Source organism: Pinus tabuliformis, chromosome 5_2, assembly GCF_031772625.1.
Source record: "Pinus tabuliformis cultivar Carrire ecotype Pingquan chromosome 5_2, CPIR1, whole genome shotgun sequence".
NCBI classification, from domain to species: Eukaryota; Viridiplantae; Streptophyta; class Pinopsida; order Pinales; family Pinaceae; genus Pinus; species Pinus tabuliformis.
This window is the reverse complement of record NC_142306.1, coordinates 895,897,730-895,969,818: the sequence shown is the minus strand read 5'-3', so window position 1 is coordinate 895,969,818 and position 72,089 is coordinate 895,897,730. Positions and strand designations below refer to the sequence as shown.

The following is a 72,089-nucleotide window of genomic DNA, read 5'->3' as shown; positions in this document are numbered from 1 at the left end:
GATAACTCCTTTTCTATGCTCAAATTCCGCCTCCTTTTGTACAAAAAGGCTGTGAGTGTTTTTATGTGTTTGTGGCGTCATTTACAGTTTTCCTTTGCATGAGTGAAATAGTCATCCTGTAGCCCTTGATTCAGATCTGTTCATTGTGATCTTAGAAGAGAGTTCATTGGCTGTTTGCAGTTGATTATACATTTACTCTTGCTTATTGGTTTGAGTTTCTCTTTTAAGTGTCGAAACAAGTATTCATTTCGAAAATCGTTAAGTGTTGTAATCTCTTCTACCCTCTCTGATTTCGAAAAAGTAAACTTGTTTGTATTTGTCATTTAAAACCAAATTAAAAGTTGTACAAAAAGCTTTCTTTGTAGGCATCAATACTAAGAAATCGGAAAACAAACACGTGCATTGTGCATTTGCATTTTGATAGTTTGCATGTCTGATTTAGGAAAAGTGCATTAGAGTGTGCTGATTGCTCTTTGAGAAAAGATGGTGTCTTTCTTTTCCCTTAGTAGCTAGGATTTTCAAAGTTGAAAAGATATAAAGCTTGCTTATCATCTTTAGACTGCATTTAGGAATTGTATCATACATCTCGTGGTGAACCTCAAAAGGCAAACTTCTAAAAATATCAACCTAAAATAAATTGAATGAACTTAACAACGCTTTGCAACATAACGCACAACATAGAGGTCTAGGCTAGAGACGTGTTCCGGCATCGTAAAGCCTGGTGACTGTCGATCTCGTTGATGGTGGGTGATTCCTCCTGAGAGACGATAGCGCCAGTATGGATTGTGCTCCCACGTACCGTTGCGTATATATTGGGAGACCCCTATAGGCATAAAACCTTTATCCTTAGGAAGCCGTGTCGGCCGCCCTACTGATCGCAATGCATTGAACACAGCATTCAGGAAGATCGATCGCCCGTACCCTAAAAAATATTCTGCGGTTTTGCGAAAAGTTTGGCACACCCTCTGCCTAGAACTCCAGAGCAGTTCCTTTTGGCCTTTTTCAGACTCTATAACGAAAAAAGTCCATCCGAGCATTTGTCACTTCGGGCTCGTTAAAACATCGAAGGAGGCTAGAGTCATCTTTAGCTTTTTCTCGACTCTTTAAAATTGAAAAAGCAAGTTGTGTCTAAGCGTCGTTAAAAATTTATTTTAAACAGAACAATCACTCCTTATTCCTACGTTGATCTTTAGGTTGAAAAAATGGAGCACACCAACCAAGGAATTCCCCTTGGTGGAAATCCTAGTCCCTTCTCCTCTTGGGGAGATGTTGGTGCGCCCGATATGGCCACATTGTCACTTCCAGGACTGACAATTGGCCTGTCGGTCTGGCTCTTTTCAACTAATGTCGTTCAGAACACCACTATTCCTGAACAGTCGAGTCAACATTTAGACCAAACCATAGTTGCCAACCAACCTTCTACTTCATCTAACTCTTCCTCTCCTCCTTCCTCTTCGCTTGACGGAACTGGTAAAACAAAAAACCAAGTTCCTAAGGAGAAGAAAGAAAAGAAGAAGAAAGAGAAGAAAAAGAAGGAGCCAAAAGAGACTGGGGGCAAACAAGTGTCGTCTGACAAAAATCCACACACAACACTGACTAGGCCTAAATCGCCATGTGTCATATGCAAGGGAGACCACTTCCACAGAGATTGTCCCTGCATCCCTCGGATACTAAGGGACTGGTCTCCCTGTTTGCACAATTCGGTAGCATCAACCTCTGATAGCCATGTTGACTGCTCACCGTCAACCAGTGAAAGTGAAGCCACAGGATAGAGAGGGAAAGCTAGATTTCCCTGCAAACTGTGTGAAGGTGACCATGCCATCCACCGTTGTCCCTTCTTAGACGAGACTAAAAGAGTTTTGGAAGATCACCCGGTTTTACCAGTGCAACTTCCTTCTGGATATCAAAAACTCTTGCCAAGTCCTTCACTAGTTGAGAACCCGGCTGGCTCGCCCAGGTGGTCAGCCGAAGCACCTATCATTGAAGATGAACCGTCTGAATCCATGCCTGACGAAAGTCAAAAGGTTGAGATGGCAGTTGACCCGGTTTTGCCTTCAGAGGCTCTATCTTCGAATGATACCATCACAGAGGAGAATAAAGACGACACCGTCCAAATTCTCTTCATCAACACAGACTCCGACAAACAAGGCGGCAATTTTCCCATTCCTTTATCGCAGGAAGGAACTTCGTCAGAGTCATACCCGACCGTCTATTCGGTCCCACCACCAAGCAACCTGGTTGTGTCCTTCGACTGGAACCAACTAGGTAGACCCTGGTTGCCAGCAAGCATACCATTCAGAATTATCGTTCAAATATACAGAATGGTAATGGCTGGCACTATCATTGATGAGGGGTCATCTGTGAGTATCCTTTCCTCTATTGCTTGGAAAGCACTTGGTTCGCCAGCGCTTTTGCCTGAAATGAGAAATCTATCAGGCTTTGATAAAGGAACCAGTCGACCTTTAGGGATCCTCCCCAATGTGCCCATAACATTGAAAGGGAAGACCGTTCAAATGAACGTGATGGTCGTTCAAGGACCCTTGGATTATAACCTACTCCTTGGACGAGACTATATATATTGCATGGGAGCTATTGTCTCCTCACTCTTTAGAGTAATGTGTTTTCCGCATGAAGGAAGAGTGGTCAAGCTCGTGGACCAACTTTCATTTCCCGGATCACGCATCGCAAATAGTCATATACCATCCCTAAATGGTCTATTCACGCAAGAAGCGTCTCAACCCACGGTCCGTCCTCCTGATGAGCGCGAGTAATTCAGGAGGATATGACTGGAACCCAAGGGGCATGCGTCCTGCTCTGCTTCGACAGGAAAACTTTGGGTATAGGGTAGGTTTCCGCGGGAGAATATGACTAGTCTGTACCCCGCCCATGCTAGAAGAGGGTTATTCTAGAATAAGATTCTTTTGTCAAAGTTATGTGAGTTGGCGGGCATCGTCGCTCACCTTTTTCTATTTCGGTAGACATTGCCGAGGAAGTGTTTTGTTTGAAAGATTAACGAGACAATCTTTGGGTAACCTGAAAGAGGTAAGCCTCTCTCGTTAAAACAATTGTTTTGATGGAAAAGAAGTAGAGGTAACCTTGAAATCGTACTTTATACCTGGGGGCATGCAAACCTTTTGGAATGCAAGCAAAGAGCGGTTATTTATCTGTTTTTTGGGTTAGCCGTTTCCTAACTTGCATAAAGAAAGGATGCGGGGCATAGCTTTGTAAGATGAAGCTCCATAAAAAATAGAATCTTAATGAGACACTCTTATCATATGACTGGGTAATCTAGCAGTTTTAGCACACAGTTCATGCTCGTTAAAAAATAAATGCAAGATCCGAGCAGTTTTAGCACATAGTTCATGCTCGTTAAAAAATAAACATAAGATCGAGCAGATGTTTCCACCCGCGTTTAAGCTCGTTAAAAAATGAACTATCCCGGTAAATAACCACTGTGAATGTAATATCATCAGCCATTAAAGCCTTGGTCGTGTTTGCACTGTCACCTCCACTTTTCATTGGCCGATTGTTCACCTCCAAATGTTTGTTTACCCATTTTGAGGAACAGCTGCGAAGAGTGATTTCACTAGCCATCCTTGTGACACTGCCGTGATTGGAAAATTCCAATCTGTACCTGGAATCAGCTGCTAACCTGTTTTATCACTCGCTCCTCAAAAGATGAGTCTTCTTTAAGCTCTTTTCATCTGACTCGTAAAATATGAAAAGATTGCCGAGTCCTTGGCCTTCCAGCTCGTTAAAGGGACAGGAAGTGTTATCCCTCCTCTAGATTTTAATCTTTTTGGACCTGAGGGATTATTGCACAAAAAGATCAAGCGCTTGTTTTATTCGGCTCGTTAAAACTATCGAAAACTTATCCCTTCTGTATTGTTTTATACTTTTTTGGACCTAAGGGATTAGATGACGAAAAAGGACTTTTGGAGTTAACTTTATGTACCTTTTCAAACTCTCTAAAAATGAAAAGGACCGAGTTATCTTTGTCGTTAGACTTGTTAAAATCAGTAAATAGCGACAAACTTGTCTTTAGACGAGAATGAATTTCACTATCGCTAGGCTCGTTAAAACATAGCGATGGGCTTGCCCGAAGGGCAGGTTATAGAAAAAGCATATGTTATCCTCCTCAAGCTTGACAAAAATAAAGAGGTACTGGTCAGCAATGACTGGGGAAAAATTGGGAGAAACTCAAGAAAACTTTAATGGTAGCAAGTCGCTCTTGAACATGACACTTTTCCTCCGTACCACAATCGGGTTGGGTTGTTTCATTCACCAGTCACATCCATGGTCTCGCCATACCATCAATATTTGGGATAATGCTACCGATCCATCGTATCAGTGTCGCCATATGTTCAAGAGAAGTCGTTCAGAAAAGTCAACCGTGTCCCATCCACTGCCATACATTATCTTTCATCCTTTCATGACTGCCACCTTGAATCATATGTCACAGATCATTTTCACCTCCATCAAAATCATTAGCTCCGTTCCGTGTCACTGATGTGGGATTCATTAAGGCCCTCCTTTGATGGATCGCTTCTTGTCGACATCAGCTCATTATCCAAGAAGTTGGTCTAGGAACAACCCCTTCAGTGCTTTGAAGCTTGCATGCCTCAATGGCAAGTTTCTCACTTTCGGCGACAGGTATACATCAATGACCTTCGACCGAAAGATTTTGCGTGGTGTTCGACGCCAAATCCTTTATTCACACCACGTGAATTGTACTGCAGTACCTTGAGGGTCATCATCATTATCGGTGATTCCTCTCGCGCTTGTTAATGGTTTACATCATTGACCGGTAATCGAGTGATGTCTTTCCATGTTCGACTTCAGAACATTTCTCACATGGATCGACTTGTACTTAGAGTGAAGATCGAACGAGTTTGAAGACCCCGGATCTAGTTTCATCCATCCGGGCTGCGATATATGTCGGGAAAAATAAAGACATTGACATGTACATCATTGCAACAGATAATCATCCTACTCAAAGGATGATAATTTCATCAAAATTATCAGTCTACCATCAGACGATTGTCTGTTCTATGTACAGAAAAATGAATTTATAAAGCTGAGCATGGGAATGCCCGCCTCAGCTAGATCATGAAAAATAATGTATTGTATTGTATCTTATTACAGGTCTCTTCCCAGCATTGGATGAACTTCGGATCCTCCTGATAAAGCTTTTCACCCGATAAACAGCCTCATACTTTAGGGGGAAACTGTTATAGACATTTTTGTGCCTTACAGCATTGAGCATGAAATGTCCATAATCTAAGGGATCCAAAGTCCCTAAACATGTTGTTCCTACCCCTAGAGGAACAAGGCTAACAAACCACAGCAATTCACAGATGTTCTCCACCAGAAACTGCTCAAAAACAAGTCAATTCAGGATCAATTTAGTGGCTCCACTAGCTGCCTGCGCTAAATGTCAAAGTCAACACTGGCTACCTGCACTGAATGTCAAAGCCAACACTGGCTACCTGCGCTGAGCGAGAGTTGACATGTGGCAAGTTCATTCCACGAGGTGTCAAAACCCAGGAAGCTTCCAAATCTTCCTCAATGACACTTGCCTCAGGGAATTCGACTGGTGATGAGTAAGAGGTTCCAAATCTCCAAGTGGAAGCAAGAACCTCCAAGTGGAATCAAGAACTGACAGAAGGAGAGGACACTAGTCAGATCTCAAGTTGACTCATCCTCTCTCCAAACATCTATATATAGATCTCTCCTCCATGAGATCTAGGAGCTGGAATTTTGTTATTGCAAAGAATTGTTGTTGGTTTGAGATTGGAATCATTGGGTGTTTAATGCTTTGAAGGGGGTGAAGATAGGAATTCCATTTGGTGGGAAGGAGATGCTGGATTGGAGCCCTCTGGGTTGTATCTCTTCCTGAACCTTGTTATTCATCAATAAAGCTATCTTGGTTTCTCTTATATACTGATGTATTTTTGATGTATGATTGCATTAGTATGTTTAGTTTATTTCTAATCCTGAACTAGTTATGAATATGAATCCATGTCTTGTGTAGTGTTCTCTTCTTGTGATCTTGCAGAAACTTCTTGAAGCTGGGCGAGCGAGAAGGCAAGTAGCTGGGAACTCTCCAAGAGAAGAGAAACTGGATCGAGGGACAGACGGAAGACACCGGTTAGTCCATCCATCTCTCTTCATTCTTAATTCATAAAGGAAGAATACTAGAATAGCTGTCTCTGTTTGTTGCTAAGGCACTGTCACACCTTAGGTGGATAGGATCGTCCTGCATAGGCATTTTTCCCCACAACACAAACATGTGGAAAATTGCCAGCGGGTATTCCTACAGGAAGAGAATGAGAATCTCAAAATGTAGCTACAGGAACTGAGGAAAGAAAGGGGAACATCATCAGGGGAAACTACAGCAGAAAATCAAGGCAAAGAAGGACTGCAAGTTGGTCTTGGGGAGCTAACCTCGCATCTACAGGAAAGGGAACTACAAGCACAAATTGAGATACAAGCTCTCAAACAGCGGTTGCAGCAAAAAGAGGCACAACTGGCCTGCATGGCCAGTTGGGCCATGGATGCTCTACAATGCAGACAACCGGCCAAATCTTATGGCCTATACCTATGGGACCAGTGGCTGCAATTTCAAATTAATGCATTGGCACAGAGGGGTATCTCCCAAATCCAAGACCCCCAACAGTTCACAGAGTTATGTAGTAGCAGTTCATCAGAGGTCAAGGCCAAACTATCGGAGTTCTATCTCCATAATTTTGTCCTTCCTAATGTGACTTCATGGGATCCCAACACAGTTCTAGGAGACATGCAGTTAATGGCATTTGCCTCATGGTTGAACCATGAAGAAAAGAGAGCAGCAGAGGTCAAATAGGTCATTAACCGAGAGTTACATGAGTCGATGTTGATTAGAGCAGAGCTAGGGGATCCCACTGCATTGATATCGGCCCACCAACACTTAGCCACCAACCCTCAAACTTTATTGAAATACATGGATCAGCAGGCTCAGGCTATAGCACATTTCGAGGATATGGAGCGACTATTAGGGGACAACTGTGTTCATGCTTGCACCCGCCGATGGAACACATTGTCCCACAGCCTCAAAATCAGAGAATATCACACTCCAACTCGAATGAGGGAAGCTCTAGCACGGGTGCCCCTCTACAAGAAGTCCATACAGAACCTCCAAGCCAGCTGGATTGGCCTCAAGCTAAGCTCACCTTTGCTTTTAGGATTGATGGAAGGCAGCATAGAAAAAGACGAGCATAAGCAGTGAGAAGAGGTGGAAAGGAAGGCTGGGTTCCATGCCAGTGAGGAGGATACTACTTCAGAAGCCTGGGATGTAAGGGTGGCGGTGAAAGCAATGAACGACGTGGAGCTGGATTAGTTGCTCAAAGATGAGCAATCATTTTAGCTAGGGGGTGATGATGAGCCCCAAATTTGGTAACATTTTGGGCTCATTTGGCCTAACTACCCTTGCTCAATCCTTCATTTTTCATAACTTATGCATCATTTTTTAGTATGTTTATGTCATTTGTATGAAGAAGGGCAGTCACTAGTCCTAGGTGGCTAACACGTGCTCATTTCATGTTTTTTGACACATGTTGGAGCAAAACCGAGCAGATAAGGGCTAGGAGACAGCGAAGATGGGGTTGAGGATTCGTAGGAGGGTTGTCCACAGCATTAAATGGCCTTCCTCGGGATCTTCACCCCCAACTCCGAGCTCCAACAACCACCACAACCGGATCTAGAAGGCAGCCAAACGAATTTTGAGGAAGCAGCTGTTCACTCCCAGTTTGGTCAGCCAAGTCCCGTAGATTTAGGAGGCCAGCTTGGGGCCTCGTGATGTATAAATGATAAGGCTTTAGCCTTCGAAAAGGACTTTTTGGAAAACTGTTGCACATTCTGCACTACGAGCTGCTAGCTCTGTTTTTGCTCTTTTGTAGCCATCATTGGCAGACCTTTTGACTTATGATTATTATTTTTTAATGGGAAGCAGTCAGATTTGATCTCAGTTCTGAGTTTCTAAAGGAGCCATAGCTCTCGGGGTTGGGCCCAACCTGAGAGCCTAGGACCTCCTTCTTTTGTATTGATATCTTTTCTTTCAGCATTATGGTTTCCTTTACATGCATTTGAACGCAGTTTGTTGAGTTAGATTTCGTGGTGTGGTTAAGTAGGTCATTGTTAGTAGATAGAGTTGTTTCATATATCTAGAATAGAGTAAAGAGATTGGAATTGATAAAAGTCCAGAAAAGGGTTGCCTGCACTCTCATTTTCACCTCTTTCTAGGGGCTGGACTTGCAGACAGTGCTACCCACCAAAAACATTAGTTTGCGTACTCATGCAATATTTGGTGCAATATTTTCATTTTTAGAAGTTATCCATACGTTCAGACCTCTTTGAATGTTTATTTGCTTCGGTAACATACATGATTCTCTTTAGAAATAACGTTGTTGTTCATTGGTTTCATTAAACAGTTAGGATAGATTAGTAATATTTTGATTATGTGTAGGACGTGGATGATTTGGTTCAGTTTATATTGTGCAGTGCATCTCCATCATTCTCTCGTCCTTCCAAGCTTCATCCAGGCCAACTGCTCATCTCCAAATTAGACCCCTCGTCTCACAACTACTCTACTGCCCACATCATCCTACCTTTTTGGCCTTCCATTTCCTCGGCCCTCTTTAAGACAAACTAGCTTTACACACCCTCTCATCAACTCATCTCTCTGTCACTAAGTCATTACAAAGCCCTTTCCTACCTCCCTATCCATCCCTGCAGCCTCTTCCATTCACCCATCATCCAAAATCCAATCGTAGAACATCCTATAGGAATTATTGGACATCCTGTAGAAATTCTGAAACATCCTGTAGAACCCCTGCAGACTTCCTGTAGAAGTTCATAAACGTGGTTTCTCGGTAGCCAAACTTTGTGAAACTCTCTGGAAGGATGTTAGGGACTCCTTAAACCCTCTCTGAACCTTCCCGACCTTTTCCAAGCATTTCTCCTCCATGATCTGCCTCTGCACAGTAAAAAGCCAGTTAAAAGCACATGCATGATAATTATACATAACTTATTCAAAAATACAAAAAGATGTTTTCTTCAGGTAGAAGTAGTCTAGACACATGCATCTTACCTTCATAGAAGTAATGGCATCTCTTTCAGTACTTTTCAGTCCCATCTTTGCATCAGTAGGACTAGCTGGTAGAATGAGGGTTTGCTAGGGTTTGTGTTTCTTGTTGGCTTTCAGTTTCTTTCTGCAAGTAGATTAGCTTCATTTGAGCTAGCTTTCATCCATCAGTTAAAAAGCTTCTTCTAAGAGCTCATAGAAGTTGGCTTAAGCCCCTAGCGGACTTGTGCCAGCTGACCAAGTGACAGTTGCGGCAAGAGCTAGTACTTGTGCATACAGCACCGTCGCTTCCAAGTTTGTTACGAACAACCGGGTTGATAAAGTTAAAGAAGGAAGCTCCAGGAGTTGTAGCATTATTGCTATAATACTGGAGCCCACCACTCACCTTATGAATAGCTTATTTAAGTGTTCCTTTGCTGACAATACTTATTCAATTTCTATGTGTTGTGGCAATACATGTATGGCCAGTGTGATGATCTAAGTCTTTCTCCGGCTATCACTTGTGTGATTTTTCGGCTAACATCCCTCTTCTTGTTCCAATTCGATTCGATCACCTTGATCTAGTGGTGGATTTTAGCACATTTTTCCAATTGGGAAGGGTGGTTTTGTTGTATTGGAAATAAAGTATTTGTCATCATGATTATAATGAAATTGATTTTATTCCAAGGGTGTAATACCCCTTTACACGCAGTTTCTTAATTACCTCTATGTTTTTTTGTAATCATAACTCTTCAATGCTTGTATCAAGACTTCATGGCCTTCCCCAAATTCTAGTTTGGAAAACTACACTTTTACGAGTGTTCTTTATCTACTTCATTTCCATTTGGAAGTAAATATAATCAATTCGTAAGATTTCTGAGGTTCATCTCAATGTACAATATATTTAGATATATATTTGTGGTAATTTTATTTAAGTTGATGTGTTCTATTGTGCCATAATACTTTTGAAGTGAATGATGATCGTTGCCATACTTCTCTGCTTTGTTTTTATCTCACGCCTATTCACAGATGTAATTTAAGAATTTGTTAGTTATTATTTCTTTGGTATGCATGCATCCCTTATGAGGCTTATTTTGATCCTGGTATTCTGAAATATAATCATGATGTAATATTGATATCTACCCATTGTACAATCCTCAATAGGGTTTCTCTCACACATTAACCTCATCATTTTTAGCATATTATGTGCCTCTTATGCCCCTTCGATACTTGCTGGGTATTTCTCATGTCTACAATTTTCTCACTGTTTGTTCTCATATGTTACAAAAATGGAAGCTCTGTTTTTTTCCTTTATTTCTTATGGTAACTTGTAGTTAGTACAATTTCTGAAATATTTGGTCTGTTGAATTCATTCTCATTATATTAATCAAGGTAGAATTCACTCTCGCTATTTGATATGGAATTTGTACAAAAATGTGTTTGAACACGTAATTATTTTAAACATTCTCGGTTTCCATTTTACTTTCATTTACGTGCTTGGTCCTTCTGTAAAGTTTCTTGTAAACCATAAATTACTAAATGCATTTCTATTAGGAACCGGTAGCGTACCTCATTGGAATTATATGGGTTCCTACAATTTTGGGAAATCCCATTAGTTCCTCTTGACTTGGTTGATTATTGTAAGGTTTTGATTACTATATATAATGGATTATATCCCCTTAACCCGTTACCATGGCTTGGAAACAAACCATCTCATAAGCTAAACTTTTGTACCCAAATCCAGAGTTTCGAAGTTGCTGGTATGTGCTTTCTTATAAAAGGCATATGTATTTATATTCTACCTCAGCCCCACAATCATATTAATTCATATTCCAATCCTACCGTGACTATTATATTTTAATAACTAGATCTATTAATCCAAATCCTATAAATATCATATGTAAGAAATACCCAATAAAATTTATCACATCGACATAAATTTTCTTACTTTTCCACCACAGTTGCAATTTATATATAATTTACCAAATAGAATTAAGTTACCTACTTAATAGAATGTACCTCCAGGAAATTGTGTATATCATTCCTTGCATAACATTAATTTGATTAGACATAGAGGTTTATGGCCCTGAATTCATTGGTATGCAACATATTGTCAACTAATCATGTGTATTCACATGCACAATTCCAGAAGCATTAATAACATAATTTTTATTTCTCCCTCTAAATTAATTCATCAACTTAACAGATATAGTAAATCACGACTTAAGCTCATTAGTAAGGTCTTATGCTACTCGGAATTTGGGTCTCTACTTACTTTCAACTAATTTTGTTCTTTCTAGGTAACTCAATATAAGAAATTCACTGACGTTAAGATTCACATTCTTCATTTCTAAATCACTATTTCCCCAATTCCCCACCTTTCTATAGAAGATTTCAATTCCTCTGAAAAGTTAGTGTAAAATTATAAATAAAATCTAGAATACAACTATTACATGCAACCAGTTCAAATAATAGAGTACATCAAATCATCAATAGAAGTACTTGGGAGTTCACACCTATTTCCACCCATCCTATAATTGTTCCCTCTAGTTCACCCCCGAGTAGAGAAGCTCTTACCCAAGTCTCAAGAACCCCCTTGTTGATCTCTTTCAAAGGTATTTAATACCTTTCCTTCGTGATAGAGTTTCTTTTAGCGACGTCCCACTTTTGTGGGATTCCTTATCCACTTTGCTAAGCTTTTCCATAAAAGCCTGTCTTTCTCTCCCATTGAGCTTTTATGTTTTTTCCACATTTAGCATCTTATGCCAACTAAACAACTTAATCGATATTTCTCTCTCATCCATTAAGAATATCTAGAATTTCATCTAGAATCTTATCATGAAAAATCTCATATCTAAGTGTATCCATCCCAAGTACATACATCATACATCCTATTTATTTATTGGTAAATATCCTTTTAAGGAATTATATATATATATATATATATATATATATATTCCATGGTTTTTCTGCCACAACTCAATCTAACCAAATAATAATATTGCAAGGACGAATACTACATGAATATAGGTTGCATGTGTTTTCTCCAATAAAAATAATTTGTGCCAACATGTTTAGGAAACACAAAAGTGCTTGTCTCCATGAGACACAGAGAGAGGGAGAGAAAATGCACAATATATCCCACTTCAACCCAGGACAAAAATCAATATCCCTAAAATTTGGACTCAACAACCAAAAAAATAAATATTTTTTTAATTAAGATAGCGCAACAAATTTTCAATTAAAGCCAGTTTCTAATCGTGATTAATACACATCACCTTCCATTTTCAATTCATTTACAGATCCTTTTAAAGTTAAATATATAAAATATCATTCGGTCTAAGACTTGTGTGATCCATATTGTAGAATGAATGTCTTTCAGATTAATCACATCATTAGGATTTGGTTGACATTTTGAACCAACTAATGCGGTTCATTGATCCAGGTGGATGTTGGTGGCCACCCACCTATCCCATTTGGACCCCCACAACTGTCTCTTTCAGCTTTTTCAGTTTTCTAAATTGTAGCACAGTTTACTATTTTTAGCAGTTTTTCGGGCCCTCAACTTCCAGAGCCGTTTTGAGGCCCTAAACGACGTTTTTTTGGGAATCTGGGGCAACATGGGTCCATGGACCGATGTTGCCTCCCAAAGTGGTAGTACTCGGATAGATATTTCTAACGAGCTATCGTACGCGTCAAACGGAGATCGTATGCCAAAGTTACGACCCCGGGAAATTGATGTACCAATTTACCCAAACGGGGCCCACAATTTGGCATTTCATCTTCTAGGGTTAGGTTTCGGGATGTGAAGGGTTTTCCATTAATAAATAGGCCTTCGAGCCTCATTGTAATACAGTTGGGGAACAGTTCAGAGGCATGTAGCCACCACATCTCTTCTCAGAGATAAGCTACCATCGCCCTAGCTGGTTTATTTCCATTTCTGGTTGTAAGCATATTTCAGTATTTTCCATTAATGAAATGAAGTATTATTTCCGCTGCATGTTTGTGTATATGGTTATCTCTGTAATTTGTTGCGTTCCTGTTTAAATCCAGATCAGTGGTATCAGAGCGGTCTGCTTTTTCTCTGTTTTTCTTTGCATGTCCCTAACGATGTCGGGATATAAGGATTTAGGGCTTGAACTGGTCGAACCTTTGCAAGACCAGCCTCGCAAATCCCGACGGCCTCCAATGGCGGATGAGAAGAAAGACGAGGGGGCAGGAGATCCTATCAAAATCTTGCTCGAAGAAGCGCTCGAGCGGCAAAGGAACGCGATGATGGATAGCTTTGCGCAAATCCTTCAGCGGCTACCCAGAGGCGACGCATCGGCTTCCAACAGCGACTCTGGAAATGCCACACCATTTAAGGTACAAGTTAATTTTGAAATCCCCATCTTCGATGGTCAAATAGATGCAGATGCCGTAGATAAATGGTTAAATCTGCTAGATGGGTATTTTTCTGTTCATGAATTTTCAAGTCGGGAAAAGATTGTTTTCGCTCTTCTCAAAGCAGCCCCCCACGTCAAGGACTGGTGGGAAACCTACTTCGAGCAGAAGGATGAAAGTACAGGCTCACTATTTTCAGCCGCACCCATTTGGAATGACTTCTGGGATGCCATCAAGGAGCAATACTACCCTGTCGGAAGCTATGAGGACAAATACATCAAATGGACCACACTACAGCAGGGACGAGACTAAGGTGTGCCGGAGTTCACAAACATTTTTCATACCCTTCGCACACAGTTGGGTATCAAAGATACTGAGCTGCATCTAGTACTCAAATACCGTGGCTGCCTACACAGATACATCCAGGAAGAGATGGGGTTCTTGAACATCTACTCACTTGGCACAGCATACCGATACGATGTCAAAATCGAGCAAAAGTTCAAACAGAAGAAGCGAGACTCTGGATCTGCAAATCTGAAGCCCAAAGGACAAAGCCAAGGCAGGGTGACCAAAGACAACCCGTCGAAGCCGCAAGAAAAGAACAACACCACGAAGCCGAAGAAGGACACAGGAAAGTGGTGTGAATTCCACAAGAGTCCCACTCATAACACAAGTGAGTGTCGGACAAAGCAGTCACTGGTGGCCGAGTTAAAGGCTTCCCAATCAGATGCATGTTCTGACCCTGAGCCAGAACCCAATAAGGGTAATGGTAAAGGGAAGCAGATCATTGATGCGGATCCCAGCGCCACTATTGCCACCGCTAAAATCCAGAAAAATGAGCCCGAAAATCCAGAGGAAGGGGAGCATCTTTTCCACTCACAGATGTGGGTGAAGGGTTCGCCGCTGCAATTCATTGTCGACAGTGGCAGCCAAAAGAACCTCATTTCAGCAGAGGTCGTGAAGCAGTTGGGCCTACCGACTACACCACACCCGCAGCCGTACAGTATCGGGTGGCTTCATGAAGGAGGAGATCTCAAAGTTCGCCAGCAGTTCCGCCTTCCCTACAACATCAAGCCCTTCACCGACGAGGTATTATGTTATGTTACACCTCTGGATGTTTGTGATGTATTATTAGGCCAACCATACTTGTGGAGGCGACATGCTGTGTATGAGTCAAGGCCTCGCGCTGTCATTATTTCTTTGGGTGATTCATTATACAAGATACCGGAGGCAGCCCCACCTACCGCCACCTCTTTGATAACTGCTAAGAAAGGTAGCAAGCTCATCTCCCAGACCAGGAAATTCATTTGTCTGGTTCACTCCCAAAGTAATGGGAAGATCGTTGCTACATCCATGACCCCCGTAAAGGGTTCCTCCACGCAGCAGCAGCAACAAAGGGATACGGTCATGACAGAACACAGGAACAACTTCTCCTCACCCACAGGGGTACCACACAAGTTTCAGGTGGGCGACAAAGTTTGGTTACATCTGCAGAGATAATGCCTTACCAGAACCCATCAGAAACTCAGGCGACTCCGACATGGTCCTTACACCAGTACCAAGGCTACGGGAAACAATGCTTTGAAGCACAACCCTCCTCCATTCCTTGGCTTGCACTGAGTGTTCAATGTGGACCGTCGTCGACCATGCTTCCCACCATTTCTGGACACATCAGAGATTTCAGAACAGCTCACCAGAGACCCAGCTCAGCAAAAGCTTCCTCATCTCAGGGAGGAACTCAACGCAATGGGGACCATTGCTTCCTAAGGGGGGAGGAATGATCCAGGTGGATGTTGGTGGCCACCCACCTATCCCATTTGAACCCCCACAACTGTCTCTTTTAGCTTTTACAGTTTCCTAAATTGTAGCACAGTTTACTATTTTTAGCAGTTTTTCGGATCCTGAACTTCCGGAGCCGTTTTGAGGCCCTAAACAACGTTTTTTTGGGAATCTGGGGCAACATGGGTCCATGGATAGATCTTTCTAACGAGCTATCGTACGCGTCAAACGGAGATCGTATGCCAAAGTTACGACCCCGGGAAATTGATGTATCAATTTACCCAAACGGGGCCCACAATTTGGCATTTCATCTTCTAGGGTTAGGTTTCGGGATGTGAAGGGTTTTCCATTAATAAATAGGCCTTTGAGCCTCATTGTAATATAGTTGGGGAACAGTTCAGAGGCATGTAGCCATCACATCTCTTCTCAGAGATAAGCTACCATTGCCCTAGCTGGTTTATTTCCATTTCTGGTTGTAAGCATATTTTAGTATTTTCCATTAATGAAATGAAGTATTATTTCCGCTGCATGTTTGTGTATATGGTTATCTCTGTAATTTGTTGTGTTCCTGTTTAAATCCGGATCATTCATCCTCAAGAGAAGGTGAAAAAATCAAACAATCTTTAAGAATAAATAGCAGGGATGCATGATAGCCCAGGGTCAACCATTGAAAAACTAGCCATTGGAGAACAGTTGACTCGATAAAAAGAAAAGTCAAAGAAGTTAGAATGGAATTAATTGATATTCTAATTATAGCTATAAATGATTTCATATTCTAATTTTAGTTATGAATTATTAATATTTTAGTTATTGTAAATTAGTAATAAGAGTAATAAGTTGATGAGAAAGTTAATAAAAAGAGTATGGGAGATTATATAATAATAAGATAAAAATAGTTGTTCTATATAATTAATAGCCAGGTTTTAAGGTTAAGAGAAAGGTTCAAATATGCTACAAGGGATAGGAATTATTTAATATAAATTTTAGTTATAACTAGTAAATATTTCTTATTTGTTATTATACATTTAGTTATAAAATAGTATTGCTAAGAATTCTCCATATTAATAAGATGGTGAAGAATAACCTCAGCTGCCATGTGGATTCATCTGGACCAATGGTGCTCTGCCATGTGGCCCCGTGGAGGAGAGAGAAAAGGCCTTCCTGCCTCTGGTTTTGTAGTTGATTCCCTTTGTAAAATGAAATCAGCCCCTCCCATCTCTTTAACACTATAGTCCAATTTTCAGTGGTTTTGCGCTATCGGCGTATCCCCCCCAACCCCCCCCCCCCCACAATTCCTTAAGAATGGTCCTTAGAGCTCATCGATCACCAATTTTCTGGTATTGTGTTATTTGATGTGCAGGATCGCGAGGCTACGAGACTATGATATCGTAGTACTGCGAGATATAGGACTACGATATTTCAGGTTTGTGATATGAAATATCCAAGACCTACCCACTGCCGATAAGCTGATGGACTATGCCCAGGGCCTGGCTGATTTACGATTTGCGATATCGGTGATTGACCGATCATTGATTTGGCTGCTCTTCCCTGTTTCCACTTGAGAAAAGTGCCCATTTGCGATGGCGATGAGTTCTCGGACCTCTGATATGCTTTTTTCCTTCCCTTCAAAGGTAACAAAACCTCTTAACTTTAACAAGCCATATATTTTGATTCAAAAGTCCATTTGCGGACTTCCATATACTGTTGGAAAGCTTGTTCTGAGAACTATGAAATGGAGAGGGTCTAATTTGGGTTTGAATGCTTCTATGGTCTGGAATATGGAATCAAAATTCACTACTTTTTCGCATCTTTTATCAACTGAAAGCTCATAATGCAGTGAGTGACAACATTGGCTCCAACTAGGGACAGTGCCTTGCTGGCAAGGTGCTGAGAACCTATAGAATGGTGGTAGCCTTCCTTCCATTGGGCATGGAGTTATCTCTAAACAAATGATAATTATGAGAAAGTGGACTTTTGAACATAAACTGGAAATTTCATATAACAATTACAATACACACACCGGTATTTACAATGAGTGTAAGACAAGTACCTCTAGTTTTGGAAATAAAGTTTGAGGAACTGACCATTTACCGAGAGTTCTAGAGATTCACCGTCTAGATTTTGAAGCATGTACGTGTTATTTCCTCTTTCTTCTGCAATATTGAAAGGGCCTAACCATAGCGGATCAAATTTTTCGTGTTTTCCTTTGTCTTCCCGTTAGACGTCCCAGTGGAGAAATAAATCTCCTGGTTGAATAGGTCGATTCTTGGCCTTCTTGTCAAACAGGGATTTCATCTTTTGTTGGTAATTTGACAATTTTACCCTCGCCTGTTCTTTGTTCTCATGAAGCTTGACCAGCTGATTTATCCTTCTTGTCAAGGGACTTGGCTCTTCCTCAAATTATTGTAGTAACTTTGCCACCGACATTGCTAATTGGATCAGGAAGACTACAACCTTACCATACACTACCTCAAAAGGCGATTTCCCCATGGATCATTTAGGAGTTACTAGGTTAGACCATAGGGAAAAATTCATTTGGGAGTCCCAATTCCACTGATTCTTGGTGATGGTCTTCTTTAGCACCCTCGCCACAGTTGTTTTTTAGGACTCAGCGAAGTCGTTACCTTGAGGATAGTAGGTAGTGGAGTGCCCAATGATGATATTATATTTGTGGCAGAAGCTGGTGAACTTGGAAGATTTGAAGACCTGAGCATTATCAATGATTATTTTGAAGGGACAACCAAAGCAAGGTAATATGTTCTCCTCCATAAATTTGATTACCATTGAGTTTGTAGCATTTCTAGCTGGGATGGCCTCTACCGACATGGTAAAATAATCCGTGGCCGTAAATATTCACCTATGTTGGGCATTGGACAGTGGGTTTATTTCTCCTATGAAATCTAATCCCCATTGTCTCAAAGATTCTTCTACATGTACTGGAATTAGGGCCCAGGGGGAGAGGAGAAATATTTTTCCTCTCAGTGAACACTTGGCACTTCTGGCACGACCTGACCTGGGAATGAACATTGACAAACAATGTAAGACAGTAGAATCCTACATTGAGGATTTTATGTGTTGCGGTCTTCTAGTTGTAGTGACCTCCATAAACTCCTTTGTGAAGATCCTCAATCACCTTATGGGTTTCACCCTCCACCAAACATAACATAAATACCCCCACCAGGTCCTTTTAGTAGAGCAAGCCATTGGATATGATATATTTTTGTGCTTGCAATCTCATAGTTCAGTATTTGGATTTATCTAGCCCTAACGGGCACCTCAGGAATAAGATATAATGAACAATGTTCTTATACCAGGGTGATCCCTAATACTTAGCATAAATCTTTTGCTCGGATGTTTTAATCCTGCTCTAATGATCCTATTGTCTCCCTTCCTCTGTTATCATCTTTTCCCCTAAATCTTGGTAATTTGATTCGGATAAAACCTTGGCCAACCCCTGGCCTTTTATGAGCTTAGTAGGCTTTATGTCTAGCTCATATTCTTGTAATTTTTCTAACCGCCTACCCCTTCTTCCTTCAATGTCTCCCTGCACTAGGATGCCCTTGACTTCTGTCATTGGGACAAATGTTATGATTTCTAATTGTAGCACATACATATGAAACACCTTCAAAGCCTTGACTAGTGCATAGTCTTCTTTCTCCAAGATGTTATATTTCAACTCAACATCCCTTAGGACTTAGCTGAAGAAGGGGATAGGGTGTTCATAACCATCTTTATTTTTATAAAGCAACATTTTGGCAATAATATGTGTAGAATCGAAAGAAAGGATATAGAAAGGAATTGAATAGTCAGGGCTGACTAGTATAGGGGCTTCAGCCAAAGCATATTTAATTCTAATGAAAGAATATCTAGGGACAGGGCTCCACTTGACTTCATTTTCCTTCTTAAGCATGTTTGTAATACCCTTTCCTATTTCAGCATAGTTGGGTATGAACCTCTTCAAGAAATTTATTCTCCCCAAAAAGGCTTTGACCTCTTTGTTATTCCTAGGAAGAGAATTATGACTGATGGCTTCGACTTGTTTAGGATTGTTCTTCACACCTTCCTGCACTACTATGTGTCCTAGTAGCTTCCCCTCACTCAGAGTGAATTGAGATTTATTAGGATTTAAAGAAAGACCATACCTCCTCCATTTTTCAAAGGTGAGCTTCAAGTGGAGGATGTGCTCTTCCTCGGTCTTAGAAAATATTGTGATATCGTCTAAATAAACCACCAAAATTTTTTCTTGCTCCCCTATGAAGGCTATGTCCATAGCTCTCTAAAATGTGGCCCCGCCATTAATAAGACCAAAGGGCATGCGAGTGTAACATGAACATTCCCCATGGGGTGGTGAAAGGAGTATTCTTCTGATCATTAGGGTGGACTGCTACTTGGTTGTAACCAAAGAACCCATCCATCATGGACATTCTTCCTACGCCAACCACCTTTTGCAATATATGATCCATCTTAGGCAGTCGGTAGTTTTCTTTCAGTGACGCCCTGTTTAAATTATGTAAATCGACACATAGCCTTATTTCTCCGTTGTTTTTCAGGACAGAGACTAAGTTGGTCAGCCACTCAGAGTACCTTAAAGGCACTATGATCTTTTCCTGTACCATCTTTCTCACTTATTTTCGATGGAGGGGAGTAAGAGTGGATTTATCTTCCTGAGTTTATTCTTGAATGGTTTTATTCCACTCTTCAAAGGAATCTTATGTTGAATGATGTTAGTATCAAATTCTTTCAAATTCTCATAAGACCAAGCAAAAACATCCTTTTAGGTTTTGAATAGATATAAATACCTTTGTTTGTATTGGAAGGGGATTCCTTTTGACAGCCTGATCATCTAGGGTTGTTCCTCCGAGCCGATATAGTAGTCTTCTACTTCTTTGTTTATCTCCAGAGCCATTGGTTTGGAGGTTATGTCATCCTTATTAAAAATTCTTTCCAGTGGAACTAGTACATGATGGATGGTCTTCCCTTTCAGTTGAAAAATGTTAGGCCTCTACAAACTACTGATTCCCCCCATTACTATTGTCATTGTATCCCTTATTGTTATTATTGTGCCCCTATTGTCCCCATATTATTATTAGTATGCCCCATAGGAACCCACTATTGTTATTTTTGTGCCCTTATGTTATTACTGTTATGTCGGCTTAACTATATTGTGACCCCTTAGACACCTATATATAGAAGGGAGGTTTAGTCATTTGTATCATCCAAGAATTGTTCATTTGTGTAATGCAAAGGAGGTTTCCCCCTCGAAGAGGCTGAATTCTAAGGTGTTGATCTATCTTTTCTATATTTTTGTGAGCTGGTTTCCTAACATTTGGTATCAGAGCTTTGGATTCTAGGGTTTCGCTGCTCCAAACAGGTCATCGTGGCATTTTTGCTATAACTTTTTTCTACGACGTTTAAGAAGCTACAAAAAAAAAACCCAATCGAGATTAAATCATTTTGAACTTCAAGTCCAAATTTTAGAGACTGTCTCGCTATATTTGCAGAGAAATGATCTGAGGAAGTTAGCGTTTTTACAAATGCCCGAATTACATTCCAAACCAGCAACCTGTGGATATCATCATAGCTTTTGTTTTGAGCATCAAATTGAAATTTCATAAGAATTTTCAGAAATAGGATGGCATGTCATTTTTTGTGTATCAGTTTCAGGTACTAAGGTCAAAACAGTGACACGTGGCACGTCATACAAGTTCATTCTACCGAACTAGTCTATAATCAGGTCACCGTGGGAGATTTGGCATAATGCTTCCTTGGAGAATCCAATCTTGATCAGACTTGCGAGGTTAGGAAGAAGACTCAAAGGGGTACCGCAGGATGCGATTTCAGATATTTGAGATCTGCAGTTATAGAAATACAATAGATTTAATATCAAGCTCTTACAAAGTGAAAAAAAGGCATGTATTTTTTTTTAAATTTTGCATAAGATTGGTTTGAAAAATTAGTTTGAAGGAATGCAAAGGGAATAGTGAATAATTATTAGCATTATTTAATGCCCCGAAGAAAGAAAATGGAAACAGCAAGTAAGCAACCTGAAAGCTCTAACATGACTTGTGAAGAAGAGGAAGAAATGCAACATGATATATCAAAATTACAAGACCAAGTACAACAAATTTCACTCTCACTAAAGGTAAATGAAGCCAAGATGAATGGCGTGGGAGCTAATATGAATGGCATGCAAGTTAAGATGGATGGCATAGAAGCTAATATGAATGGCATGCAAGTTAAGATGGATGGTGTGGAAGCTAAGATGGATGGCGTGGAAGCTAAGATGGAAGAATTGAAGATAAATATGAATAAGTTGCTACAAAAAATGGTCATTAATGGTGAAAGGGTAGTAAAGGAAACTCATGATGAGAACAAAAGAAATGTTAATCATGATTTCATAGACTCTAATGTTGGATTGAAGACCCACCTTGTTCCAAAAATCGATATGAGGAAGTTTGATGGCAAGGATCCCAGAACATGGATACTACAAATGGAGCAATTTTTAGATCTCCATAACATGCAAAACACACAAAAGGTACGCATTGCAACTTTATATTTGGAACCAAATCAATTTGTATGGTATCGATGGCTTTGCTCTCATAAACAAATTGTCCCTTGGGAAATTTTTACGAAAGAAATGATAGTACATTATGAGGATACAAAAAGAAACACCTTTTTTAGCCAATTGATAAATCTCAAAGAAAAGCGTTCAATGATGGAGCACATTGAGGACTTCCAAAAAATTGAGCATAAGAGTAAAAGATATTCCAGAGGAGCATAGGATTGATGTGTTCATAGGGACTTTAAAAGATAATATCCAACATGAGGTTCTCCTTTGGGAACCTGATTTATTGGAGAAGGCATGCATGTTAGCAAGAAAAATGGAAAGAAAAATTATGGCAACCAGGAAGCCTACCACTCACAACTATAAAGATGGAAGTGTTCTTTCCCTTAACCTTCCACAACCTACAAGGTTGACACCACAAAAATTGGAAGAAAAAAGAGCAAAAGGACCTTGTTACAATTGTGATAGCAAATACACTAAAGGTCATAAGTGTGCTGAGAAGAAATTATTCTACATAGATTGTGAAGAGGAGGAAGAAAAGGAACAAGAAATGTCAAAAGAAGAGGATATACTCTAGGAACAAACCCTATATAAAGAAGAAATGAATCCGACCATAACTTGTAATGCATTGGTTGGAATTACCACTCAAACTATCAAGATAGAAGGACATATCAAGAAAAAAAGGTAATAGTGTTGATTGATTCGGGAAGTACCCATAATTTTATTCATTGTAAGATAGAAAAGGAATTGAATTGCTTCCTATATCCAGCACCAGAGTGTCAAGTGATGGTTGCAAGTGGAGGAACCATAAATTTCTATGGAAAGTGCCATAATATCAAGATATCCATGGGAGAATATGTATCGAATAGCCCAATGCTTTCCATTCCAGTGGGTGGTGCTAATGTTGTACTAGGAGTCCAATGGCTACAATCCTTGGGTACAATAGATTTTAATTTTCAAGAACTTTTCATGAAATTTTGTGTGGAGGGAGAGGAAGTTGAATTAAGGGGCATTGCAGGGAAACTGAGAAAGATAATCAGCTCTAATAGTATGACAAATCTTCTAAAGAAGGAACAATGAGGTGTAATTGCACAATTATGTTCACTAGAGGTTCCCACATCGAAATCATCTATTTCTCCAAATCTCCAAAAAGTATTGGACAATCATTCCAAGGTATTTGATACTCCCAAAGTTAACCCACCTATTCGTGATCATGATCATGCTATTCATTTGATTGTAGGAAGTGTTCCTCCAAACATCATGCCGTATAGATATCCCTATGCCCAAAAAAGTGAAATTGAATGTATGGTTGCAGAAATGATAGAGGCTGGTATAATTCAACCTAGTCAAAGTTCTTTCTGTGCTCCAATAGTATTGGTGCACAAGAAGGATGGATCATGGTGCATGTGTCCAAATTATAGGGAGCTCAACAAGCTCACTATTAAAGATAAATTTCTGAATCCTATCATTGATGAATTTTTGGATGAATTGCATGGATCAATTTACTTCACCAAGTTGGATCTTCGTTTAGGATATCATCAAATCAGAATGAAGACATTTCGAAAACAACATTTAGAAATCATGAGGGTTATTATGAATTTTTGGTCATGCCTTTTGGCCTTACCAATGCACCTTCTACATTTCAAGGTTTGATGAATTCCATTTTCAAACCCTTCCTTAGAATATTTTTGTTAGTATTTTTTTATGATATACTAATTTATAGCAAGTGTTGGAAGGATCATGTTGAACATGTTGACAGGGTGCTCAAACTATTGGAGGAGAAACAATTATATGCAAAAAGCTCCAAATGTTTCTTTTGAGTACAATAGGTGGAATATCTGGGTCATATTGTATCTCATGAAGGTGTTAAGGTAGACCCTATCAAAATTAAAGCCATTAAGGAAGGGAAAATCCCCACATCCATAAAGCATCTGTGAGGATTTCTCATTTTGAGATGGTATTATCGCAAGTTTGTTAAGAATTATGGGAGAGTAGAAGCACCTCTAACAACATTATTGAAGAAAGTTGCATTTTCATGGACTCCAAAAGCAACAAATACCTTTGAACATCTTAAAGAGGCAATGTGTCAAGCACCGGTCTTAGCTACGTTGGACTTCACAAAAACCTTTATTTTGGAATGTGATGCTTCAGGGAATGGAATTGGTGTTGTTTTAATGCAAGATGAAAGACCCATTGCTTTCGAAAGTCATCCAATCAAGGGAAAGTATTTACACAAAGCTATTTATGAGAAGGAAATGTTGGCAATACTACATGTACTTAAGAAATGGCGACCCTACCTAATGGGAAGACACTTTAAGGTAAAAACGGATCATGATAGTCTTAAATACTTTTTAGAACAAATATTATCCTCTAAAGAGCAACAAAAATGGGTCACAAAGATGTTGGCTTATGACTTTGAAATCATCTACAAAAAAGGGAAGCAAAATGTTGTGGCAAATGCACTCTCAAGAAAGGATGAGGATGTGGAAGCATTGTTGTGCGCCATTTCTATTATCCAACCAGATTGGATAACGAAGCAAGGGAGGAATGGAAGAATGACGAAGAAGTGTGGGCACTCATTCGAAAGATACAAGAAGTTCCCAGTACATCTAATACATTAGCTGGAAAAATGATTCGTTATGGTACAAAGATCATTTACACCTATGTAATAATTCGCAACTCAAACAAAAGATTCTTATGGAATTGCACACTTCTCCCTTAGGAGGGCACTCAGGATTTTTAAAAACTTACCACAGGGTTAAGAAGGAATTTTTTTGGGATTGCCTTAAATCGGATATTCAAAATTTTGTGGCAGAATGTTTGATTTTCCAACAAAATAAAGTTGAAACAATTAAGACCCCAGGTCTATTACAACCTTTATCCATTCCAAGCCAACATTGGGAGGATGTTTCAATGGATTTTATCACAGGTTTACCCAAGTTTCATGGAAAGAGTGTCATAGTTGATATACTTACCAAGTATGCACACTTTTGTGCATTATCACATCCATTTAAAGCCAGTACAATTTCTACTGCATTTATGGAAACAATTCAAAAGCTACATGGAAACCCAAATATTATTGTAAGCAATAGAGATCCCATTTTCACTAGAAATTTTTGGACAAAATTATTTTCTTGTCTCAGTACTCAGTTAGCTCATAGTTCATCTTATCATCCTCAATCTGATGGGAAAATTGAGATAGTAAACAAATGTTTGGAAGGATATCTTCGTTGCTTTGTATCTGATAAACATACACAATGGGTCAAATGGTTTCCCCAGGATGAATGATGGTATAACACTTCCTTCCATACTACAGAAACAATGACCCCATTTATGGCACTTTATGGATATCATCCACCATCCATCACATCATATTTAAGAGAAAAAATCTAAGGTTCAAGAAGTGGAACATCACATCGAGCATCAACAACAAGTTCTCCAACTCTTAAAGGATAACCTCATGTTGGCGCAGAATAGAATGAAACAATAGACAGATCAACATTGCACCGAAAGAGGTTTTGATGTAGGTGACTGGGAATTCCTACGGCTACAACCATATAAACAAATGTCCCTCAAGAAAACTAAGAAGGATAATAAATCATCACTAAATTATTATGGTCCGTACAAGGTGTTGCAAAAGATTGGTACTATGGCATACAAATTGGAGCTTCCTGCATCTTCCCAAGTACACCCAGTTTTCCATCTTTCATGTTTAAAGAAGGTTATAGGTGACAAGCTCCCAGTTCAAACAATATTGCCAGAACTTAACGAGGAAGGAAAAATCATATTGGAATTGGAAGCACTCACAGAAACAAGAATTCGATAGCTACGAAATCGATTAATTTCGGAGCATCTCATCAAGTGGAAGAACTTATCTGTTGAAGATTCCACATGGGGGGATGAGAATTTTATATAGAAGCATCCAGAACTACTCAAGTGTTGAGGACAACACTTTTCGGAAGGAGAGGGGCATGTTAGGTCCCTATAATACTAGTGATTCCCCATTACTATGTCATTGTATCCCTTATTGTTATTATTGTGCCCCTATTGTCCCCATATTGTTATTAGTATGCCCCATAGAAACCCACTATTGTTATTTTTGTGCCCTTATGGTATTACTGTTATGTCAGCTTGATTATATTGTGGCCCCTTAGACACCTATATATAGAAGGGAGGTTTAGTCATTTGTATCATCCAAGAATTGTTCATTGTGTAATGTAAAGGAGGATGCCCCCTCGAAGAGGCTGAATTCTAAGGCGTTGATCTATCTTTTCTATCTTTTTTTGAGCTGGTTTCCTAACAATTTTTTTTTTACACCCAACCACTGTATCTTTCAACGAAGTGGCTTCTTGATTTGCTTTTTCTTCGTCTTAATCGATGGTGGAGTGGGCGAACTCCCCAATGACTTCTATGAATCTTTTCATCTGCTCGTCATCCTCAAATACCTGCAAGTGCTTGACATTATTAGGTATAGCGAGTATGTATCAGACTTCTACCTCATACCCGAGGAACAAACTTCAAGGGGTCGTGAAACTTCTTGTCGCTACAACAAGGGAGTCAGTCATTATGTTTCCTTCCATCAACATAAATTGGCTATTAAAGGCAAGGAATAAATTATTAATTAGACTTCATTCCAGTAAGTCCTCAGTGTGGGGTGTTTGGCTTGGCATTGATTTCTGATCTGCCTTACGACCAATTTAGAGTCTCCATAGACCGTTAGGCATTCAATATTCATATTTTTTGCCGTTTGTAAACCAAGGAGTAATGCTTCATACTCCGCCACATTGTCAGTTGCCTCAAACTCCAGGTTGAATGAGAGGGGTATCAGGTTGCCCTCTGGAGACACCAACAATATTCCAGCTCCATTTCCCTCTTTTGAGTTTGCTCCGTCAAAGTATAATTTTTGTAATTTATATTCATTTGTGTACTAGTGTTTTGATTGCCTTGTTAGATGTACCAATGTTTCCTCTAAGATGGTCTCATCTTCTTCTAGGAACAAGCAAGAGAGCTCACTTTCTTTCCCATGCACTGGGGAGTTTTCTTAGCCTTTAGATAGGATCACATTTTTTACAAACTTGGACTCTATGTAAAACCTCCTTTGCTCTCCTCCAAAAGTGGGAATAACAACATAAGTCAGATCTAACTTGATAGAACACCCCACCTTGGAATCCCAAGTTATAGATATGAGCATGTCAAACCAAGGGGGAATGTTTGACACCATTATGTCCATTACGACGCTCTTCATAGGGATTTGAGCCAGGTTTACCACTAGATCCTTTATCATTTCGAAGAATTTGACCCTCTTAGATTCAAAGGAGTATAGGTCCTTGTAGGGCCTGGTGATCTGCAAGCCCAATTGTTGCATCACTGCTAGGGGCATGAGGTTGTGTGAGGCTCCAAAATCCAACATGAAATTATGCAATAATAGGTCATAGATTACTAGGGTCACGTAGAAAGATGCAGTAGAAGGATCACGTTCTTCCACATGTGGCCCAAAAAAAACCATTGGCCTCACCTCTTGAAGGTTTACACTGTCATGGATTAGTGTTGAGGCGAATGGATGCATGAATTGAGAGACTCGTGCTTTATAAGTAGGTTTCTTTAGAATATCAATCGAAGGAACATGAATATTTACCTTTTCAAGATATTTCTGAAGATTGAATGTAGGTTGGAAATTTTCTATACCTCATGGCTCTGTTTTTCCTTCCTTACTACTAGTAGTGGTTTGCAGAACCAGTGCCTCCTTTTCTTCATGTCCCTCAGACCTATTACTCTCCTTATTTGAGGAGACCTTTATCTTGGAAGGGTCAGGATTCAACTTACCTTTCCCTTTATTTGGTTCTGGGAGAATAACTGTGGGGGAAGTTCCCTCTCGTTGTTTTGGTTACCTTGACCTCTTCTTTGAAGATCTTAGCTCATACTTATGGTGTGGTTGTGTTTGCATGAATAATGCAAACTATTTACAATAATAATCTATATCCTCCTCATTTGTTGTTGCTTCTCTATCATGACTCATCTCCTGGTGAGGCATATTTTCATGTTCTTCTTCAGAGAAAGTGGAATACAAGTTTCCCTGCATCTCATGTGTCTCCGACGATTGTTCATCATGATCATCTTCTAAATATAGAGGGCAAGATATCTGATCGAGTTGTACATTTATTTCCCTTGGAAGTATTTGCAATGGAGGCCTTATATACTATGGGTTATAACCCCGATTGTTGACTTGAGAATTCTGTTTGGAGAGATTCTTGTTCTCAGCTCAAGCTTTCCAACCTTACGTGATAAACTCCTAATGAGTTTATCCACTTCAAGTCTGGTGATTCTTTATCTTGACCTGAGGAGGATGCTTCTTCTTTCCCTCTTTTACTCTCAGTAGGTTCTTGCTTTCCTCTTGACTTCCCTGCTGAGGTGAAATTTTCTTCCACCTTAAGTGCATCGATTTGGAGTTGATCTAGAGCGAGAGACTTCCTTTCCCTCATAGTAAAACCAAATTCAGATTCAAGGGATCCCGAAAAAGCTACTGGAGTAGCAGTTGGAGGAGGTTTTATCTCACCTGACAGTTTATTATATTTCTTATTGAATCATTTTATAAATTCTGGGGTATCCTCTTTTGGCTTCTTCTTTATAGCATTAAACTCTGTGAGGAGGTACTCATGATTTCTCTTTTCACCCCATTTTTGTGTGAAAGGGTTTTCAAGTTCCTCCCAAGTAGTGATGGAGGCATTATGTATGGATTTAAACCATTTTTTGGCTTATCCATCAAGGGATTGTACAAAACATCTCATGACCACATCTAGCTCTTCCATGTTCGGTCACTGATTTGTCATCATTTTCGCTTGTCTTTTACATTCATTAGGCCATTATTTGCAACCATCCATTGCACCATTTCACTCACTTACCATCATTTTTACCATAATTCTTCATTACGTGTATCCGTATGTCTAAGTGGTTAATTAACATAGTTTTCCTTTATTTTTAGTATATTAAGAAGAATTTTGCATGATTTAAACTAATGATAGTTTAGCAAGTTCAAGTTGTTGTAAATTTGTCACATTTTCGTAGCTACCTCCATTGTTGAGGTAGTAGCACCACTCTAGAATGAAATCCAACACATGGAAATTGTTTCCAGAAGCTCCAATATGGATTTTGATTGGTAAAATTCCACCCAGCTCGCACACGTGGACCTCCAAGGAAAGATCAAGGGAAAAGCGTAGCAGTCAAAAATTCAAACACTTTTTTCTGAGCAACTCAAAGTCAATCACAGAAAATAAAACATGGATTTTGTTTAGAACAGGCCCAATTAAGTTTGTGACGAGGATTTTTCCCAAATTCATTACCATTTGGGAGATATCTGGGGTTATTTGGAGCCCTATTTTGTAGTTGCGTGAGCAAACAATGAACCTATGTGTCAATAAATGCCCAGTCAAGCAAATAGAGGTTTCAATGGACTGTGATTCATCAACTTCGTGGAAAATAGGTGTCCATTTTAGCCATATTTAGCCATATTAATCTCCATGAAATTACATTGTAATCACTATATAAACATGCCATTGAAACAGATAAGGGGGTAATTTTGGATGTGACTGTAACATTGTGTTAAAAACTCTGTTTTTATTACATGAATGAAGATGTATATTAAACTTCCAAAGCACAGTTAGTTGATACCTGAAGTCGAGACCATCTGTTGTGAAGGGCCCCTGCAATAGAAGAGTTTTTGTTTTACTTTATATTTTACAATTAGATGTCTTCATAGATTCAATTGTTATGTTTTTATTATGATGTTTCATTCTTGTTTCATTCTAGACGCTTAAATCATCTTTGTCATCTCTTTTAATTAATTTTCACCATTATATAGCATATGTGTTTGTATATTTAGACCTTAATTAGTTTCCAGCATTCCATAATATAGGTACTCTGTAGATTCTAGTTTGTTTCCATGGTTTTTAGCAAAGACTTTTGGCTTAAATAGATGAACAATTATTTCTAGAATTGTCATTTCATTTCCAACGTTTCCTTTTCAATTACAATAGATCTCAAGCTGGCGTAGATATTTTTTCTTTTGAAGATAGATTAAATCTCTTTTTGCTTAGATGTTTATCATAGATTAGATTTTCCTTCTTTCATCTAAGCAATATAAGATTTCTTTCAAATAGATTCTTTCTTGCAAATTGAGTAGTTTATTTTTCTATTGTAACTTAAAGATTCTTTTTTCTGAGTTTAAAATTGTAATTGCTTTCTAATGATTTCAATAATTTAGTAATTTGTTTAATTTCATTAATGTTGATTTCATTCACATAAAAGTTTCCAAAAGACATAAAAATATTGAAGTTGTTTCTTTGTTTTAGAATTTTGGTTTTTCTTCTTAATCCATTCTTAGCAAGTAAATTGGTTAAGATTTAAAAATAGATTCAACTCACTTAAATTAGAATTCAGTTTAAATCATCACGATCTTTTAAATTTCATCAAAAAGGACAAACAAAACATAAAACGACAATAATCATAATAAACTGAGAGTAAGAATGGCTTCTAGCATATATAGTGCATTGCACTTCATAAGTTTACCAACTCCAGTCGATAATTTATGCTAGCAATTTAAGAACAATAAATTGACTAAACATTCCACGTTTAGATTCTCAGCAAAGGCACAAAAGCTTTCAATGTGTCTCTATGTTGTGTTATCATCCTCCCCATTGAACCTAGGTAGAAGCTTTAGGTAGTCTTGGGGCATAACACTTAGGGGCTGAGGTAAATTAAGAGGGGGCATATTTATTTAGCAAAAACCCCAGAAGAGCCATATGGATTAATGGAGGGGAATTGAGGCTCTCCTAAGGAACTTGGGCCAAAAACATAGTGGTAGGAATGGCTGGATTGGAAGCAGAGTATATAAGGGTTTTAGGAGTAATTCTTCAGTAGTGAGAAACAATGGTTTGAGAGCTAGATGAGGAGGCTTGAAATACTAATGAGACCATAGTGCAGACAATAGGAGTTTTTTCCTTGTAGAATTTCCTAAAATTTTATTTTCTTTGGGTCAGATACAAATGGGGCTTTCTACTGAAAAGTATCTAAGCGAGTGTGAGTCTTTTTAAAAGCCAGCATGATAAATGATGAATGGTTGTGTGTAGTCTCCAAGGTGATGTGGATGCAATCAGAACATCTTTCCTCACCTACACAAAGAGTGCTCAATTTGTCGTATCCCAGGGGAAAAATCCTTCAATACGTTCCCTGGCAATGGCGCCAGAAGACATAGCTCCCAAAGACAACCTTGGATTGTTTAGAAGGCCAATGCCTGGGCACATCTAGATTTTGTGTGTCTCAAATGATTTTGAGGAAGATGGAGACATTACACACACACACACACACATATTAAAAGGAATGGGTTGGTTCATTCATCCAAAAGGTATAAGTCATGTGTTTTTAGTACTTCTTCCCATATGAATTTCACATAAATATGTACATAAAATAGTGGAGGCTGAGTAGTTCAAGAACTTAAAGCTTGATAATATTTTATAGAGAAATGAGACAGGATATGGGGAAAGAGCAACTCATCACATAGAACCTAAAACATCAAGAATTATATATTTAACACATAGAGGTTGAAGCAATAAGAATTTCTACAATTATTTGAGTTGATGGTAGATATAATGGACAAAAGAGAGAATGGGTGTTATGATTCATGTAGCGCAGCTTTAAAGATACAATTCAACAATTCATACATGCACATTCATTAAAAAATCAATACAAGCAAATATGTAAGGAAGTATAAAATAGTTCTAGCAGCTATGATTGCATGAATTCAGAGAAGAAACATGAACATAATGGGTTTTAACAGAGGAATAACATACTGTAATACTCGAAGGGGGAACCACCACCATTTCTTTGATATTCGAAAAGGTCTGCAATATAAAGTTATACAGTCTGAAAATAACATGTAGCTTTTTCTTTAGAATTCATGAACCTTTGTAAAGTGTTGCTTCCCCCTATTTATCTGAGAGGGGAAAAGTTTGAACGTTTACTGCAATAAAATATCTTCTGTCTAGTCTCAGATGTCAGATCAACTAGCTATCTCCATCAAGGATGGCTCTGTGGCCCAAACACATTAAAAAAAATTAATTACCTTATTCAATGGCCACACATTATAGGAATACAAATCAAGTCAATCAATCATATGAGAATGTTAAAAAAAGTATCTTCATGCCCATCCCTGTGATCGCTACTACTTCAAGTTGTAGTTTGCTCACGGTATGGCCTCCTGTGCTGCTCAGCCAACTCTTGTCACTTATGTTTTCACTGCTTGAACCATTCATCCTTTAAAGTTGGGAATGGGTGCTATCAGTTTCATGTTGTGGTATTGAAGTAAAGGACCCCAGGGCGGTACTTTGTCGTTCTTCTGTATGGGGGCACCATTCTGAGCTACCATGTCCCTATTTACTTTTGTCAGCATCGACCCTAGTTCCATGTCATAGAGAGCCTTTCTGGATCATCCCATGTTAGGTTTGAATGCTCCCTCTTCCTTATTAAATGTCGTAGTTTCTGACCCATCGTCCCTTTAAAGTTCTACAAAACACTATCGACTCCCTGATATGCCTGATGATGTACTTATGATGTAATATGGAAGACTTTCCTGTGCCAACCCTCATCACTAAAACATTACGAAACAGGGGAGTTCTGATCTCCCTTGGCCCCTTATGATTTAGCCCCTTTTACTTCATGTGACCGAGGGCTAGAATCAGGTGCTTAGTCCTCTTGTGCTAGGGCCATTGGACTTCCTGTCGGGGGCTTATTCCTTTGTTATATAAAATCCTGTATCCCACATTTTCTTATGCATGTCTTTGATATCTCTTCTTAAACCTTGCGATCACTGATCTGTGGGATCGGGCCCACCCAGGGTATCGCAATTTCAACATGGGAGAGGGAGCCTCTTTACCTCCTTTCATAGGATATGACACATAAAATATCACATCCGAGAGGGTCGATCGCATATCGCAATCACAGGTCGAAAGGGACTTGGGTGGAGGAGGGGCTTTGATTTGTGCAATTACGGGATTGATGACATCGTCAATGCCATGTGGCACCTCCTAAGTGGTGGCACGTGTCACCCGAAAATGCCCCCATATGACCCCTGAAAAAGCCAAATCTGCATGCCATGTGTCCTCCATACTTCAACATCATGCTGACATCAACTGCCATGTGGATTCATCTGGACCAATGGTGCTATGCTAGGTGGCCCCTTGGAGGAGAAAGAAAAGCCCTGCCTCCTCTAGTTTTTCAGCTAATTTCCTTTGTAAAATGAAATCGTCCCCTCCAAGCGCTTTAACACTAAAGCCCAATTTTTGGCGATTTTGTGCTATCATTGTATTCCCCCCCCGCAATTCCTTAAGAATGGTCCTTAGGGGCCATCGATCACCAATTTGATGGTATTGCTAGGTTTGATGTGCGGGATCGCTAGACCGCGGGGCTACAATATTGCGGGACTGTGATATGTGATATGTGGGACGTTTCCATCGGCGATAAGCTGATGGAATGGGTCCAAACAATTTGCGATTTGCGATATCAGCTATCGCAGATTTTGTTACTTTTCCATGTTGCCACTTGAGAAAAAACGATTGCGATGAGTTCCTAGACTTCTGATATGCTTTTCTCCTTCCCTTTAAAGGCAACAGAACCTCTGAACTTTAGCAGGCCATACCTTTTGATCCAAAAGTCCAATTTCGGACTTCCATATACCGTCGGAAAGCTCGTTCTGAGCACTATGAAATGGAGAGGGTCCAAAGCTTTGAGTGCTTATGTGGTATAGAATATGGCTTCAAACTTCACTACTCTTTGGCAACTTTGATCAAATGAAAAACTCATAATGCAGTGAGAGACAACAAAAGGTGTAAGGTTCCAAGTGAATTTCTATCACTGATACTAGTGGAATTACTTTCAGTTATGTTACTTCATCTTTTTTATTTTGTTTCCACTCTCACTTATCTTTTATTATGAATTGACATGAGTGGATGTTGTCTTTTACCATCTTATAAGGAAGGGGTTACTTTCAGTTATGTTACTTCATCTTTTTTATTTTATTTCTACTCCGACTTATCTTTTATTCTGAATCGACATGAGTGGATGTTGTCTTTTACCATCTTATAAGGAAATGTAAATTTAGTTAATTGTTTATTGAATTTGAAATTTTCGAAGAGATGCATGTACTCTGAAATCTGAGATGAAATTCTGCTTGGATACTGGGTTTATGATTTTACAGAGTACATGTAATTTGTTGGTTAAAAATGAATCAGTTGGGTATTATACTACGATGCATGAAATTTGTTGGAAATCGATCTCAAATACTAGTAACAGAAAAATGAAATTCTGATATTTAGTTGGTCTTGCACGGTTACTCTCAAAAGATGAGAGGAATCAAACCAACGTAGCTACTGAGTACTGAAAACAAGTGCGAGTAGAGTAGTATGCATAATTTTCCAGGAATTTGATTTGGTTATATTTTGTAGCCACTATGCCTAAGAGAGTTATGAATTCATTAGGGATAAGTATGAAATACCAAAAGAATGAAGTGAATCCACAATACATGTATGCTTTTAAAGAAGTAATAGTAAATCCATCTGCTTCTGCACAACTCAAATTGGAGGAGGACAACATCAGGTCGAATATACAAGGCCGATGGCAGAATGACTATGTAATAATTTATTTGAAGGAACAAAAATATTTATATATTTATCTTGATAGTCACTGCGTCATGGTCACACTATACTCATCACCAAATACCATGGATTGGTTAAGGTATCGTTTTGTTCAGGTTTCCATGTAAAATGTATATCTTGCATTGACAATAAGATCGGTAATAGTAACAGAACCGTAAGCATTTTTGCATTAAACCTAGGATAATGTGGATAACCATTTAGGAGATAAAGTTAAGGAAGATACAATTATAAACTTAGAAGGTCTATATCTATAACGAAGACAAGAAAATGAAGGACCCTTCTTCACCTCGTTCATTTAGTGTAATTCTCTCAACCACAACCCTTTTCTAAGAAAATTAATAACGAGGAATTAATACACAGGAATTAAGGAGATAGGGTTACAATCGATTTAGGGTTAGAAAAACCAATCTGAGCCATTGATGTCGAACTTCTCATCCCAACCGTCCACCGGTTGCTGCCATCAATACCAACGTTGCCACATTGATCACATAAACTACATGTGACAACGAGCAACGTGGAGAAGAATAAGAGGGTAGCGAGAACTTCAAGGAAGAATGGCATGTGGTGAATGGGGTCACACTAAGGGGTTTGACACTATAGTGTGGTATAGGAGATGCAATGCATTTCATTCTTATTTAATACATAGGGAAAAGAGTTGGGTTAATGCATAGGGAATAGAGTGTATGCAATGCGCTCCATTTAACCATGCCTCCAAGGAAAGTATCGTTTTCCCCTAACCGTTAGGATGTATAGTGGTTAGTAAGGAGGATGGGGATATTTTCCTCACCCAGAGACTAATAGCGATGTGGTTAACCCCGTAGGCTGAGAATTACAACGCTTGAGCTACAGTGATACATTTTAAATAAAAAATAAAACCTTAGGGAGATTGGGGTAAAATGTTATGGTGTTAGATTCCACTATATCAGTTAAATACATAATTCAGAAATGAAATAGGTACCTTGTAAAAAAAAATTGAAGGCACTGATGTATGTTACATTGTGACAATCACCATATTAATAAGCATAAAGACTGAAATGAACCGCCATAGTTCAACCCCAGCCAGCGACCACTTCCCAGCAGCTGAGTGACAACAATCTAAGCGAAGCATGGTAACCTTTGGCACGAGAAGTGTGAATAGTCTGAGACCCTGTGAAAAGACAAACTTAGGGTTTGAACGATCCACGACTACCGTTGATGTGATGAGAGTTATTCTCAACCATCCACGCGAAGGGGAGTTTGACAGTTCATATGACTGTCACATGGGTTGAGTTCAGGTGTACATAATGAATCAGATTCCCAGATGCCCAGGCACATGCACGCCAATTGTTGGAGTACATGTGTGGTGTAGGGGAGAGGGTATATGTGTTAAATTGAAATATGTAACAAAACTCATAAATCCATACCCACGAATGGTTGAGTGAATATGTAGAACGAAACCTTTATAGGTTAGGCCTATGTGCAATAAATAAGATATATATCATATTTTCCCAATGTTGAGGTGATATACATATACATTTGGAGGGAGAGCACGACCTTTATAGGATAGGCCTTATGTACAACATGTAATTATATATATACCATATGTTTCCGAGGAAAACTATTAAACTAATATAAGCATTCTAAGTACTTAGCCATTCACATCATGATTGGAAGAACCATTTACAAGTAACCAAACACATTTAAGCATGAGCATAAACAAATATTCATGTATGCCAAGTGATTAGATATATGTTGCTAATCTTTCAAAAATGGGAGAGTAAAAATAAAGAAGAAGGAAAAAAAATGAGGGAAGGATGACTTATACATTCGTGGATGCAAATTAATTGATCTAAGTATAAGGAGAGTTTTCAAATTACAAAAAGATATATGTCGGTGAATCCTGAAGTGCAGAAAATGTTAAATATAATATCATTTATTTATTCTGTTAAGAATAAATTTAATTGTTATATAATTTTATATGCAAAATGTATAATATTTATTATTTTTATATAAATATATAATATTTATTTTATTTTATTTTCTCGTTTATAATTTTTTATTAAAAATATTTATAAAAGTTTATTGTACATTATAAAAGATAAAGTTGATTTCACATTGTATATTATACAATTACAAAGTTGATGTCACATTGTATATTATACAATTACAAACAGGCTATATTAATCTTTAGAGTTGATTTGAAATCCAGAAAAAATCAAAATTAAATAGTTGTTTTTTACAGTAATTTTCCAAATCTTTATCTTATAAATAAGAATGAACTAATTTTTGGCCGTATTTGTTTTTTAGCCCCGTCCCATTACGATTTAATAATTTGGAGAGAAGTGGAAGGTGTTTTTAAATGAATATTAATTTTCTTCCGTATTTATAAATTTAGCAGGAATTTTTTAATGGATTGTTATAAATTTTCATTATTGAAATCATTTTAAAGATGGTTTTATAAGGAAAATATAGAGATTTATTTAAGGAGTTAGAGTCTGTAAAATGATAAATCATGTTATTGAAGTCCTGATATTTATGGATTTTATTAAAATTATATATTTAAGAGGGACATTTGCTAACAAATAAATCAATAGATAAATGTTAATTTAATGGATATTTAAATAACATAAATTTATTTGTAAATCTATTTCAATTATTTAAAATCTATTTAGTATTTAGTATTTCATAATAACATTTTTTTTAATTAAATTGGAGTAAATTTTCACTTTTATTGAATGATTTAAAAATATTTAACAATTGAAATTCAAATTGAATATAATTGTTATCAATATATATACACGTGCTTCATACTTAATTATAAATTATACCAATGAAATATTTAGAAAGTGCATACTTGTCTCAACCCTCTAAGTCTAACTCTAGTTTGCAAGTTGTACCAATGAAATCCTTGTCCACTTTTACATCTCTATAACAACTTAAATTAATCAAAGCCTTGGTCAATAAATCAAAAACTTCACATTCTAATTTTGTTCAACATTAATTAGGAAAGTTATAAATTCCAAATTTAACATACTTTATATGTAAATACATTAAACTAAGATTTATGATTACCTTTTAACATATTTTTTAACATTATTAAATGTATAACAATTCAACTATAAGAAAAGTTTTAAATTCAAGGCTTTCGGGTTTATGATTACGATGTAGCATACTTATATGTAGCTCTATAACCATTTATATTAATCTAAAGCATCTATTATTTATTTTTTACATAAAAGATAGATACTAAGAAGTCACCCTGCATATTACACTTGTTAGATATTTTTTTTTGATTAGCAGAATCGGCAAGGGCAGTGGTATGGTACTAGAGATAAAAATCAGACCTTGAATTAAATGAAGGAGTTGCAGCTCACAGGTGTGTACAACACTTGGAGACCGCACTCAAACAAAGAGGAGACTCTCTTTCTCTCGTTCACTCTACTTTACATCAAATGAATATTACAATATTAAATACATCACAGAAAATTAGGTAGTTGTGAACAACCTCCTAAACTAAGGAGATGCGTTACAACCATATAACCATTTATCCATTATTTTTAACTCCCCCCCTTAATGGAAAAAGGGTTATTCTGCACTCCTAACATCCCTCTAAATAACTCAAACTTTACTCGCCCTAGAGGCCTAGTAAAAATATCAGCTAAATTATCACAAGTGTTATAATACTCCACACATATTTCTTTTGACTGTATCTTTTCTCGAACAAAATGAAACTGAGTGTCAATATGTTTAGTATTTTTATGGAAAACTAGATTGTATGCAAGCTTTATTGTGCTCTGGTTGTTAGTTTTGATGTTGGTTGCTTCTTTCTGTCCTTCGCCTGCATCGCTGAGCAATCTCCTCAACCATATAGCCTCGCATGTGGCTGCACACAATGCTTGGTACTCAGCTTCACATGATGATAGTGCTACAGTACTTTGCTTTCTGCTACTCCACGAAATAACCTCGGATCCAATACTAAATGCGTAACCTGTGATGGATCTTCGATCATCCAGGTTACCTGCCTAATCAGAATCTGAATAACCTGCTAAAGTAACATCAGAAATGTCAGTGTATAAAATACCATAATTACAAGTACCACTAAGGTACCTCAACACACATTTTGCTGCAATCCAGTGACTTTCAAGTGGTTTGGACATAAACTGGCTTAGCACACTAACAAAATATGCCAGATCAGGTCTAGTTGTCATGAGATATATCAAACTTCCCACTAGATGTCTATACAAAGTGGCATCCACCTGTTTTTTGCCATCGTCATTTCTTAACTTGAGATTCTGTTGCAATTGTGTAGCTGTTGTTTTGCACTGTTCCATTCTGAATCTTTCCAAATAGGGTTCTAGCATACTTTCCTTGAGTTAGAAAAGTTTGACCAGAATCTTTCCATACCTCCAATCCTAGGCAATAATGAAGATCTCCAAGGTCTTTCATTTCAAATACCTGTGACATTTGCTGCTTGATTTCTTTGATCAAATTATTTGCATTTCCTGTTATGATCATGTCATCCACATACAAAGAAATCAAAATGATTTGCCTCTGTTTATTTATCTTGGTATACAGGTTTGGATCGTTGAGGCTCCTAAGAAAACCATGCTGTATAAAAAATGAATCAATTTTCTCATACCATGACGTGGGTGCTTGTTTCAAACCATAAAGTGCCTTATGCAATTTACACACTAAATGCTCCTGCCCCTTTTTCACAAAACCAGGAGGTTGTACTAAATAAATTTCTTCCTTTAATTCTCCATTCAAAAATGCAGACTTAACATCTAGCTGGTGTAGCTTCCATTTATGTTTTGTTGCTAAAGAAATTAGCATTCTAATTGTATTTAGTTTAGCTACAGGGGCAAAGGTGTCATCGAAATCTATTCCTTCTTGCTGTGAGAAACCCTTTGCTACCAGTCTAGCTTTGAATTTTTCTACACTCCCATCTGCATTTATCTTAGGTTTATACAGTCACTTACATCCTATGGGGGTTTTTCCTTCAGGCAACTCAACTAAATCCCAAGTATGATTTCTATATATTGATTCAATTTCCTCATGCAGTGCAGCCCTCCACTCATATGATTTACTTGCTTCTTCATAATTTGAAGGTTCTACAATGTTTAAAATTTTGGACATTAAAGCATAGCCTTTCAATCTTTCAGGTAGTCTAGTCTTTCTACCTGATCTTCTAGGTAGAGGACTTACCTCAAGTCTATTTGTTTCATCACTTTCCGGGCCTGCATCATCACTTATTACACTATCTGCTGCTACTTCTTCCTGTTTCTACTCCTGCTCCTGCTCCTGCTCTTGCTCTTCATCTTCGTCACTGTTCATTTCTATCAGCAATGGAATGTGGCTATCACTGTTAGAGTCTTCCTTACCATCTTCAGCCTGTTCATGAAAAATAACATTTCTGCTTGCAAAAACTTTATGAGTCACAGGATTATATAACTTGTATGCCTTATACTCAATGCCATATCCAACAAATATACATTTCAGAGCTTTGGGGTCTAAATTCTTCCTATCTGCTTTCGGTATATGAGCATAAGCTTTTGATCCAAATATTCTTAAATGACTAACTGCTGGCTTGAGTCCAAACAATGCTTCAAAAGGGGTTTTGAAGCCTAGGCATTTAGTAGGACTCATATTCTTTCAATAAACAACAGTATTAATGGCTTCTGCCCAAAGACCATTTGATAGACCCTTACCTTGAAGCATACTTCTGGCACACTCCAAAAGGGTTTTGTTCTTCCGTTCTGCTACTCCATTCTGCTGTGGAGTGTGTGGCACTGTGAATTGCTGCATAATCCCATGCTGCTTGCAGAAGTTCATGAACTCTCCTAACTTGTATTCTCCCCCTTGGTCCGAGCAGAGAATCTTTATCCTCTTTCCTGTTTGGTTCTCTATCATAGATTTGAACTCTTTAAAGTACCGAAAGGCTTGACTCTTTTTACTTAAAAATACACCCATGAAAACCTAGTGCAATCATCTGTAAACAGCGGAAAATAATATGCACCTCCTAAGGACCTAGTTTGCATAGGTCCACAAATATCTGTATGCACTAGGTCTAGGATGTCTCTTTCCTTTCTATTGACATGCAAAGGGAACTCTTCTCTATGCATTTTCCCTAATGCACATCCATCACATTCCAACTTGGCATTATGAAAAACAGGGAGTCCATCGACCATACCTTTCTTCTGAAGTAAGATGAGGTCTTGCAAATTGAGATGGCCGAATCTCTGATGCCAGAGATTTTTTATTGTTGAACTAGCTGCAACCATTGCTTGTCGTGGCATACTCTTTGCATACAATTTGTACAAATTCCCCACGCGCACTCGTGTTGCAACTGTTTCCATCTGGCTATCCTTAATGACACAACCATTCTTAAAGAATTGCACCTGCATGTCCTGGTTTGTAATCATTGAGACAGAGATCAAGTTTTTCTTAATTCCTGGAACATATAATACATTTTTAAGATGTTTAATGTCGCCACTAGGTAGCTTCACAGGAATATCTCCATATCCTTTGATTTCATACCCATTGTCATCTCCTAGATAAATTTTTGATCCACATGCAGATTATTCAAGAAATTCAAAAAGTCCTTCTTACCGATCATATGTGAGGATGCGCCAGAGTCAACATACCATATGTCGTCCTTATCTCCCTTTGATGTTGAAAGAGCACAATCGACTGTGAATAGTCGAAGATCATGGCTGTGGTCCTCCTCTTCTCCAACAAAACACCCCTGATGTTTCCTCTGTTTACCTCTTCTTTCATCCGCCTGCCGCTTATAACATTCTTTAATCTGATGACCAGGTTTCCCACAATAAAAACATCTCTTAACATAATTATCAATCATACCTCTGAATGATCTCTTTTGAAAAGAGTTGGCTCCTTTCTGCTGCTACTATTGCGGTTGCTGGTGTTGGTGCTGGTGCTGCTTTCCTCTGTACTATCGCCTCTTCGCCATCAGAGCAAGGTCATTGCTCTGAGTTTTCAAATTCTGTCGTCGCTCCTCCTCCTGGAGCAGAATCGTTGTCAACTCATCAAATGAAGGGGCTTTCTCCCTCGCTGACAGTCCTGTGATGAACGTCTGGTATTCATCAGTCATTCTGTTCAATGTGAGTGTGACTAGATCTGAGTCGGACACCTTTTCTCCAATAGCTCCCAGTTTGTCACTCAGATCCTTGACTCTGGCCATGAATCCAGCAACGGACTCATTCTCGTCCATTTTCAATGCAAACAGTTTTCCTTTGAGTGCCAGAACATGATTTGTATTCTCAGTCTCGTACAAGTTCTTGATTGTTGTCCATATATCAGCGGCCGACTTAGAATCTCCGATATGTGGGATAATATTGTCCTTAACAGACATCTTCAGTATAACTTTTGTTTTTGTTTCTCTTTTATCCCAATCTTGTTCTTGGGCCGCTATTCTAGATCTCTGCTCATTTCCCTCAATGATCGACCATGCATTTACGCTTTCCAACAAAGTTTGCATTTTCAATTTCTAGTTGGAGAAATTCGATCCATCGAGTTTGCCAGACTCGTGAAGATATGATTCTATACTGTTGTTCATTTTCGCCCAACTAAACACTCCAATCGGCCACCACCGGGCAAGTCCGATCTGCTACCAACGAATAGATCAGGAACTTCACTGTGCCACCATCGGGCAAGTCCGATCTGCTACCACCGAACAGATCAACAAACAAGCTCCAACACACCACCACCGGGCAAAGGCGATCTGCTTCCACCGAACAGATCGAGGAGATGCACTGTGCCACCACCGGGCAAATCCGATCTGCTTCCACCGAGCAGATCACAGATCTCTAATTTGCCACCACCAGGAAGGTCTGATCTGCTACCTCCAAGCGGATCAAGGAACCTCAATTCGCCACCACCGGGCAAATCAAATCTGTTGCCACCGAGCAGAAATCTCCACGTGCCACCATCGGGCAACTCTGATCTGCAACGAAAAATTGCAGATTTCAGAGAGAAAGAGGTTGGCTCTTTGGCACTCTGAACAGCCACAAATCCGCGCCAATTGCAGAAAAGAAAAATTTATGAAGTGCACGGAAATTGGCGCGATTAACAGCCACGGATCCGCGCCAATTCAGTCACGATTTCGATGGCGCGCTTATCAGCCTCAAACCCGCGCCAATGGGCGCATCTGTTCTCTAAAAAATCGCGCCATTCGTTTGTTCTGTTCTGTATTCGCGCGACTGTCTGCAAAAAATCTGTGCCAACTGCTGCTTCTTCTGAAAAAAAAAAAAAAAATTGCTCCAACCCTTTCTTCAGCTCAGAGATGATCAGTCATGTGAGACCCTTCGCTCCAGGTGTTACTGCAGTTTCACCTGATCACACAGATACATTTACATGCTCTCCTACCACTACAGATATGTAACTAATGATACATCCCTAAAAAAAATTTGAGGCTATCTCTACCCTAAGCTCTGATACCAAGATAAAAATCAGGCTTTGAATTAAATGAAGGAGTTGCAACTCACAGGTGTGTACAGCACCTGGAGACTGCACTCAAACAAAGAGGAGACTCTCTTGTTCACTCTACTTTACATCAAATGAATATTACAATATTAAATACATCATTGAAAATTAGGTAGTTGTGAACAACCTCCTAAACTCTAGGAACAAACCCTAAACTAAGGAGATGCGTTACAACCATATAACCATTTCTCCATTATTTTTAACTACTAGCGTTACACGAGGTTGAATTTTCCCTCGAGTAAGACGAGACTTGAACTTGTGACAGGCACGGATGACTTACTCACGACGAGACCAAACCTTTGCAAACTACACTTATTAGATTTGTTATTTTCGAAATTAAAGTAATTATTATAAAAAATATCCAAATTAAAGTACTTATTATGAAAAAAATTACATTAATAGATTATTAAAATTTAATATATGTTATTCTATGATTTTATTATATTTTAAATTATAATATTTTTCTGTTAAAAAATTATATATAGAAATTATAACTAATTTATTTTAGTTTTAGGAAAAAACACATTTTATTGAATAGATTAAGAAGGTCATGTATAATGTAAGTAGTTTGGTGAGATAAAATGGTCTGTTTATGGACATTTTTCTCGTTGATTTTGTCTAAAATCGAATAGAGAATTTTAATAACAATAAGGTTAAGTAGTCTAAATTGTAATTAAAAAAATCTTTATCTATTAATTAAACTTGTATTTTTAAAAAGAAATTCAAATAAATATATAAATATAATTTTGTCACGTCCTATAATTAACGATTAAACCATAAAATTAATTGAAACGCATGGCCATGTCCGCATTTCGATCCAGGCTGTGGGCACTTGCGATTCAGACTTTCGTCTTCGCGCTCTTGACAACTGGGTGTAACTGAGAGGCACAGAATGTTGGAGCAGTTTTACTTTTGGGAGACTTGTATGGAGATCCTGTTGGAATGTTAATTCCCACTGCAGGTGGCGGACGTGGACAATACGGCTGCACCCAAAACCACCGAACTAAACCACAAACCGCCCAGACCATATCGCACCGCTATCCAGGGAAAAGCAGTTTCCGTATGTTTGGCTCCGATGCGATTTGGTGAAGACGCGTGGCTCTCACCTGACATCAGCATCTCTGACATATCGGGAGGTAAAGCTCAGCATCAAACTGCCTTCCGATATCCACTCCAGCCGTCCGATCTCCTTGCGTGTTGTCAGCCGTCGATCTCTTGAAGGTGCACGGGCCTGCGTCAATTTAAAGTTTGCGTGGATTGAAAGTTTTGTGGTTGACCGCCGTGGAGGAAACGACATGGCTTTAATGCATTTACGTAGGATTAGGTGGAGGCCCTTTTAAATGGTTATGGGCACGTTATTATATTTTTATGCATGTACGTAGTTTAGGTGTGGGCCTTTAATATTATTATGGGCCACGTTTTTTTTATATATGTTTTTATATATATTATGTAAGCCTGCGCCCTCACATATATGTGTTGTAAAAAAAAGTCAATGTGTTGTAGTGGCTGCTCGTGGTTTTTTTTGGGTATTGTAGTGTGTGAAAAGAGGATAGGGGACAGAGTAAAAATGGGGGCAATATGCAGACCATTTTGATAACACGCACACATGAATAAAAGGAGGAACGCAGAAGGGGAATCCAGAATTTGAAGTGTTGCACAGCAGTGCATAAAAATTAGTTCCTCATTGTAATGAAATGTGAGCAGTGTGAGAGTGAAAAGTAGTGGAGCGCATGTATTTTCTGTGTGTTGACTTTTGGTGTTTGTTTTTGCAAGAGGAAATGCATAGCAGTGCATAGATTATATGTGTTGACCATTTTGTAATGCGCAGTAAGTTTTTGGGGCATATAATGCTTTGTTTATTTTGAGCAGCATATGTAAAATGTTTTTACAGAAGCATGTGTAAAATATTTTTACAGCAGTATGTGTAAAAATAGTTTTACACCAGTATGTAATGTGTTTTCACAGTCAGTGAATGTAAATGAGAATTTTACCCAGCACAGTAAATTCTCATGTGAAGACATAGTAGTTTTTATTGGTTGAAATATTTTGGTGAATCCCTCTCAGCAAAGAGGATGAAGTTTGTATCAGTGTTTTGTTTTTAATCAATAAAAAAATGTGGTATGGCTGTGTAATGGTTTGTTCTGAGAAATTTTTAAATAGCTTCCCTGTGAAAAGATCCTGGAACAGTGGAAACAGAGCATTGCCTATGTGGTGTTAATGTTTGTTTGGTTTTGGTATTTTCCCATTGAAAAATACCCAACAGTGGTATCAGAGCTAGTCCAGGCTCTTTGAAGGCTCAAAGATGCTGAAGGAAGGACTCTTGTTGCAGCAGTGAAGGCTCTCCAGCAGTGTGAAGCCACAGCCAAAAGGATTAAGGTATTCCTCAAGCTTTCCTTTGTGTTACTGTTATAGAAACAGTCAGTGATTAAAAAAACACAGTAAAGTATTTGAAGCCTAGATAAGAATGGCAAGGTCAAAGAAGAAAGCCTCCAAGCCTGTTAAAAATGTGTCTCCCTCCTCTACTAAACTAGAAGGCAATCTATTTGAAAGCATTGTATTTGAGGTTCCAAGGTTTGATGGAAACTTTGATGTATGGGAAATAATGATGAGGGCTTTCCTAATGTCTGAGGGGATTGAAGTCTGGGAGTCAGTGATTGATGATGGCAAGATGGATAAAGAATCCATGGAGTATGATGCACAAGCAACAAAGACTATCTTGGATGGACTCCCTGATTCAGTGAAGAGGAATCTAGGAAAATATACATCAGCAAAGGATATATGGGACAGACTGCATGACCTTCATGCAAAGGGAGCACTGACCATGACAATGAGTCAAGAAGAAACTTATGAACCCATCATAGAAGCTGAGAATGAAAAGCTTGACCTCATCAAGATTCAAGTAAGAGAAAGGGATGAAGAGCTTGACAAGTTTAAGAAGGAACTTGAAGAATGCAAGAGGAAACATCATGAAGAAGTCATATCCATGACAAATCAGCTGATTGAAGCAAAGAAGCAGGCAGATGTCTTGACAAGTCAACTTGAACAAAGGCACATGAGAGTGAACAAATTTGTAGAAGAGATTGGACAGTACAAGGTAGAGGTTTCCTCCCTTAAGTCCGAACTACAAGAAGCCAAGAAGCAGGCACAAGGAGCTGAAAAGAAAATGGAGAGCAGTCAAGCAGAAATCTCCAAAATGAAGTCAGATATTATCTCCTTCAAAATAGTAGCAGCTGAAGCTACTCGTAGCAAGGAAGAAACTAAGGGACAACTAGCAAAGAAAAATAATGAATGTGAAAAGTTAGAAGAAGAGATTGTCCTCCTCAGGAAGAAGGCTGAAGGGATGAACAAAATCATGAAGAGTTCTCAAGCTTTGGATGATATGCTCAGCTATCACAGATCTCCATTTGATAAATCAGGACTTGGGTATGTAGGTGAACCCTCAAACAAGGATGAGGATGCTTTAAGAAAAGGAGATGTGAAGAAGCCAGAAAGAGATGGTGATGCTCCTAGTTCCAGCAAAGGCAAGGAGAAAAATGAAGGCAGCAATAGAAGGAATCCTGCTCCAAGTAGAAAATCAGCTCCAAGAGGAAATGTAGCTGATGTCAAAGAGGCAAGAGTCAATGGTTATCATCAGAGGATCTCAAGGCAGCAAGGGCTCAGAAGCACATCAAGGAAACCTCCATCTCCCAGGTACCAAAGTTCATTTTATGGTTATTGTTACTCTTGTTCAAACTTTGGTCATATGGCAAAAGATTGTAGAGCATTTCACGGAGATAGATGTTGTGGTCCTCGACAATCTCCAAGAAATAATTTCACAAGAAGAAATCATGAATTCTTATTCATGAATAAATTTGAATGCTTCAAGTGTCATAACATTGGGCATATGGCACGAGATTGTAACTTGACATGGGCTCTTTCACAAGCTAGACCCATGCAAAAGAAGAAAGTTACACAAGTATGGAGAAGGAAGGAAAGGCAATCTGAAAACTCCTTGAACTCCCCAGTGGATCTAAATTTGTTTTGAGAAGAGTCTGCCAAAAGAAGACAAGCACACATTAAAGGGGAGCTTGTAATTTTTTTTGTTTGCTGAACTGCATTAACAGTCATTTGTTGATGGAGGATGTATTGCAGCGCAGCAGTTGCAAATGAAATTTTTGTTAATCCCTCTAAAAGGTAATATGCAGCAGTGATGAAATCAGCAATGTTTTTGCTTTGTGTTTATGCAATATGCACATAAATGCATAAAGAAGAAAAGATGGCAGCGCTGAAATGTAAAGAGCAGCAGCGAGATAAAAGAAAAATGCAAAGCATGGAAACCCTCACAGCAGTGGGAAGACAAAACATAAAACAGCAGTTTGGAAAAAAAAATTTGGAGCACATGGATTAGAATGAACAGCAGTTTTGAATTTTTGCATAGCAATGGAAGGTAGTTTCCTTCTATGTAATGTGAGAAAATATACTCACAGCAGAATGAGTGTAATGCACAGCAGATGAAATGTTTTGTATTGGGAATGAAAATGCAAACCAGTGAGAAGAAAATGAGAAGAAGGCAAAACGCAGCAGAGCGTAAATGCCCAGTGGCTGAGAATGCAATGAAATTTTTGTTACACAGCAGTAAAAAAAATGTAATGTTTTTTTTATGCAATGCAGCATGCAAAGAAATGCATAAAGAAAAATAGGGACAGCAGATTTTTAATGCACACTGGATGTATAAGAATGTGTGTGGCAGCAGAAAGCCAAAGGAATTGCACAGCAGTGCATTGTGTAATTAAAAAAAATGAAACTGAAGATTGTGTGAAGCAAGGGTGTAAAAAGTAACAGCCCGTGTTATTTTTTGTGTGGAGAATGAAGTGCCAAGAGTATGGGCACAGCAGTATGATGAAACAAAAGGCAGCGACAGTGCAAATTGCAGAGGCAACGCAGCAGCAAATAAAAACCCAGGGATGACAGTCTATGGTTATAGTTATGGACAGCAGCATGATGGCAAGAAGGAGAAGCACACAACAATGCAAATAAAAAAAATGCAGCAGCAAGAAGTTTTGAACAGCAGCACATGCAAAAGAAATTTTCCTTATAGCAGTAAAGGTAAATGTAATGAATTTGTTGTTCATTGAATTGAAATGCAATATATGCAACAGTAGTAAGTGTAAGAAATGTTTACACACAGCAGTGTAAATTTGTAAATTGGGACAGTGTAATTGTTCCAGAAAAGACACAGTATTTTGTCTTTGAAAACTGCACAAGCACTGCAAGTGTAGACACAACAGTGTGAGGTAGACACAGTAAAGAAGATGGCACAACAGTGCAGCAGAGAATATGCATCAGCATAAATATATATATATATATATATATATATTGTAATGAGTTTGCACACGCAGCAGTGCAATGATTGTTTGTTTTTGAAACTGCATCTAAAGCAGTGTCTGTTTGCAATCCCTCTGTTAATGAGGAAGGTGCTTTTCAGCACAGTCATTTGGTGAAACCCTCTATGAAAGAGGAAGATGCTTTTCAGCATAGTGTGGTAAATCCCTCTATCAAGAGGATGATGCTTTTCAGCATAGTCACAGGTGAATCCCTCTGTCATGAGGAAGGTGCTCTTAAGCACAGTTTCAGGTTAATCCCTCTATTAAGAGGAAGACAACATTGTTTGTTTATGAACTGCATCAGAAGCAGTTGGTGAATCCCTCCATGTGAGGAAGTGCTTGGGTAAGATTGAATGCCCAACAGTTGAAATTAAAGGGGAGTGTTGGAATGTTAATTCCAACTGCAGGTGGGGGACGTGGACAATAGGGCTGCACCCAAAACCACCGAACTAAACCACAAACCGCCCAGACCATATCGCACCGCTATCCAGGGAAAAGCAGTTTTCGTATGTTTGGCTCCGATGCGATTTGGTGAAGACGCGTGGCTCTCACCTGACATCAGCATCTCTGACATATCGGGAGGTAAAGCTCAGCATCAAACTGCCTTCCGATATCCACTCCAGCCGTCCGATCTCCTTACGTGTTGTCAGTCGTCGATCTCTTGAAGGTGCACGGGCCTGCGTCAATTTAAAGTTTGCGTGGATTGAAAGTTTGTGGTTGACCGTCGTGGAGGAAACGACATGGATTTAATGCATTTACGTAGGATTAGGTGGAGGCCCTTTTAAATGGTTATGGGCACGTTATTATATTTTTATGCATGTACGTAGTTTAGGTGTGGGCCTTTAATATTATTATGGGCCACATTTTTTTTATATATGTTTTTATATATATTATGTAAGCCTGTGCCCTCACATATATGTGTTGTAAAAAAAAGTCAATGTGTTGTAGTGGCTGCTTGTGGTTTTTTTTGGGTATTGTAGTGTGTGAAAAGAGGATAGGGGACAGAGTAAAAATGGGGGCAATATGTAGACCATTTTGATAACACGCACACATGAATAAAAGGAGGAACGCAGAAGGGGAATCCAGAATTTGAAGTGTTGCACAGCAGTGCATAAAAATTAGTTCCTCATTGTAATGAAATGTGAGCAGTGTGAGAGTGAAAAGTAGTGGAGCGCATGTATTTTCTGTGTGTTGACTTTTGGTGTTTGTTTTTGCAAGAGGAAATGCACAGCAGTGCATAGATTATATGTGTTGACCATTTTGTAATGCGCAGTAAGTTTTTTTTGGGGGCATATAATGCTTTGTTTATTTTGAGCAACATATGTAAAATGTTTTTACAGAAGCATGTGTAAAATATTTTTACAGCAGTATGTGTAAAAATAGTTTTACACCAGTATGGAATGTGTTTTCACAGTCAGTGAATGTAAATGAGAATTTTACCCAGCACAGTAAATTCTCATGTGAAGACAGAGTAGTTTTTATTGGTTGAAATATTTTGGTGAATCCCTCTCAGCAAAGAGGATGAAGTTTGTATCAGTGTTTTGTTTTTAATCAATAAAAAAATGTGGTATGGCTGTGTAATGGTTTGTTCTGAGAAATTTTTAAATAGCTTCCCTGTGAAAAGATCCTGGAACAGTGGAAACAGAGCATTGCCTCTGTGGTGTTAATGTTTGTTTGGTTTTGGTATTTTCCCATTGAAAAATACCCAACAGATCCCGGAAACAACAAACACATTCCCACACTAATCAAGAGCGATTTCCCTCCCAATGGCAGAGATTTTGTTGCAAGTAATCCACTGGGAGATTCTCGGACAGAAAGATCCTTATTTGGGTAAGCATATTGTGAATAACTGGGCAGCTAACAATTCTTATTGATACCTATATCTAAATTTTATGTCGGTCCTGGTGTTCAAATATAGTTGCAAAGATGGGCACCAAGGAACTGCTACCGGCATATTTGACAACCTATCTTCTATATTCACTCAATCAACTTATACCTTGATCGTCAGATGAAATGAAATGAAATTATCTGCACCAATATTTGAAAAGTCCATGTTTTGGATATTTGTAGAAGATTTTTGTGTTCCAGCCGTTTTCTGGTTTAACAGTTAAACGAATAGACAAAGTTCCGATTCAAATGGTCTTTTGTCACCATATAATTAGAATGTTATTAATAAACTATATCGGATGTGGAAAATGACTATTACTAGCATTTGCACGAGATGTTGCAAAGGAAACGCGGTAAGGCATAAAGTGCGGAAATCCATTATCCATATAGTGTGTGCATAAGGTCAATGACCTAAATATCAACATGTCTATTCACTTTTTCTAAATGTTGTAAACGACTAGAATTATAGAAATATTCCTAAATGTGTACCAATATTTACAGGCACACTCCTTATACCTTAAGATTTTTGGTTGCAGCTTCAGATTTGGAAGTCTTGAGATTTACCAAAGCTTCAATTCTTGCTTCTTCTCGCTGATATCTGAATTTTACCAACAACTTGAATGCTCACAGATTTTGTTGTGAAAATTATAAATAACAAATGTTAGCAATCTATTAATTTAGAAAAGCTTTGTCAGAGATAAAGGTCTTATCGTGTTTATCAATACATAGCATTGTAGTTTAGAGTTCATTTCAACTTTAAAAATTGGAAATTGAAACAGAGAATAAAAAAAAAAAGGAGGAAATTTCACAGTTTTTCACAGAATTGTAATAGGATCTTTTAAATGCATTAACACTAAGTGAATGATATGTTCTTTAAAAATGCGCCCATGAAAATCATTCTCTATTAACGCAAGCAAGAAATATTTAATCACCACTACAAATTGCTTTGGCATTTGTTGTGGTCTTTAACACTACATCTAACTGGTAAAGTTTATGTTCAAAAACACTTTTTTACATTTCTGGTCTAAGTAGAAAATTGTTTTTGTTAACCAAACTACAGAGAACAATCTACATGTAGAGGTTGTGTTCACAACAGGCAAATACTTTGTGAAGAAAACAGACAAAAATATCATAGCTTTGGGGGTGGAAAGCTTTGTCATGTTAAGCAAGGCAGAAGTTGACTCAATTCAAAATTTTAATCTCAAACATGTCACATCCAAGGAGAGTGCCTTTGATCAAGTCCGCACAGAAGGGAAGCCTCTGTGTCAAAAGACTGTAATTGCAGGAATTTCAATTGATAGAAAAGCCTAGTAACTAAAAAATTTGGTTCAGCATTTAGTCATTCTATGTTTCTTCAATAACATAAACACTGGAGCATGGCAGATTACTCACAATGCTCACACCTTTTTAGAACATTGATTGAAGGGGATTTGGCTTACTTATTTGTTTTATATTTCATTGTATATTTAGCAAATTAAAACATAAATTATGGACTAAACAGGAACATGCCCAGGGATAGAAAATTCTTAGAAAATGGTTGTCGGCATTCTAATCCAAAGAATTGGAAAGAATCCCCAAACTTGTCAACTTTAAATGTTGCAAGAATGCCAAATTCATTGTCTATCTTCAGTGCTTCAGAAATGTTTCAAATATCAGCTCTAGATCTTCTTCGGTGACTTATGGTGATTCGATAGATTCTGATGAGAATAATGATGAAGGTCAAGCAACTAAAACAGATGCTCTTTCTGGACTTCCTATTAGTTTCTAAATCTTCTTCTAGTTACTTATAGTGATTCAGTAGATTCTGATGAGAATAATGATGAAGGTCAAGCAACTAAAACAAATGTTCTTTCTGGACTTCTTATTAGTGTGAGAACACGCGAAAATTGTCAGGAATTTTATGGCATTCCAAATGCCACTAGAAGTGATGTTTGTGCCCAACACCTGCAAGAAGGTCAAAAATTTTTGTCCATGTTAATTGCAAAAATAAAGATAGAAGAAACTCACGATGACCCTATTCAACAAGAACTAAAGAAGAATATAGATATGGGGAATTGTTAAATATTTTGATGGGAAAGGACAAATATAACATGGATAAAATGTCAAATAATAAACCAAACCAATCATCAGAAAGGAATATAACATGCCACACATCCATTGTTGAGTATCATAACAGCTCTAATGAACTCAATGTTGATGAAACTCAAATTTCCTTTATAGTAAAAGGCAATCAGCTACAGAAAGGTATTTTGGTTCCTCCATCTTCTGAATTAGTTCTAATACATTCAATAATCCTGACAAAAGCTTGAAAAAACTTCAATGAGCAATTCTCTTTATATGTTTCTCCCAATACAAAATTATCATTCCCTGCTCAACAAAGGTAGTGAAACGATCCCTAAGCCTGTGAATGCATTGGACCGCTGATAAGTGCAATTCTTAACTTTAGAGAAGTATGAGTGAAAATTGTGACATGAGTGAGAAATGATTTTGCTCTTCTGGAATTGGAAACAATAAATCTTACCCAATATACTACATCTTCTTCAAGTTCTTGAAGTTTTTTGGGTTGTTAGTTTTCAAGTCTCTATATGGCACAAGGTTACCACAACGTCCTCTGTGTAACCAAGAATTCATTTCAATTTTCCCTCAAATTCCTCCCTATAAAATGAAATGTACCATATATAGTTAAAATGAAATACACAACCTCGAAACTTATTCGTGACAGAGATTGTATATATCCTCATCCCTTCCTCTTCTTAGGGGGTAATTGAGACTACTTAATGGCCGCCTTGATCTCGTCATAAGTGGCAGACTTCTCAAGTCTAATAGTCAAATCAACAACTGAAACATCTGGTGTGGGTACTCGAAAGGCCATTCCAGTCAACTTTCCATTGAGAGCTGGTAGAACCTTGACAACGGCCTTCAAAAATAAAATCACAATTAGTAGCTGTGAGAGCATAAAAGGCGATGCTCATGGGGATTCATATTAACAAAATTATGCTGCTCATGTACTGCTAGGAATAATGTTAAAACCAGCGGCTCTGCCACCTCGCCAGTCCTTGTTTGATGGTCCATCAACTGTCTTCTGTGTTGTTGTTTACATACAGAAACATAAGTCAATGCAGCTTGCAAACGCCTTGTATCAATAAAATTCAAGGGCATAATACTAGTTCATAGTAAGTGTACCTGTGATGGAATGGACAATTGTCATGAGACCTTCAAAAATGCCAAACTTGTCATTGATTACCTGCCAGAGAAAACGGAGTGTTTTTGTTCTCTTTTAACATATAGTTCCTCCCCAGCAATATGTAATTTTTCTCATATAAAGACAGCTATACAATGAAAACTGTGATAATTTAGTAAAAATATCATTGCAAACCTTAGCCAAGGGAGCCAAGCAGTTAGTAGTACAGCTTTCATTTGAAACAATGTTCAAATCAAATTTGTATTGGTGCTCATTAACCCCAACAACAAACATAGGTGCATCCTTGCTTGGAGTTGAGATAACAACTTTTTTAGCACCTGCCTATTAGAAATCAACAGAAAAAAAATTATTATATGGAGTTCAAATTGTAATTTCCATTGTTGCACTTTATACCATTTGAAATTTACAAAATTATATATGTTAATAGCCTTTCAAATATTTTTGCATGCACCACAAAAAAAATCATAGAATAGATTGTTCTCCAAAGAAACTGAAAACAAACATGTTATTTTTTAATCACCTAGTCAATTTCGAATAGTCACAACTATGGAGCAATTTTAAGGTAACCTTTCATGAGGTGACTGCTCAATTTGAAAGAAGTTTCAACTTAGAATAGGGTTGGTTATGCCGATATTAGTCAACAGTGTCAATTTTATAAATTGAGAAAGAGCCAAAGCGGACATGCTATTGCCAAATCTCCTTGCTCATGTAGGGAGGGAGCGATATTACATGTGACAACTCCTTAGTTACCTGAGCCTCAAATATCATTTATCAACTTTTAGGTACATTGTATTTTTAATTAGTAGCATGTCAGATAAACTTTGAGGGAAAAAATCAATTATAATTGAATTGTGGAATGGTAATATTCAAACCTTCAAGTGAGCAACTGTTTTCTCTTTGTTGGTGAAGACACCTGTGGATTCAACCACATACTCTGTGCCGACCTCACCCCATGGTATTTCATCAGGATTTCTACAGTTTTCAAACCAAAATGTGAACAGTTGGACAAATGGGAACAAATAGACAATGTCAGCACTTACACTCTGTTCATGCCTAAGCTCAAGCAATAATTGACCTAAGAAACTCTCATTGATCTCCATAAACAAGTGTTTTACCTGAAACCGAATACAGCGACAGATTTTTCTCCAAAGAGTAAAGTTTTCGAGTCTTTGACCTTGACTTCATGATGCTTCCACTGTCCGTGGACACTATCATACTTGAACATATAATTCTGAAAAATAACAGAGGCACATAAATTACTGCAGAGATCTTGAGTGGGAAAAATATGGTAGAAGAAATCTATCAAATGAGTTAATGAAATCTTCCTGTTTCAGTTTGTCCGTAAAACATAAATGCTGTTGGGAATAAATCGAAGAACAAAAAATGTAAAACGTAGAACAATCTCTAAGTAGACGATCCAAAATTCATCAGGAGAATGATCTACAAATATGCCTAAATTTCAATGAAGAATTCCTCTTAGATAGATAAATAAGGAAGAAGAGAAAAATTGCTCATTTAAAAGGACTTTAGCAAAGAATAATGTATATATTATACAAGCGGACTTTGCCAAAGAATAATGTATTCCTTATGCAAACGAACTCAAATATTCTTGAAAGATACCGTATATAATGATCGAGCAGGATTTGAAATTTCTACATTCAAGAAAGCCATGGATGAAATTTCCCCCAGAGATTTGATGGAGCCCGTTTCAGAGGTATGATGGAGCCAGTTTCAGAGGTATGTCAAGGCGGCACGGGAGCCCATTCCACATATTTATAAAATATCTTCTCCTCATTTTTATATTTATCCCTGCCTTTATATTTCTTTTCCACACCTGAATTCCTGTCATGTTTCCTTGTTACAAAGAACATAATAATAAGCACAACTGCAATGACAGTTAACAGCCCTGCCACTGCAATACCAGCAATCCTCCCACTAGTTAAATATTTGCTTTTTCTTTCATCATGGGAACTCTTTCCTGATGATGAATTATGCCCAAGGCTTCTTGGGGATGATGGAGAAATAGAAGAAGGTGGTGGAGGGGCAAGAGATGTGTCAAACCAGTTGCCACCATACCTGCCAATATAGGAATGATGAAAGTTAAGAACCCTTGTGCCCAGGTTATCCACAATCTAGAAATGACAAAGATCAAGATGCATAACAAGAAAGTTGATCAAACACTTTTGAAATTTGCACGAGTTATCCGAAATGTTGCATATCCTTACTTGAAGTTTGTAATTGTCAACAATTTTGGAGGCATCCATCCGGTAAAAAGGTTGTTCTCTATATTTCTGTTGAAATACAGTAACAACATTTTATGAATAAAATTGGCATTGCCACCAATCCAAAAGAAATGCTTCTTGAGTGCTATCTTTTATCAGTTTCTGTAAATTAATCTACACCTTCCAAAAATTTTACCACAGCTAAAAAAATTCGAGCATTACATTTTTGGAAATGAACAGATATAGTAGTTGAAAAGAGAATTACAAGTCTGTCAAATGCAGATTTACTAGATTATTAACAGTTCTACTTAACATATTATTCTGCAAATGCCTGCAAGCAAACCTAAAATATTTCAGAATGTTTCAAGAACAGCCCCTACTAAAGTAAAATAAAGCTTATTAGTCATTTAAGCTCTGTATCTGCCAAGTATGTAACTTATAGAGAAGAAAGACTTGTCAAATCGCTCATGGAGGTAGGGAATGGACCACTAAAATTGTTAGAAGAGAAATCTCTGCAAAAGCAAAGATCGATTGAAAATATTCTAAAGCTCATACTAATTATAACAAGATATTAACTGACACAGTTTTCAAACGGAAGTTAAAAAACACTCAAAAGATCAAATGAAAATACTTACAGATTAACTACACCTGTAAGACCCAGAAAAATGTCTGGAATTGCACTCGTTAATTGATTATTACTGTCAATCCTGCAAGGATTGTAAGTATTTGCATTAGTTGTATTGCATTTCTACAACTTTTGATGAAAAAATCAAAATACAATTTGCCATTACTTACAAATCAGAGAGTAATGTTAAAGTTGATAAAGAATATGGAAGGCTTCCAGTCAATTGATTACCAGAAAGAAACCTGCCAATTGCAAAAATCATTGGCCTTATTATGCACTAGCCACCTTTTATTATATATTGCATCATCATATACTATAAAATCTAATAAAAGAACTCCCTATTGCCCAAATTCTACAAAGCATGTTCCCGAAGCATTGTCAAAACAACTAATAATTGCTTACAAGCTTACAGGCGTTGTAAGTGAGGTGGAAGTTGAAAAGGAACAACATCTCCAATATGATTATTGGTAAGATCCCTGCATTATGTCACAATAGCGGTTGTCAACTTTGCAATCTAGTACAAACTCATCTACTTCTTTTTTTAATAGCCATGCCTTCCCTGTTAGTTTCATGGAAAGGATTGCACAGTAAATCATTGAACTAATTTGAAGGTTTCATCTTGCTACTTACAGAGTTATTAAAGCTGTGAAGTTTACCAATGAATAACCCAGCTATCCTCCAATATTTAAACCAGGAAGAACACTGATTATCCAGTGTCAATCTCAGTACAAAGTCCATAAAAAGCAAGGCAGAAGTTGATTCAATTCAAAATTTTAATCTCAAGCATGTCACATCCAAGGAGAGTGCCTTTGATCAGGTCCTTACAGAAGGGAAGCCTCTGTGTCAAAAGACTGTAATTGCAGGAATTTCAACTGATAGAAAAGCCTAGTAACTGAAACATTTGGTTCAACATTTAGTCATTCTATGTTTCTTCAATAACATAAAACACTAGAGCATGGCAGATGACTCACAATGCTCACACCTTTTTATAACATTGATTGAAGGGGATTTGGCTTACTTATTTGTTTTATATTTCATTGTATATTTAGAAAATTAAAAAATAAATTATGGACTAAACAGGAACATGCCCAGGGATAGAAAATTCTTAGAAAATGGTTTTCGGCATTCTAATCCAAAGAATTCTAAAGAATCCCCAAACTTGTCAACTTTAAATGTTGCAAGCATGCCAAATTCATTGTCTATCTTCAGTGCTTCAGAAATGTCTCAAATATCAGCTCTAGATCTTCTTCCAGTTACTTATGGTGATTCGATAGATTCTGATGAGAATAATGATGAAGGTCAAGCAACTAAAACAGATGCTCTTTCTGGACTTCCTATTAGTGTCTAGATCTTCTTCCAGTTACTTATAGTGATTCAGTAGATTCTGATGAGAATAATGATGAAGGTCAAGCAACTAAAACAAATGTTCTTTCCAGACTTCCTATTAGTGTGAGAACATGTGAAAATTGTAAGGAACTTTACGGCATTCCAGATCCCACTAGAAGTGATGTTTGTGTCCAACACCTGCCAGAAGGTCAAAAAATTTGTCCACGTTAACTGCAAAAATAAAGATAGAAGAAACTCACGATGACCCTATTCAACAAGAACTAAAGAAGAATATAGATATGGGGATTTGTTAAATATTTCAATGGGAAAGGACAAATATAACATGGAGGAAATGTCAAATAATAAACCAAACCAATCATCAGAAAGGAATATAACCGGCCACACATCCGTTGCTGAGTATCATAATAGCTCTAATGAACTCAATGTTGATGAAACTCAAATTTCCTTTATAGTAAAAAGCAATCAGCTACAGAAAGATATTTTGGTTCCTCCATCTTCTGAATTAGTTCTAATACATTCAATAATCCTCACAAAAGATTGAAAAAACTTCAATGAGCAATGCTCTTTATATGTTTCTCCCAATACAAAATTATCATTCCCTGTTCAACAAAGGTAGTGAAACGATCCCTAAGCCTATGAATGCATTGGACCGCTGATAAGTACAATTCTTAACTTAGAGAAGTATGAGTGAAAATTGTGACATGAGTGAGAAAGGATTTTGCTCTTTTGGAATTGGAAACAATAAATCTTACCCAATATACTATATCTTCTTCAAGTTCTTGAAGTTTTTTGGGTTGCTGGTTGTCAAGTCTCTATATAGCACAATGTTACCACAACGTCCTCTGTGTAACCAAGAATTCCTTTCAATTTTCCCTCAGATCCCTCCCTATAAAATGAAATGCACCATATATAGTTAAAATGAAATACACAACCTCGAAACTTATTCATGACAGAGATTGTATATATCCTCATCCCTTCCTCTTCTTAGGGGGTAACTGAGACTACTTACTTAATGGCCGCCTTGATCTCGTCATAAGTGGCAGACTTCTCAAGTCTAATAGTCAAATCAACAACTGAAACATCTGGTGTGGGTACTCGGAAGGCCATTCTAGTCAACTTTCCATTGAGAGCTGGTAGAACCTTGCCAACAGCCTTCAAAAATAAAATCACAATTAGTAGCTATGAGAGCATAAAAGGCGATGCTCATGGTGATTCATATTAACAAAATTATGCTGCTCCTGTACTACTAGGAATAATGTTAAAACCAGCGGCTCTGCCACCTCGCCAGTCCTTGTTTGATGGTCCATCAACTGTCTTCTGTGTTGCTGTTTACATACAGAAACATAAGTCAATGCAGCTTGCAAACGCCTTGTATCAATAAAATTCAAGGGCATAATACTAGTTCATAGTAAGTGTACATGTGATGGAATGGAAAGTTTTCATGAGACCTTCAATAATGCCAAACTTGTCATTGATTACCTGCCAGAGAAAACATAGTGTTTTTGTTCTCTTTTAACATATAGTTCCTCCCCAGCAATATGTAATTTTTCTCATATAAAGACACCTATACAATGAAAACTGTGATAATTTGGTAAAAATATCATTGCAAACCTTAGCCAAGGGAGCCAAGCAGTTAGTAGTACAGCTTTCATTTTAAACAATGTTCAAATTAGATTTGTATTGGTGCTCATTAACCCCAACAACAAACATAGGTGCATCCTTGCTTGGAGCTGAGATAACAACTTTTTTAGCACCTGCCTATTAGAAATCAACAAAAAAAAATTATTATATGGAGTTCAAATTGTAATTTCCATTGTTGCACTTTATACCGTTTTAAATTTACAAAATTAGATATGTTAATAGCCTTTCAAATATTTTTGCATGCACCACAAAAAAAATCATAGAATAGATTGTTCTCCAAAGAAACTGAAAACAAACATGTTAATTTTTAATCACATCATCAATTTCGAATAGTCAAAACTATGGAGTAGTTTTAAGGTAACCTTTCATGAGGTGACTGCTCAATTTGATAGAAGTTTCAACTTAGAATAGGGTTGGTTATGCCGATATCAGTCAACAGTGTCAATTTTATAAATTGAGAAAGAGCCAAAGCGGACATGCTATTGCCAAATCTCCTTGCTCATGTAGGGAGGGAGCGGTATTACATGTGACAACTCCTTAGTTACCTGCACCTCAAATATCATTTATCAACTTTTAGGTACATTGTATTTTTAATTAGTAGCATGTCAAATAAACTTTGAAGGAAAAAATCAATTATAATTGAATTGTGGAATGGTAATATTCAAACCTTCAAGTGAGCAGTTGTTTTCTCTTTGTCGGTGAAGACACCTGTGGATTCAACCACATACTCTGCGCCGACCTCGCCCCATGGTATTTTGTCAGGATTTCTACAGTTTTCAAACCAAAATGTGAACAGTTGGACAAATGGGAACAAATAGACAATGTCAGTACTTACACTCTGTTCATGCCTAAACTCAAGCAATAGTTGACCTAAGAAACTCTCATTGATCTCCATAAACAAGTGCTTTACCTGAAACCGAATACAACAACATATTTTTCTCCAAAGAGTAAAGTTTTCGACTCTTTGACCTTGACTTCATGATGCTTCCACTGTCCGTGGACACTATCATACTTGAACATATAATTCTGAAAAATAACAGAGGCACAGAAATTACTGCAAAGATCTTGAGTGGGAAAAATATGGTAGAAGAAAGCTATCAAACGAGTTAATAAAATCTTCTTGTTTCAGTTTGTCTGTAAAACATAAATGATGTTGGGAATAAATAGAAGAACAAAAAATGTAAAACGAAGAAAAATCTTCAGGTAGACGATCCAAAATTCATCAGGAGAATGATGTGTAAATATGCCTAAATTTCAATGAAGAATTCCTCCTAGATAGATAAATAAGGAAGAAGAGAAAAATTACTCATTTAAAAGGACTTTACCAAAGAATAATGTATATATTATACAAGAGGACTTTGCCAAAGAGTAATGTATTCATTATGCAAACGAACTCAAATATTTGTGAAAGATACCGTATATAATGATCAAGCATGATTTGAAATTTCTACATTCAGGAAAGCCATGGATGAAATTTCCCCCAGAGATTTCATGGAGCCCGTTTCAGAGGTATGATGGAGCCCGTTTCAGAGGTATGTCAGGGCGGCATGGGAGCCCGTTCCACATCTTTATAAAATATCTTCTCCTCATTTTTATATTTATCCATTCCTTTATATTTCTTTTCCACACTTGAATTCCTTTCATGTTTCCTTGTTACAAAGAACATAATAATAAGCACAGCTGTAATGAAAGTTAACAACCCTACTACTGCAATACCAGCAATCCTCCCACTAGTTAAATATTTGATTTTTCTTTCATCGTGGGAACTCTTTCCTGATGATGAATTATGCCCAGGGCTTCTTGGGGATGATGGAGAAATAGAAGAAGGTGGTGGGGGGGCAGGAGATGTGTCAAACTGGTTGCCACCATACCTGTCAATATAGGGATGATGAAAGTTAAGAACCCTTGTGCCCAGGTTATCCACAATCTAGAAATGACAAAGATCAAGATGCATAACAAGCAAGGTGATCAAACATTTTTGAAATTTGCACGAGTTATCCAAAATGTTGCATTTCCTTACTTGAAGTCTGTAATTGTCAACAATTTTCGAGGCATCCATCCAGTAAAAATGTTGTTCTCTATATTTCTGTTCAAATACAGTAACAAAATTTTATGAATAAAATTGGCATTGCCACCAATCCAAAAGAAATGCTTCTTGAGTGCTATCTTTTATCAGTTTCTGTAAATTAATCTACACCTTCCAAAAATTTTACCACAGCTAAAAGAATTCGAGCATTGCATTTCTAGAAATGAACAGATATAGTAGTTGAAAAGAGAATTACAAGTCTGTCAAATGTAGATCTGCTAGATTATTAACAGTTCCACTTAACATATTATTCTGCAAATGCCTGCAAGCAAACCTAAAATATTTCAGAATGTTTCAAGAACAGCCCCTACTAAAGTAAAAGAAAGCTTATTAGTCATTTAAGCTCTGTATCTGCCAAGAAAAATGTATGTAACTTACAGAGAAGAAAGACTTGTCAAATCGCTCATGGAGGCAGGGAGTGGACCACTAAAATTGTTAGAAGAGAAATCTATGCAAAAGCAAAGATCGATTGAAAATATTCTAAAGCTCATACTAATTATAACAAAATATGAACTGATACAGTTTTCAAATGGAAGTTAAGAAACACTCAAAAGATCAAATGAAAATACTTACAGATTAACTAAACCTGTAAGACCCAGAAAAATGTCTGGAATTTCACCCGTTAATTGATTATTATTGACAATCCTGCAAGGATTGTAAGTATTTGCATTAGTTGTATTGCATTTCTACAATTTTTGATGAAAAAAATCAAAATACAATTTGCCATTACTTACAAATCATAGAGTAATGTTAAAGTTGATAAAGTATATGGAAGGCTTCCAGTCAATTGATTACCAAAACGCAACCTGCCAATTGAAAAAATCATTGGCCTTATTGTGCACTAGCCACCTTTTATTGTATATTGCATCATCATATACTATAAAATCTAATAAAAGAACTCCCTATTGCCCAAATTCTACAAAGCATGTTCCCGAAGCATTGCCAAAACATCTAATAATTGTCTACAAGCTTACAGGCATTGTAAGTGAGGTGGAAGTTGAAAAGTAACAACATCTCCAATATGATTATTGGTAAGATCCATGCATTATGTCACAATAGCGGTTGTCAACTTTGCAATCTAGTACAAACTCATCTGCTGCTTTTTTTAACAGGCATTCCTTCCCTGTTAGTTTCAAGGAAAGGATTGCACAGTAAATCATTGAACTAATTTGAAGGTTTCATCTTGCTACTTACAGAGTTATTAAAGCTGTGAAGTTTAACAATGAAATAACCCAGCTGTCCTCCAATATTTAAACCAGGAAGAACACTGATTATCCAGTGTCAATCTCAGTACAAAGTCCATAAAAAGCATAAAGAACCACTAAAATCTGACTCCTTACTTAAGAATGAGAGGTTAAAAAGGCCAGAAACATATGACCAATTACTAGTTGAATAAAACAGAGTAATATTGCATCTATAGGATCTAGCATCGAACATACATTCCAGTGATGTTAGGCCCCACGCACTGAACACCCAACCAATTCTCACCGCAAGGATCACCTGCACTTTGAACCCATCCTGCAAGGGGAGGTAATCCCAGGTTTGTATATAGAACATTTATCGCAAATACTGCAAAACAAATAAACCTACGACCATTAAAAAACATGTTCCAATTTCTAATATTCGACCGTCTGCTACAAAAAAAGTTTTGAAGGTTATTCTAGTATAAACTGAACAAACCTTATGAAATAATGAGTCATAAGATGTCATCATAGAACATTTCCTCTCAAGAATCAAATAATTGAGAGAGATATACATATCAGAAACAAAGCTACCACAAACATCACTAAAATCTTACCATCTTGGCTGTCTGTAAAGCCATGTGTTAAAGAGAGATTCAAAGCAAGAAGCAGTCCAGCCAAAATAAATAAAGAGTATTTTGCAAGTAGCCTGTCCATTGCAGACTATTCCAAAACCCCTGCCGCTATTCTATATTTCACAGTTTCTTTCTACTGAGGACTTCATCAATGGTCCTTACATATATTTCGCAAATTTTACAATTAACTCTCGTGGTTTCCTTAAAATAAAGTAAAGAGGTTTACTCAAGTTTGACCCACAATTGTTCCACTTCTGCTACAAGAAAGTAGTTCAGATCCCATAAAATTTTCCAAGTAAGGGTTTCAGAGAGTAACTGCAAAACAAGAAAGTTACTAGAGATCAATGCAGAAGAAGGCGTGATTTAAATGGAAAGAAGTTAGCTATTAAAATTGAAACGAATGAATGCACCCAGAGGATTTCAAGCTTACAGAGGAAAAGACTTTCTGCACTCAAAGAGACTTAAATCTGAAAAATGGGAAAACTGCCAGTCCTAAAAATTGTACTTTAAAGTGAAAACCAAGGTCGGAAAGCTTCGTTGAGCAGCCAAATGCAAGGATTTAACGGAAGTACTAATAAATGTAGTAAATTTAAAGGTGAAAGAATAATGATTGTCGGTGCCGAAAATGTTACCTCAACAGTGAAAACGACGCTCTGTAAGTGTTGTTGAGCTGCCAAACAGCGTGAGATTCCCGCTGTTAACGGCATACAACGCCTTGAAGGTCAGAAAAAACGTGATTTATTTCTGTTCTATCTAACATTAGATGCTTAGGAGCGAAGAACTTCCTTCTTTACATACATAAATAAAAAGTAATAAACAAAAGCAATGGTTAAAAACACACCTCGAGCTTTCAAGCTGCCAAACCCCAGTATTGTCCGTTTTCGAAACCACTGGTGTAAATATCATTAAAGGTTAAAGGAGGACTTTAATTTTACTTTAAAGCAAAAATTAAGGCCTGTAAATGCTGGTAACTTCACAGGAAGATGATCAGGGTATTGACCAGCCCATAGCCGGTCGGAAAGCATATTTTACAATTTCTGACATTTCCAAAGTGTTCTTATATTTTCGACCGCACATTCAACGCCGGCAAGCACAATTTTTGTGAGAGGACGAAAGAATATAATACGAAAACACTCAAAGGTTGAACCACTGTTTGTATTTTGGTTTTCCGATGTCCCTAACGATATGGCCTATTTTCGACAGTCTGGAGCTTGAAAAAAGGCAGTCTGGAGCTTGGAAAAAGGCTAAAGCAGTGCTGCCCGTAAATTAAAAATAATGGCCACTAATGGCGAGGGACCGTGACCGTTCAAATCAGAAAATGCCTCTACAGTTCCGTTTCCCATAATTTCCTCCGTGAAATGGATAAGAATGACAGCAGTTCCGTGGAATGATACTGTGTGCGCGGAGCTCCAGATCAATGAATCCTTTTCTCTCATTGAATTCAACTCATTTTTACATTCAGGAAAGCCATGGATGAAATTTCCCCCAGAGATTTGATGGAGACCGTTTTAGAGGTATGTCATGGAGCTCATTTCAGAGGTATGTCAGGGTGGCACGGGAAGCAAGAGCGGAGAATACTTTGCAGCAGATAATAGATGAGAGGTCGACCAAATGACCCCGCTCCGATCTAGCAGGGAAGGGTGAATACTTTGCAGCAGATAATAGACGAGAGGTCGACCAAATGACCCTCCATATCTAGAGAACCTTCAGATAGCCTTCCTTTCATCCAACGATTAACAATTCTCTAATCGTCTAACACATAATCTAACGGCATACAAGCATGACACGTAGATTTTAGGGAAGTTCATTTAAGAGGGAAACGCCTTACGACGTAACGATAGGTCGACCAAATGACCCCACTCCGATCTAGTAGGGAAGGGTGAATACTTTGCAGCAGATAATAGACGAGAGGTCGACCAAATGACCCTCCATATCCAGAGAACCTTCAGATAACCTTCCTTTCATCCAACAATTAACAATTCTCTAATCGTCTAATACATAATCTAACGGCATACAAGCATGACATGTAGATTTTAGGGAAGTTCATTTCAGAGGGAAACGCCTTATGGCGTAATTAGTGAAAAATGTGAATTGATTGAAATGGTCTTTTGTCACCATATAATTAGATTGCTATTATTTTAATAAACTATATCAGGTGTGGAAACTTGCTATTTATCACTGAAAAATGTGAATTGGTCAGTGGGTGATTCTATTTTGGAAAGAAGTCGAATATTTCAAGGAATTTTAGAACTCGGCTAGCCAGGCGGGTGGGAGCAGTGATCAAATTTGAAGAGCTGCCTTTAATTTTATTTGGAAGGGCATATATTTATCTAACCCTTCAAAGATCAAAATTTATAAAAAAAAATGAAAGATTTAGAAGGGCACCATTTCATTTATTTCTAGTTAGGATTAATTGTTGTGAGTTTTTAGGTCAACTATTTTTTTTTAATGAGATTCATTTTTATTTGATCTAGTCAGTGATCTATTTTTATGTGTAATCATTTTTTTATCAATAAGCATATAGTGAGATTTGTAATTGGTGTGACTATGCTCTGTTTTCTCGTCTTTAAATTTGGTTAGAGTAAGTTTTTGGCTTAATTCTATCACGGGAGGGCTATGATCAAGATGCAAGAGCCATGATAATTGATCTCCTATGAATAAATATGTGTGGTAGTGTAAATGTGTTAGAAAACTTGCACAGATGAATCTAGCTAGTAAAGGTTGAATAATGGCATAGATGGATTGTCTTGGACTCAACATGATGTCGAAACATATGGTATTTTGTATTGATGTGCTTCATTCGATCATGGAACTTTGGGTTCTTGGCCAGCATTATTGAAGAAGTGTTATCATGAGTGGAGTTGAATGCACTTGTTTCCCCTACAAATATTCCAAAATTTTCCTGAGCCACACAATTTCCTCTGTTACTTTAGTTGCTGCTACATATTCTTCCTCTGTTGTGGAATTTGTTTGAACTGGTTGGTTTTGTGACCTCCAAGAGACATCTCCTAATCCAAGACCCATAGCATAACATGAAGTAGATACCCCAATTTCTTTATCTCCATTGAAGTTTGAATTAAAGTATCTAATCAAGCTGAATTCACCCACATGTGTATACTTGAGTCCAAATTCTTGAGTTCCCTTCAAGTACTTTAAAACTCTTTCTGCAGCAGACCAATGTCCCTCACAAGGCTTTTGCATAAACCTAGAGAGCATTCCAACAACAAATAAAATGTCTGGTTTGGTAGTAGTCATGTAGTTGAGACTTCCTACAAGCTCTCTATACTTTGTTGCATCCTGAAATTCTTTTCCTTCAATGGATGTGAGCTTCAAAATATGTTCCATTGGAGTAGTCAAAGGATTTCACTCAGCCATGCCAAACTTGTTCAACATATCTCCAATGTACTTCTTTTGAGAGAGTGTTACGCAGTAATTTGTCACTGTCTCCCTGTCAGTCTCCCTACTGTTTCATGAAATCAAATGCACCATGCTCATGCTCTCTAAACTAGCCAAATGACCCACTTTGCCTAAGTTTATTGCATCAGCGCGTCTGTTATTAAAATAACCACGCTGACGGGCGGCTTATAGTGTAACTGGTGCGCTGCCAGCATGAAAGCACACGGGTTTCCCGCGCTGGTCAAATTTTATGCGCCAGCGCATCCTATAAAAGTATTAAGCCGCGCTGACACAGTCTACTCTGTTTATGTGATGCGCTGTCAGCGCGTCAGTCCAGTGTTACACCCGCGCTGATCCAGTTTGGGTGAATTTGTTCCAACAGCCAGCCTTCCAGATGGTCACATACCCAGGTGCTAAGCCTGTTCGTCAGCGTTTACACCCTGTGCACCCCTGAAAGGCTGCAGCCATTAAGGCCGAAGTCGAAAAGCTTCTTAAAGCTGGTTTCATTTACCCCATTCCCCTTACGGATTGGGTATCTAATATAGTCCCCGTGAATAAAAACCAGGGTACTATCCCGGTCTGTGTTGACTACCGAGATATCAATCGTGCCTGTCCGAAGGATAACTTCCCTACGCCCTTCATCGATCATCTTATTGATGAGTGCGCAGGAAGTGAGATTTACTCGTTTATGGACGGCTTCTCTGGCTATAACCAGATCAACATTGCACCCACGGACCAGCATAAGACAACTTTTATTTGTCCTTGGGGCACCTTCGCCTATAAGAAGCTTCCTTTCGGTCTAAAGAATGCCGACGCTACATTTCAACGTGCAATGTCTTATGCCTTTCATGATATACGTCACATTGTACAACCTTACCTGGATGACCTTCCGGCTCATTCAGCTAAGCGTCAGGACCATCCTTCTCATCTCCGCGAGATTTTTCTCCGCTGTCGACACTACCGCATAAGGCTTAATCCTCATAAGTGTGTCTTCTGCGTAGAATTTGGCCGGCTACTCGGGTTCATCGTCTCCCGAGAAGGCATCCGTTTGGATCCCCTCAAAGTTGAGGCCATCCTGAACCTTCCTCCCCCTGCCTCTTTGCAGCAATTGCAGAGCCTGCAGGGCAAAGCGAATTTCCTTAGACGATTCATTCCGAATTATGCCGAGGTAGCTAAGGGTTTCACACGATTATTAAAGCGAGACACACCCTTTCATTGGGATGCCATCGCCCAGGAGTCTTTCGAGCGACTCAAGGACCTCCTTGTCTTGGCTCCACTCTTAAGACCTCCGAACTATCACCGTGATTATTCTCTCTATCTAGCTGCCGCTGACACCACCATCGGCATGGTTCTGGTGCAGGATGATGATGATGGCAATGAGCACGTTATCTATTACCTTAGTTGCAATCTCTTGGATACAGAAACTCGCTACGCATATGTCGAGAAGTTGGCATTGGCAGCTGTTTGCGCCGTCCAACGATTCCGGCACTATATCCTGTTGCGCACTACGACCATGATTTCCGACTGCAACCCTATGACCTACATCTTGTCGCGTCAGCTGCTGGGGGGCAAGTACTCGAAATGGATTGTCATCCTACAAGAGTTTGACTTGGAATTTACTACTGCCAAGTCTAAGAAATCTCTGGTCTTTGCAGAACTGCTCTGTTCTTTGCCATCCCCTTCTGTACCATCCCGTTCGGAAGAGCATATCCCGGATGAAACATTGTTTCTAATCAGCACCCTCGACCCTTGGTATGGGGACATCATAGTATATTTGCAGACGTCTTCCTTCCGTCCTAATGTATCGAAAGACGCTCGACGAAGGATTCGTCACCAATCTCAACCTTATTGCATTATTGGCGATACCCTGTACCGCCTCGGCGTTGATTCTGTTCTCCGCCGATGCTTGACTCTTGAGGAGGCTGAGCGGGTATTGAATGACTGCCACTCCGGTGCTTGTGGCGGACATATGTCTGGATATGCCACCGCCCAGAAAATCCTCCGTGCTGGTTATTTCTGGCCTTCTATCTTCAAGGATTGCATCCTTGTCGTCCGTGCATGTCATGAATGTCAGGTTTACCACCGGAAAATGCGTGCACCTCCTGCACCATTGCACCCCGTTGTTACCGTAGGTCCATTTGCCAAATGGGGCATCGATTATACGTCCTGTAATCCTCGTTCAGCCGGGGGGCATGGGTACATCATCGTTGCCGTGGATTATTTCACCAAATGGGCCGAAGCGATGCCTACATTGAACGAAGACGGTTACACGGCGGCACAGTTTTTGTTTAATCATGTCATTACTCGGTTCGGAGTCCCCCAGGTTATTGTCACAGATCACGGAAAACATTTTCGTAATCACATGATGACGGAACTAACGACCTAGCTAGGCTTGCGTCAAGATAGCTCGACGCCGTATTACCCTCAATCCAACGGCCAAGTTGAAGCCGTGAACAAAGTTTTGATCACAATGCTCCAACATACCGTGAATACGCACAAGTCTAGCTGGCATCTGATGTTGTTCCCCACCTTGTGGGCCTATCAGACCTCTGTGAAGGATGCCACCGGTTTCACTCCTTTTCAACTTGTTTATGGACTGGAGGCCACCCTTCCTGTTGAGTGTGAGATTCCTTCATTAAAGTTAGCTGTCGAGTTGCTTCCCAACACCACTCCGGTGGAGGAACGACTTCTCTATTTAGAGTGGCTAGACGAGACTCGTCTCTTAGCCTCTCTAGTTATTGAAGCGCAGAAGAAGAGGGTTAAGGTCCACTTCGACAATACCATTCAACCTCGTTCCTTTGTTGAGGGAGATCTAGTACTGCTCTATGATCAAGCTAAAGATAAGCTGGGGGCAGGAAAACTCGAATCCATGTGGCTAGGTCCCTATATCGTGAAGAGAGTTTTGCAAAAAGGGGCATATGAGCTGATCGACTACGAAGGAAATCCTCTTGACAAGCCCCACAACGGGATTTATTTGAAAAAATATTATGCATGATTTCGTGCACCTAGTTTGTACATACGTGTGTTCTTAGTGAGTGTGTTATGTGTGCATGATTCCTGTTTTTCTTTGGGATGAAGGCGTGTTTGCCTCTTATTTTGTTTTCTGCTTCTTGTGCAGATGTCTAGTACACCTTATGTTGGCTTCGCTGATGGCGCCTGCCGTAGTACTTTCAATCTGTCTTCTGCGGCGTGGGCGATCTACGATCCTCGCGGCGAGTTGCTAGATCTTCAAGGCGTGTGCTTAGGCCGTACCACCAACAATGTTGCCGAATACAGTGTTGTAATTGAATTACTAGCCGAAGCCGTTGATCTTGGCATCTGTGCTTTGGTGGTAAACCTGGACTCTCAACTTGTTGTCCATCAACTCAACGGGCGATATTCCGTCAGAGACCAACGCATTCTAAGGTTGTATTTACGTGTGAGATTGTTAGAAAGGAATTTTGATTATATCACATATCAACATATTCCAAGACGATTAAATACGTTAACTGATGCATTGGCAAACCATGTGTTGGATAGGCATTTGCGTAATAGATAAACATCATACAAGAAGACATAGAAAGCATAATAAGACCATAGAATAAGCATATGTAAATAATTTCTTTTTCAAGCATAGTTTGCATGTGTGCCTGCATATGTGCTTTTAAGCTTGCATAAAAATTAAAATACATGGGTCGTGTGTTGTGCAACTGATACATAGATCACATTTGTATTAAACATTTGCATAAACATATTAAAAAAACATCATCACATGTGAAACGATCCATCCAAAAACAGTATATATATATATATATATATATATATATATATATATATATATATATATATATATATATATATCGTGTGGCGCACTGAGGCGCTCAAAAATAAGTGTATATGTCTGAAGTAAATCCGGTGTCCTCGGTACATCCGAGACATGTGTCTCTCAAAACATCAGTGGAAGTAAAACCTAGGTGACTACTGATCTGGGTTATGCTCTCTATAGCATACTGCTGCCCGTGCCACTCGCCTCAAAAGGCGGTGCATCCTGGGTGCCACCCCCACTGTGTGGATCTGATGAGCAATAGGGACCTCCTCGACCCCCTGGTAATCTGGCACCCCCTCCAGCAAACCCTCGAGGTTGCGAGCTACAGTCTCCGACGTGTCAACTCCTGGAGGAACTAGGGCCAGGGCTCCAGCTCCTTCTCCCTCTCTCCGTGCCGTTGGGGCTGGGCCAATGGGTCTCACGGGTCCCACATCTGCACACCGTGACATTTATTAAGACATGTACATGAAAAATCAAAAACAAAAACATTAAAATGAGATCAAGTGTCATACCTCCATCGTCCCAATGCTCTCCCGCGGGCAGCGGCATGTCAGGATCGTTGCGGAAGTCCATGCCGGCATATGGCTAGTCCTCTACGATAACAACCTCCCGATCCAGCCACTCTCGGAAATACACTCCCCAAGACACTGGGCGGCCTCCACCTCCACGTGGCATGACGCGGGCCCATCGAATGGCCCTCGTCTCCCGAGGACCTCTAGGTGGATCCACGGCCATGGTCTGTAGCTGTAGGGCCAACACCTGCTCCAGCATGAGCGGAAGTAGAAGTGACCCATATGCAAACTGCTTCGACTCTCCGCGTCGGCAGTTGTTCAGTTGCCTCTTCATGCTAGTCGTCACAGCTGCTGCCCAGTTGAAAATGGTGGGTTGTAAGCACTCCAGAGCTAGTAGTAGTTGGGTCTTTGAGGCCTCATGATTGGCCAAAGAGCCTGCTACCCGTGTCACTAGAAAGAGTATGGTGCGAAGAGGCATGTCGTTCACCGTCGGGATACCAACCTTCCCGCTCCGTGTTTTAGCAGCTCCTGGGCACACTCGAGCCATCAGCTGGTCAAGAGTCTCACCGCTGGGTCTTTGCCCCTCCAGGATGGGCATCTGGCCCCGGCGTGATAATCCAGTCAAAAAGTAAATATCCGTGGAATCAAACTCAATGTCCTGGCCACGGATCGTGAATTTTCCATCCACTGGGTTCCAAGCTCTGATTAAGAGCTCAAGCAAGTCAGGTTGCGCCCTCAGACGCGGAGTAAGGAAGAATTTCAAGAACCCGCATGCCCGCATTGCATTTCGACATTCAGAAAGTGCATAAGCGGCTATATCCTCATCATCGTGAGCTCTCTCTTGCCAAACAAAATACATTTTTCCCTGCAAGACCATGAAAAAATATTAGGATGCTAACCGTTGAGATTTGTACGTTCATTTCTTAAAAATCAAATCTTTACGGCGCTAGCGCGACTGTTTTTAAAATAGTCGCGCTGATAATGGCGCACCGTTGTTTTTTCCTTGGGTCAGCGCGGAAGCACACGTGTTTTCCGCGCTGACCCATGAGGTGGTACGTGTAAATATAAATCGATCAGCGCGGACCTGAGCGGGAAACCCGCGCTGACCGAGAGTGCACCAACGCTCAAAAAATTTGTCCAAAGGGCCACTTCCCACCGTGGAATTGCTCCCAAAAAGA

General features: G+C 38.6%; 1 protein-coding gene and 2 pseudogenes across 1 annotated transcript; all 3 read right to left on the bottom strand.

The window, feature by feature from the left end:
• Positions 1–39,790: 39,790 nt before the first annotated feature.
• LOC149162193 (glyceraldehyde-3-phosphate dehydrogenase, cytosolic-like) lies at positions 39,791–55,132 on the bottom strand (annotated as a pseudogene).
• Positions 55,133–55,203: 71 nt separating this feature from the next.
• On the bottom strand, positions 55,204–60,330 carry LOC149162192 (glyceraldehyde-3-phosphate dehydrogenase, cytosolic-like; annotated as a pseudogene).
• A 503-nt stretch (positions 60,331–60,833) lies between these two features.
• Positions 60,834–63,280, bottom strand: LOC149162191 (protein STRUBBELIG-RECEPTOR FAMILY 3-like). The gene is made up of 7 exons (XM_089435119.1): positions 63,181–63,280; positions 62,822–62,951; positions 62,117–62,188; positions 61,956–62,027; positions 61,579–61,644; positions 61,317–61,382; positions 60,834–61,167 (listed from the first exon to the last, which is right to left on the bottom strand). Exons 1-7 carry the CDS (start codon positions 63,278–63,280, stop codon positions 60,834–60,836), a joined length of 840 nt encoding a protein of 279 aa, XP_089291245.1.
• Between the last annotated feature and the right edge of the window lie 8,809 nt (positions 63,281–72,089).

What these genes read in the sequence shown, in the direction of transcription:
- LOC149162191 (XM_089435119.1), bottom strand. Translation starts at nt 63,280, where the DNA reads ATGGACAGGCTACTTGCAAAATACTCTTTATTTATTTTGGCTGGACTG. An exon ending in GGGCCTAACATCACTGGAAT is followed by an intron (nt 62,189 to 62,821) that starts GTATGTTCGATG and finishes TTCAATTGGCAG; the next exon opens with GTTGCGTTTTGGTAATCAAT. An exon ending in GATCTACATTTGACAGACTT is followed by an intron (nt 61,383 to 61,578) that starts GTAATTCTCTTT and finishes GTATTTGAACAG; the next exon opens with AAATATAGAGAACAACATTT.